Raw genomic sequence first — 69,975 nt, 5'->3', positions numbered from 1 at the left:
TCCCCTGTCAGCATCTGTAAGTATTTTGGGGGACTTGGAGCTAAGTCAGAGGTGCTGCATAGACACACTCTGTGTGTAGACAAGGGCCCTACAAATCAGAAGGAGAAAGGCTGAGATCACAAAGTACAGAAGACAGACTAGGGTCGGGTCTCTAGTTCCCTGTCCCTCCGGACTCTTTTATCTTTGTCATCCTGCCTCCCAGGGAATAGCAGTAAGGGATGGCCACAGGAGAAGGGAAACGAAGGATGAATTCTGAGAAAATGATGCATGTCGGGGTCTGTGCCAGGCTTTTGAGGCTGGGTTTGCAAATTACAGACAGATCAGGACTGGCGCTTTAGATGGGGGGACCTGTGCGGGGCAGGACTGAAGTGACTCCAGAAGAGGTACTTCAAGCTGTCAGGACTGGATCTGGGATCACGGATCTTAGATTGCCATCTGTGGGGAGTCAACAAGAAAAAGAGGTGCAAGGCAGATTTAGCAAAGCCACGAATAGGAGGGACAGTGGTGGATGCCCGAGACAAGTGAGTACATGGGCACCTGGCTAAAGGAGTGGGCTTAAGCATCAATGGGTATAAACTGAGTAAGTCAAAGACATAGGGAGGAGTCTTTGGGATCTCCTCCTCAGGATGAGGGCATGACTATGACCAGGTCCTTAGAGAGTCCAGTCTGTCTTGGGGGAAGGAGAGTCTCCTCCCTAGCTCTGCCTAAGTGGGTCCGAGCCAACTCTCTCTCTCTCTGCAGCCATAATCAGCAGCACCAGTGGCAGTGGAGGTTATGGCTTCCGGCCCAGTACAGTCAGTGGTGGCTATGTGGCTAATAGCACAAGCTGCATCTCTGGAGTGTGCAGCGTCCGCGGTGGGGAGAGCAGGAGCCGAAGCAGCGGCAGCGACTACAAGGATACCCTAACGAAGGGCTCCAGCCTGAGCACCCCCTCCAAGAAAGGTGGTCGGTAGACAGAGCTTCCTGTGGCTCCCCTCCTCAGAACCCCTGTGCCTAGTCTGCTGTCCCCTTTCTGCTCCCCTATCCCACTCCAGGGGCCCTGGGTTTGTCCTCAGCTAATCTCCTTCCTCCACGGTTCTGAGCCTGGATCACTCTGGACTACCGTGTGCTGGTAGACGCCAGGGCCGGGCCAGTGTCAGCTCACCTCTGCCCAGGTCCAGCCCATCCCTTCCACCAGGCGTTGCCTCTGTCCTTAACTGGCTTCTTGGGTCTCAACCTGGTCTTTCTTGTCTGCTGGGCTTTCGTCTCAGTTTGTGCTGATGACAGAAGCTAGCTCTGAATCCAAGAGGGCGACAAACAGACAATGAACTGAGAGTGGCCAGCCCATCCGACCCCGACACAGTCTCATTTTGAGTGGGACCACTCGGAGTAAAGGAACACTGTCTTCACTTTCCTTCACCCAGAACCAGAAAAAAGAGGACACCCTTGGCTTCCCCTGTATTCCTTAAATCCCTCCTTGTCGCATCCTCAATAAACCGTGCAATCTGATGTCTTAGTCTCTGAGTATTCAGTGAGCACAAGTCAAAGGCTCATGCGAATATGCATACACACAGCACACATGCTGCCACATGCAAGTGTGCCACTGCATGTTGCCAGTATGGGTTGAGTGGGTCACGGTTTTCTCTGCAGAGCAGAAACAAACAATGGCTTAGTGTGCTTGACAGAAGGAGGACCTCTCTCTGGGGCTGCAGATGGGGGAATGCAGAGAATAGTCTGGAAGGAATCGTTGGGGGTGGAAGGACGGGCGGGGAGTCTGTGGCTGTCAACAAATGTCTGAACGGTGTCCTGGCAGGAACTCTCACCCCTTTCTTGGGTCTTTCCTGGAAGGCAGGCGGGTATCTGCAGCTGCTCTGCTCTTCACTGTACTAAGCCTTCTGGGAGAGTGAAGCTGGTGAGACTCCCACATCCTGGGCCGCCGCTGTGCTCAGATAGGCAGGCGGCAAGTTTCTGGAAGCGTAGGCTGGAATAGGGTGGAGCAAGTAGTGGTGAGGCTGGGCGGTCAACACCTTCTAGGAACTTGTTGGCTGAGGGGACTAATGTCGTGATGGTCAGTCCTGCCTTGTGTGGAGGAGGAGTTCATGGACAGGCAGATTGCCTAGGCTAGCTGTCTGACAGAGAAGGAATGGAGGCAGAGGAGGGGCAAGATGTTTGTGGGTCATGGAAACCCAGAGACCACGAAGTCAGTGGGGAATGGCTTGTTTGCAAGCTAACTCATGGTTCGGTTTGGGAGCTAGGCAGGGGTTTTGGTCACACAGCAGACTAAGGGTGTGGGTCTGGAATGCAGAAGAGGGATGGATGGGCTGACAGGTGGGAGAGAAGGGAGCAAGGGTTGAGTAGGTTGAGTAGGTTGTTCAGAGTAGTGACCATACATGTGTGTGCATGTGGGGGGTGTGCATCCATGTGTGGTCGTGCATGTGTGTGTGTGTGCTTGTGTGTACATGTACATGTGCTTGTGTGTGTGTATGTGGTGGATGGTGGCAGCTACATGCCTGCAAATACAGGTTCTTCTAAAGGCAACATGGTATTGGATCCCTGGAACTGATATTACAGGTGGTTGTGACACATGTATTGGATGTTGGGATCTGAACTTAGGTTCTACAGGAACAGTGAACCCTCTTAAGGACTGAATCATCCCTCCAGCCCCTAAGGCTGTATTTACAATATACTCCCAAATGCTGCTGCTCCAAGGGACCTCATCTGAAGAATGGAGGTCTTGTTGCTCTCCAAGGTCCCTCCTTGTCCAAGAGGACTGAATGTGTCAGTGTCAGAAACACATCTGCCCTCTAAGGAGCCAAAACCAGGGTAGAGGAAACGAAGGACTCAGCAGAAGGATTTCAGATGTGGAAACCTGCCTTTCCTTAAGTGTCCTCACTATTAATAAAGTTTCCATGCAAAGTACAAGCCGTTTGGACAATTCAGCGTGTCCCTGGACCTGGACTGCACTCTGGGGACCAGACAGGGCAGAGGAAATGGCGGGGCAGGTGGTGCTGCAGTGACGCTGAGAGACTTTAGTGGGACAAATCTGCGCAGAGGGTGGAAAGTCCTCTGCCCACGGAAAGTCTGGAATTGACTCCACACAATGGGCAGATCTCTCACTGGCCTCAGGACAGAAGGAGGTGGAAGAATTGACAGCAGAGGCAGGGAGTCTTCTGGAGGCCGTGGGCAGCTCAGGAGGACCTGACTCTAAGCTATTGGGATGGGCCAGGTGGGAGAGGGGTGGGAAAGCTGAGAGATGATGCGGCAGGCCTCTCCTGATGCAAAAAATATTGCCTTAGTGGTGGAACAATGACCTCTCATCTAACTCCTAGCACCACACAAGGACCTGAAAGGACACTAGGCCAACTGCCATGGGTGACAGAAATGCCGAGGAGATGGAGACAGAACTGGATGCAGTTGGACAGCTCTACTGGATGAGGTGGTATAAGGAGATAGAAGGGGGGCAGTGGGCTTTGTTGGGGCTGAGAGGACCAAGAGGTAGAGCACTGTGGTTGCCATGACAACAGAAGAAGCAGAGAAGAAAGGAGTGCTACTTTGTTCCCTGCAGAGTCCTATCCTCCAATGTAAGCAGTGATAGCCCATGATGCTTGATTCACGTCCCTTGCTTCAGAGAACTTTATCATTATCTGCCCTACCTTGATGGCCCTTCCTCCCAACTAGCATTGGTGACCAGATACTCAGCTGTCATTCCTTTGTATTCGCAGCACGTGTTTGGCACACCTGTACATGCATGGCGGCTCGTGGGCTGAGTTCCCTCCCCACATGACTCTGACTCTAAGCGGTCACTGTGAGTACTGATAGAAGCCAGCCTGGAGGTACCCAGCTGGAGGGCACCCCATAGCTGGCCAAGCCAGGCACAGCCATCCAGCTGGGGCTACAATGAGATGTTCAGGATGACACTGGTTGGGACATATTCAAGCCATCTCTGAAGGGTAAAGGGAAAGTAGGTCCCCATAGCACCTGCCTGCCTTGGCCACTGCCATCTTCCTTTTTCCATCCGCGAAGCCTCTTTTCCATAGTCCCTTCCTGCGGGCCAGTCGCCAGAGGGCCAGCATTGGATAGAAGCTAATGCTTGTTACTCCCATAGGTTGACAACAACACCTGTGTCATCTCTCCAGGTGGGTGTTCTTTGTCCCAAAACACAGATGTCCTAAATCTAGGATGACAGAGTCAAGACACAGTGAGCTCTGTCTGTCCACAGCCCACACTCTTTCCAGACACCACCCTGCCTCCCAGGATGGGAGTCAGTACTTGGCTCACCCAGCTGCCAGACTTTCCCAGTCCTTCCCAATGCCCCTAAAGTTTCCTGCCTATTCTCTATAGAAACTTCTGGTGTTTTCCATCAGAGGAATTCTGATGGACTGGGTGCCACACACTGAGCTGGGTCCCCCTTTCCCTGGGTTTTCCTACTGCTGGCTGCCATAGGCTGGACACATTGCCACTCCAGGCCACTCCAGACCACTCTAGGGCACTCCAGGTCACACAATGCTTCTCCCACCACCACAATGATAAGATTGTTAGACCAAGATTTGATCTCAATTCTGTGTTCCCTTGAAGCCTTGGACAGGGGTGGCCAGGCAATAGAAGCACTCTTGGCCTAGGCAAAGCTAATGGATGGAGAAACAAGCAGAAAGACGGCTATAATATGGGAGGGGACCTGCGGAGTATGATTGGTGTGTGTGTGTGTGTGTGTGTGTGTGTGTGTGTGTGTGTGTGTGTGTATGTGTGTGGTGTATACATGTGGTGTGTGTGTGTTGTGTGTGTGTGTCTGTGTGTGGTGTGTGTGTGTGTCTGTGTGGTGTGTGTGTCTGTGTCTGTATGTATGTCTCTCTGTGGTGTGTGTGTGGTGTGTGTGTGGTATGTGTGTCTATGTGTGTTTTTGTGTGTGTGTGTGTGTGTGTCTGTGTGTGTGTGTGTTGGCTTGGAGGAAGAGGTGCTAAAGTAAGCTGGGACGGCAGTTTGCCATGAGTTCTCAGTGAAGAAGCACCAAGGAGGAGCAGGAAGCCACAAGTTTGCCTGGTGTGTGAATGCAGAGGCCAGCTCACCCATGTCCAGCTACCACCTCTGTGACTATCCCTATGGGAAGGACATTTAGTCTCCTCTTGAGGTCCAGAAATTTTATGTCTCACACTCTAGGTTTGGGGAAGTTCTACCTTGCATGTGACTTCTACTCCCTGTCTACATAGGACGACTATGGCATCTCTCATTCACCATACCAGCTCAAGCCTGTGTCTTCCCAAGAGTCCTCAGCTCTAGGCCTCTGCAGGGCCGAAAGTCTCAGGTCTTGTGACCTGAGCAGAGGGAGTTAGTCTCAGCCATTCACCTTCATTCAGCATCACCTTCTCCCAGCCCAAGCTCCAGGAGAGACGACTTCTTCAAGGCCAGCTTTCTGCCCGAGCTGTCCCTGCCTCCTCCACTCTTGACCAGAATGCAGTCATAGCCCACGGCTGGACCAGCGGACAGTGAGAGAAGCTGCCGTAGACCCACTGGCACATGGACCGTGGAACCAACATCTGTGAACACAATGAGTAGGCGCGATTCCAGCCCTGAGACGGAAGCTAGCACCACCCTCACTGGACCATGACTTCTTTTCCTTGAAGACTTTGAAGGTCTTGGGAGCCAGTCAAATCAACAGAAAAGGCCTCTGGGTTGCCATAGAAAATCCCCCAAATAGTTAAAAAAATGGATAAGTCATGTGTGAGACTTCCCCGAGGCTGGATGGGGCAAGGGGTGTGGGTGTTAGGATGGTTTCCTCTTCACCCTCTTCCTCAGCACATAGGAGTGTTAGGACGAGGGGCCCACACTGGTTGAGGCAGGTTTTTAAAAGGTTAGTTGTGTTACCATACCCTCTGACACCACAAAGGCCAAGGTGGCCCCTTTGCACTCCAGACAAGCCAAACCCAACCCTAGGAGCTCCTTCACTCTGATCGAAGGAAACGGAGGGACTCTTGCAAATGAGTGATGGTGGTGGGGCCTTTGAACACCTTTCACTGTCCTAGGTAGACGGACACACCTGAGCACCTTCCCCAGCCTGACCAGGGGTGCAGCGAACAGTGGGAGCCGGTCCCATGGGCTCCAGGACAACGGAGACAGATGCTGAACCCACCATAAATTAGGGGCTCAAAGGCAGTGCTGAGACAGCTTTCCATATTGCTAAAGTGGGAGTCCACATGCAATCATTTCTGAAAGGGGATAAGTGAGAGCTACTTCACTGTCTCACAAACACAGAAAGGAGTAAAGTGATCTGTACGGCGCAGCACGGAAATTGATTTCCTCGTGTCCCAGACTCCTGTAAGCTGACCAAGTGTGTGCGCTGCCTTATCTTGTGCTGGGTCATACTTGCACCCCGGTGTCCGCTACACACTGGGGTTGGACAGCAGTGTCAGCTGTATAATGTCTGGAAAGTTGTAAAATAGTAGGGTAGCAAAGCATGCAGAAGAGCTGGTGAGTTCCAGGAGTGACAGTGCTCATGAGGACAGAGTTGGTGTGAGGGAAGTCCATCAGCCTTCCTGGGTCACTTTCCTCCTCAGCCATAGTGAGAACGACAGCAGTAACGGTAGCAACAGTCATTGCTGCTTCTCAGTGTTGCTATGATGGAGACACAAAAAGCCAGGCACACAGACACAGAGTTCCCCACCGATCTGATTCAATTTATCTTTGATGCTCTCAGTGTTGTGATCCAGCTGCCCTCACTCCCCGCCAACCACCAACAGTGGAACTTCCTTGTGATCTGCAAATGACAAGGATGTTTGTGTTCTTTATGTCTGGTGGGTCTCCACAGAAGCAGTAGAGGTGTAAAAGGTTTTAGCTGAGGCAAAATACAGCTTGCTGTTCTTTCACCTGAAGAGAAGCCTCTGTGTCTCAATCCCGGCACACACACACACACACACACACACACACACACACACACACACCATTAGTCTTGGCTATCCAGGCCATGCAGGTGCAGCAAAGTAGAGATTCTACCGAGATCTGGAAAGTGGGGAATTCGTGAACAGGGTTGCTCTATCTGCCGGCTAAATCGAGGAGTGTATCAGGGAAGGTAATGTGTGCTATTTTTCATCCCCAGAGATACTCTGAGGGACACCCTCTAAAAGATTAGCACGTATAAAGAAGAGGCAGGAGGGTGAATTGAAAGGGCTCAAAAAGTAACTGAAACTCTTAAAGCAACAAGGAAGAGAGCCGAAGATTTTGTACAAACAATAGCTCAAATTAGCCCCTGGTTTATTACAGGAGGGGGCTTAAATGTTCCAGACTGGGAACAAGCCAAGTCAGATTAAAAGGACTATGTGTTTCTTCTTCCCCAGAGATGCTCTTAGAGATGTCCTCTGGAAGATTGGCCAGTAGGGAAGTAATAAAGAGGAGGCAGGAGGGTGAATTGAGGGCCTCAGAACGATAGAATATGTGCAGGTGTATGTTATTGTGTTGATTGTGTTGTCTTTTGTGTTCTGGAATGGAGAAAGACATTTGATTCTGGGAACTGCTAACAAAGGTATTTTGACTTTAAAATACAGGCCTAAGGATTTAATGCTTTGGAAAAGAGGGTCTGCTTTTGTCTCCACAGAGGATGAGAACCTGTGGATTCATTGCAGATTTATGTGGTTTGAATCACCAAGACCTCCTGAAATGTTGATGTAAAATACCCCCAAGAATGCAGCAGCCCCGCTCAGCAGGAAGTAGCCAGACAGGTTGATGATGCCCAAATTCCCTAAAAGATTGTTAAAGTGGGGCCCCTTCAATGGTTCCGGAGCAGGAGCAGCGAGCCTGCTTCCCTGAGTTCTGCTCCACTCCATGCAGCAGTCTGGACCTAGAGTGAGTGTGGCTGGGGCCAGAGGCAGCTGGAGCAGAGCTTTGCCACCACAGCTACTGCTGCTGGAGCTGCTCTCTCCCAGACTGCAGACGGCTGAGACAGTCAACCAGCTGGCCGAAAGAGTCAGCAATGCTTAGGACATTCAAGATGATCTTAATGGACATATTCAATTGGGCATATTAACCTTGAACCAACAAGTGGCTCTGGTTCAGGAGCAAGTGGACTATCTTTGGACTTTTCAATGGCTAGCATGTTCTAGCTTTTATCATGTTATGTGCGTTACTCATGGCACTGTACTGGATGCTTCTGCTACTGTTATGGAACTCAACCATCATATTAGAGGGGTTTGGAATACTGCTTTTGTTAATTTACCGCCCAGTTAGTGCATGCTACATGATTGCAGTGCTGATCTGGCTTGTTGGCGCTGTCAGTCCTGGGGATACTTGGTTTAGGGCTATGTGTCTGGGTAGCCACAGACGGGCAATACTTTGAAAGCAGGATGCCACCTAAGACAGGGAATATTAGAAGGCTATTTCCCACGACAGGCAAGGCATTCCACCCAAAGTAACAAGACAGGCACCACCCATTTTATAAAATAAAATGGGGGGAGTTGTTGTGATCCAGCTGCCCTCACTCCCCCAGATGGACAGCGCAACTTCCTTGTGGTCTGTAATTGACAAGGATGTTTGTGTTCTTTCTGGCTGGTGGGTCTCTACAGAAGCAGTAGAGGTATAAAAGGTTTTAGCTGAGGCGAAATAAAGCTTGCTGTTCTTTCACCTGAAGAGAAGCCTCCGTGTCTCAATCCTGGCACCCTCCTCCGCCAGTGTTGGCATCCAGGCTGCACTGGCTACGCCACCCAGGAATGGTGGGCAGGCAAGCTGGAAACCAAGCCACCATCTGACATTCCCAGGACCAGGTGCACCAGAATTCATCAGTAAATGGCAAAATTAGGCAAGCACAACTTGGGCTAAGCATCCAGCTTGTGGAACAACATATCCACTGTACTTGACTGTTGGGGGCAGGCATCTAGAAACTGGGATTGGAGCCAAGACAGGTAAATTGCTCATGACGTGTTCTGGGTGGAACAAAGGTGGGAGGGGACAGGAGGAGCCTGCAGGCTTTGAGGCTTCCCAGGCCTGGAAATGAAGGATGAGGAGAGACCATCTCCTGCATCCACAAAGAGGAGACCTGAGGAATAGAAGGAGGTTGGAGATAGGTGTACTGACTAGTAAAGGGTGATCTCAGCAACTTGCTCACAGTGACCCATGATGCACACCAAGAGCCCTCAATGCATAACGGCTTGACCTCACCGTGAACAGGTTTTGTATTCTGTAGAAATCTACTTCATGTTTTAAATTTTGATCCTTTCATGTCCTAGCTATATACAACAATACTTTAGATCTCAATGTCTCTCAAAGGCCCACGTATTAGTGGAGAAGGCAGGGCCTAGTGGGAAGGTCACTGGGATATGCCATTGGAAGTGTTGGGGACCTGTTTCTTTTCCTCTAACTTCTGGCTGCTGGTGTGAATGGCTGTGTTCATCACTTGTTCCCACCATGCTATACTGCTTTGCCGTGGCTCCAAAAACCACAGGCTGAAATCCCCCAACCACAAACCCAAATAAACTTTTCTTCTTCTCTAGTTGTTTGTCTCTTAGGTACTGACGGAAATCTAGCTGGTGTGGATGCTCTTGGGTGGTGCGGGTAGTGGCAGACACTCCCATGACCACGATGGTAAAGAAGTACTGTCTTCATCACACGGTACTGCAACCCTGCATGTGAATGGAAGGGTGTGTACCAAATGTATCTCTGGTGCTAAGGAGATGGCTCAGGCGTAGAGTTCACAAGCAAGTGTGAGGACCCACATTCCATTCCCAGCACCTACATAAAAGCCAGGGATGGTGCTTCAATAATCCCATTTCTGCAGAGACAGATTCTGGGGATCCTTGGTGCTTTTTGGCCAGCCAGACTATGGTTGAATCAGCAAGTCCTAGGTTCAGTGAGACACTCTGTCCTATCATGTACTTTTCAATCATAAACCTTTGTCATAAATTAAAGAGAATCTATATGTATATATGTACTAATAAAAATATATGTGAGTTTATTGTTTTATTGAAATATTGGATGTGTAGCATATAATTTACAAATACAGTAGAATCTTTACTACTTTTCATTGTACACCCTAGAAGCCAACTCAGTCTCTCAAACGCTCCAGTTGAGTTTTGCCAAACTTAGAGCCACAGCTGCCTGTGGTGGCCATTGGCAGTCAGGACAGCTTCCTTCAACACTGCATCTTAAGACGAACGCAGAACAATGAAGACAAAGCCAGGACTCCGTTGTTCCTCAGTGATGTAAACAACTTCTTAGCTGGAGTGGACAAAGCTTTGGAAGATTGCTTTGCCAAAGTTATCAATATTCACGATGTACTAGCTACAGGTACCAGCATATTTAAATTCAATATACATTATTAACATTTTCTCTACTACTTAATTTGGAAAGAGATGTCCAATAGAAATGTAAAACACACCATAAATATTTTAAATCTAATAGTCACACAAAAGAAAGAGGTGAAATTAATTCAAGCCTATCATACTTCACCAGGTATATGTACGTCCGTACAATCACTTTACTATATAATAAAGATAAACAATAATACAACTTATATTTTTTCATGTTGTGGTAGTTTGAGTGCAATTGTCCCCTACAATCTCACGGGGAGTGGCACTATTAGGAGGTATGGCTTTGTTGGAGTGGGTATGGAGTGGTTGGAGGAAGTGTGTCACTATGGACACAGACATTGAGATTTTCTATGCTCAGGATACTGCCCAATGTCTCAGCTCACTTCCTGCTGACTGCAAAATGTAGCCCTCTCAGCTCCAGCACCACATCTGCCTACATGACACCATGCTCCCCATCACGATGATAATGGATTGAACCTTTGAAACTGCAAGGGAGCCACCCCAATTAAACATTTTCTTCTTAAGAGTTGCCATGGTCAGGGTGTCTCTTCACAGCAATAGAAATCCTAACTAAGACACCTGTCAAATGTCTTTGTTTTCTACCGCTGCCATAAACATGACCAAAAGCAGCTTGGGAGGAAAGGATTTACTTCATTTTGCACCTTCCTCTCCATTACAGGAGCTCAGACAGGAACTAGAGGCAGGAACTGAAGCAGAGGTCATGGAGGAACACTGCTTGTTGGTTTGCTCCTCATGGTTGGTGAAGGGCCATCTGCCCAGGTGTAACAATGTCCGCAATGGGCTGGACTCTCCCGTAACAATCACTAATCAAGAAAATGTCCCACAATCTTGCCTACAGGCCAGGCTGACGGAGGATTTCCTCAGTTTCCCTCTTTTAAGATGACCTAGCTAGGTGGGGATAGTTGTAAGCATTGCAGCTTGAGTGGAAAGGGACCCGGCACTCAGGAGTCAAGGATGCTAAGTGTTACAGCTCGGATGAAAATGTATTCTGGCAGTCAGGGGTTATTGAGTGTTGTTACAGTTCGGCTGGAAGAGTGTTCTGGCAGTCGGGAGCCAAGACATAGCACAGGCGACAATAAGTAGCAGCTCACAGCCCTGCTCTAGGGAAAGGCTTCCCCGGTGTAAGCGCTCTCTGCTTGGGCATGAGAGAGCTCCCCCAGCGACGTTGATACAGTTTGGCTGTGTTAGGGACATTCTCCCCAGCGAAAGCGTTACAGTCCGCTCCACTCCCTCTGCCTCTGCTCTAGTGAAAAGTCTCACCCAAACCTCATTCAAGAGATTTATTGGGAGGGAAGAATGCAGGAGAATGCCTGCCCCTACCACTGTGGGAAAAGGGCAGCAGCAAACTGAACAGGCTCGGGGTTTATATAGGGCTCTTAGGAGTGAAGTTTTCCAGGGAGAAGATTTCTAGGATGGGAATTGATCAGATTTAAGTCCCTTGAGCTCAGATTTGCTAGATCTCTGCTCAGGGATTGGTTGGTTTTCTGCTCAGAGATTGGTTCATTTTCCTGCACAGGGAGTGGTTGGTTTTCTGCTTAGTTAATCAGGAGTAAATTTGGCTCTGATTTCAGGGCCGAGCTGTGTTTCTTTCATGCCCCCCCCCCTTTTTTTTTTTTAGCTTTTTGGTACTAGTTTTGGGGCCAAAGTATGTTTCTTTGGCACTAATTTCAGGGTCATGGTGTATTTCTTTGGGTTCTGGGTTTGGGGCTAACATATTTCTGAGACCAGAGCCAGGGTGTTTCTTTCACTGGCTCTGGTTTTAGGGCCAGGGTGAGCTTGTTTGGCTGGCCCTTTTACCCTACAATAGTGGCTTGTGTGTTAGACGAGGGAGCTCTAGACAAGCAACAGAAGGGTAAACCAAGCTGTGGTTTGTGACACTTTCCCATTCTCTTGGTGTAAAGACTCTCACAGCAGTGGCATCCGCCACCAGCATGCCACCAGCCGTCGTGCTGAAAGAGGTGAGCAATAGCCCTTTGCTGTGTGGCATTTCTATGGCACCAGTTCAGCGGCTTGAGGTAGCCTCAGAAACTCGGAGACTGATAAAGTGCAGGAGAAACAGGAGGTCATAGGAGTGGGGTTTGTTTTGACAACGAGAACCCGGAATAAAATGGAAGGCGAATGACAAGAAACTGCCATTCCTTGCCATTCGACAAAACCAAACAGCTCACAGGCCTGAGAAAGGGTCCAGACCACTGTGTTCCTGGCTTTGCATTGGATGTGCCTGAGAGAGACCCGGTAGCTTCCTCTCCACCTCAGCCCCAGGTCCCGCAGGCCTGAAGCGTGAGGCAGAATGTGGCCAGTGATTCCCTGGAATTCCAGAGAGTGAGGCTGCTAGACACACCTGCTGCCCTGGGATCCTCTAGACAATGAAACAAAGACTCAGCTTCTTAGAGATTCCCTAAGCCAGTGGCTAAGGAGGGGCCCAAGCTCCGAGTGGCCCAGGCCCAGGATCTGGTAGCATGTTATTCTTCAGTTCCTGAGAGTTCCAGAGCTGTATGCGGCAGGGCAGAGGAAGCCCTAGAGCCTTGTCCTCCCTCAGTTCTTCTGACCCCTACCTTTGCCCTCAGCCAATCCACACAGCTCTACCTGCTCTCAGCCTGGAGCTGCTCTCAGGAAGGACTTGTGCTTTGCACAGGGCTTGAGGGGGCAAGGGGCCTTCATAGGCCCGAGAGCGGGTTATGGGGCTCTCCGGGGTAGAGAGGAGAGAACATCTGGGAACACCAGAGAATCTACCTGCAGGATGCAGACTCGGGGTTCCCAAGACCTGAACTAAGTGCTGAGTATCAAAACGCAGCAGGATGGCTCAGGAAAGGGGAAGATGCAGAGGGAGATGGGAGTGGGAGGTGACGACTGAGGTGGGATGGTGCTAGCTACTGTTGCTTGTGGGGAATGGCTACTGTTGCTCTGTGTCTGGTGGGGAGCTTGGTGTGAAGCTATTTCCTGCTTAAGCCGGCTTCACAACCTCACTAAGGCCTTGTCGCCTTGTCGTGTTAATTAAAGAATTTAGGTCCAGAGAGACCCCAGGAAGTGCTTAGGGCGGCCAGCCGCCACTCTTCCCTCCTATACCACTCAGCCCACACACTGTGGTGCATGCTGGGAAGGCAGACAGGAGGTCCTCTCGCCTCCATCTTGTCTCAAGTCTGGTACCTGAGGATACAGAACCAAAGCTGAAGTTGTGAGAGCTCGAAGGGCATCCACAGAAACTGAGGACTTTGGGGCCAGAAAGAAGGGAGGACTGGGTAAGGGCGAATATGAGTGGGGCAGAAGCTGCAGGAGACAGTTAAGGCTGAGCAAGGCCCAGGACTCTGCAGGCGCAGATGCCTGGAGGTGGAACTTTGCAGGTATGGGTGCTGATAAGAGTGGGTCCATCTCTAAGTAGGTGCTACCCAGGCTCTTTAGCTCCCTCCTCCTTCCTCCCCTGACTGGCACCTTGGCTGAACCGCCTGCTGCCTGCTGTTTGGACGGGACAGAAGCTGGGTTCTCTGCTCTTACCTTCTCACCTCTAAGGACTGTTATTCATGTCTAAGTGCCTATTTGCGGTTTCCAGACACTCAGTTGTGTAATTATAGAAGTTCAGCAGCCACCTCCCTAACTGCGAGGCAGGTGTACCTGCTCATCTCAGCTGAGGTTTTAAGTCAGCCTGGTCACTAACCCTGGCTCTTCAGGGTACCCCCTTTTCAAAGTGCTAGCAAGAGGACTCCCGGTTAGGTGGGAGAAGAGACCTGCAAGTGAGGAGCAGGGCTCAGCTTCCAGGCTGGGGCATGAACAATGGAGACTTCTTCTTGCTCCCAAGTCCCACTCCAAGACTGATCTCAGAAGGAGATGTGTAAATGCTGGGGTAGGAAAGAGGTGAGCATAGGTGGGCAGGAGACTATTTCCTGGGTGGGTTGGCACAGCATGATAGAATAGGTAAGGAAGGAATACTGGAAGTGGGGGCCAGAAGACCAACTCAATTGGCCAGAGAACAAAGCCACTGGGGTGCTAAGGGTCAATCTCCTGCAAACTTCAGGAAAGCAGATGAGGCAAGAACAGGCTGGATGAGGCAAGAACTCAGGATGGAGAGGCCTGGACTGGTTGGTTTACTCCGCTCAGATGGTAGCAAAGGGCGGATTTTCCTCCAGCTTCCCCTTCCCGATTCTCATCTTAGGGTTATGGAGGAGTCTGGAGGGAAACTCAATAGGAGATACGTGGACTCAGGGCTTTTAAACTGATACATTGGTCCAATCTCAATGCACGGAGACCCCAGGACAGCATAGGAGTCCCAGCAGACAGCAGCACTGCCTATTCACCCTCTTCAGGTCCTAGAGGGGCAAAGTGGGGGTTCTGACAGAAAGACAACTTTCTTGAGGGTAGAGTGAAGAGCAGAATTCGCAAGAGGAGGGGTGTGTAGGGCTGAGAGACAGCCAGGGAAAAGGCCATGAAGTTGGGTTAGAAGAGCCTGGGTGTAAAGGGTTTAGGCTTGCCCTGTCTTAGCTGAAACTGAATCAGGCTAGTGGCATCTTGTCTAGAGATGTCCCCGTTGTAGCAAACCTCCATAGACTCAGTGGTGCGGCTTCATAACTCTATGATGCCGCAGACCTGGAGGCCTGAGTTGAAGTCAGTGTTGCTGGACCAAAATCAAGTTGTTAGCAAAGTTGCCCACCCCTGGAGCTTCCAGAGGAATCTCTGGTCCTTCCAGCTTCAGGAGGCTGTATGCATGCCTTGGCCAGTGATTTTCTCTGTGCCTTCTTTCAAACTAGCAACAGTGTGTTGTGCTCTTTCCGCACGGCATCTCTAACCTCTTCTACTTCCCATTTCCACATCCATTGCCCATCTGGATGATGTAGGACAGTCGCCCTCCTTTAAGACCAGTAGATTAGCAGCCTTAATTCCACTCATAGCCCGTGTCTCCCATTGACAGGCTCCACAGGGCAGATGCCAGACATCTTTGGGGGTTATTGTTCTGCCGACCAAAGGAGACAAGGAGACAGTGAGGAAGGTGTGCCCAGAGGAACGAGGAGTTGAAAATAAGATGAAGAAGGAGCTACCATGAGCTCTCAGGCAAACCAGAGCCCCATTCCCCTGAGGGACTGAGAATCACCTCAGTTCTCAGGGTCAGTGTGAGATCATTTTCCAGACACAGAACAATGGAGTCATGTTATGTCTGAGCCTTGCAACCATAACGTGTTACTGTTCTCTGCTGAGGGCAGTGTGCCAATTCACAAGGAGGGTATGGCTGATGCCAAAGTGAGGGGGCCTAGCCCTTGGAGTGTCCAGGTCAGCTGGAGGCTGGAGACTGCCCGAGAGGGCTAAACAAGTCTGGCTGTTTGTCTTCAAGGCACCTGTGGCTGCTGGTGTCTCTCTAGTCCTGTCCCTTCTGGGGCAGACTGGAGGAGGAGCGTGGTGCGTAGGTGGAAACCGGTTGGTATTCCCAGGCAGGTGGAATGTCGGAGACACAAGACAGGGTGAGAGTGGGGAATGCCATGTGAATGGGGCTTCTGTTCACTCCTGGGCACACACAGACCTGCCTGGGAATCCTGACGGGTCAGCAGACAGCTCAAAGCTGCTTTCATATGTTAGAAAGCTGGGACACTTCATCTTGCAGGGGCATTGTAGTCATGTTGACCCAGTGGGGCCCTAGGACTTCTTCCTGGGTATGTCTTGGGCTTAAAATCCAATCTGTTCAGGTAGAGGTGCTGGCATGGCAGATGTGCCTCTCACCTGGTCCTCAAGAGAACACAATGTTTTTGTCAGGTGGGATGTGTGTCTAAGGTGGCTTTGGTGTCAGATTGTTGATGGTGGTCCATAGGTGGTGTCAGGATCTTCAGGGTCTCCTCAGCACCAGCTCTGTGTCTGGGGAAAGGCATAGACTCTAGAAGTCAGACCTTAATTTATGTTCCTGGCTTGACACTGTGTAGCAGCATGATCTTACTTAAGTCTAACCCTTCCTGTGGTTCAGGAATAGATGGTAAATGAGAGGTGGCTGTTACATCTGGGGGTAATGTGTGTGAGTCTTAGCACAGTGCCAGGTGCCTCGTCATGATCCAACAACCATCATCACCAAAGGGGCGGGAGGAAGCCGGGCTCAGTGGGCATAGCTGAATGAGTGGCATTGATTACTCTGTAAGTAGGCACCACACATGGAGCCAGCCAATCTCGATGAGGCCCCTGTGTCCGAGGCAGGCTTAGCCCTGGGGATGTCGTGGAAGACCAGATTCATCTCCTGGACGCCTCACCCAGCATCCCAGATACCCCTCCCCAACCTTTGGAAGTTAAAAAGAGGCGGGGGCTCCTCCAAATCCATCCCTTATTTCACTCATGGGTTTCTGGTGATGCTGAGGCACACTAACTTCTTAGGGACATGGATGGCCCTCTGTGCTTGCTGCCCTCACAGGTTGACTGAGCCTCTGACAAGTCACAGTCTTCACAACCACAGCATGGTCATGTATCAACAACCTTCAGTGGTGAAGACAAGGACTTTCAGGGTCATAACTGCATGAAACCATAGGCAAGTCACTTACCAGCTACTCACCCTTGCTGGGCAGCAGTTTACAATGTGTAAAATAGAGACAGCAGTAGGCCTGCCTCCTGAGCTTGAGGAGGTTGGGTGAGTACCCTGTCTGGTGTCAGTATTATCTAAATGTGGCTGTTATTTTCTTCCACTTAACCACAAAGTACAACTGAGGCACAGCCCTTCCTATGATCTGAGCTTTTGGAGGATCATGGAAAGCTGGGTCTTCAGAGATGTGCCTGTCTAGTGTCTTCTGTTCCTCATCTAGAAGAGGCTGCAAGAAAAGCTATCTAGGGTATCTTCTCATGCTTTGACCCAGGAGAGCTGAGTTTTGGGAGGATATAGAAGGGTAGCAGGAGAAGGGGAAAGCAGGTATGGAGGGTTGTATCATCATTCAGCATTAACTGCTTTTCTAACATGATGAGGGGGCATTAGTAGCCCTAGATCAGAATGTGGCTGGCTCCTAAGGGCTAGGGAGTACAGGTTCTAGGGCCCTGGGAACCCAGAGATTTGTGAATGGTAGGAGGACTCTTGAGTGCCCTTGAAAAGTACCTCATGGAGTTAGTGAAGGGCTGGCAGATGAGCTGTAGGTTCTGAGTGTGGAGAACTGTGTTTTTCTGCATCAGCTGGAGTGAGGGGAGACATGGAGATGTGGTCCTCTGCATCATCAGCTGGAGAGAGGGGACAGGTGGAGCTGTGGTCCTCTGCATAAGCTGGAGAGAGGGGACCGGTGGAGCTGTGGTCCTCTGCATCAGCTGGAGAGAGGGGACAGGTGGAGCTGTGGTCCTCTGCATCAGCTGGAGAGAGGGGACAGGTGGAGCTGTGGTCCTCTGCATCAGCTGAAGAGAGGGGACCGGAGGTCCTCGTCATCAGGCATCAGCAGGAGAGAGGGATAGGTGGAGGTGGACAGAAAAGGATTCCCATCTTCTCTGTGATCAGCACTGCCCCAGGACTAGCAGAACATGGTGTCTGGTGTGGCAAATTCCCAGGAGTTGATTTTAGCCACCCTTCCCTAATGTCAGAAGGCCATGAGGTTTAGACAGGGAGAGAACAGAGCAATAAAATTATTGTCACTTGTGGTCATTACCAGACAACCCTCTATCTACACAAGCAGGACGTAGTTCTCTGAAGGGAACCAACTCTGATGGCAACAGTGTGGGATATCAGTGTACACTTGCTGAAGTCAGGCGTTGAACCATTGGGGGACACTTTCCCCCTGAAACCAGCTTAGGCAAGATGTTGTCACCCAACCTCTGCATACTCAGCCATGTCACTGGCTGTATTAGTTATGCTTCTCCAGAGGAACAGAACAATAGCATGCCCCTACACACACACACACACACACACACACACAAGCATACAGATCCATGCACATACACATACGCAAAAGCATACACATGCATATACACACACATGCACAGTCAAGCAATACATGCACACACTCAGAGGCATACACATGCATGCACACACACATACAGAGGCATATGCACACATGCACGTTCACACACCTACAGGCATACATATGCATGCAGTTATGAAATGATTTAATTGACTAACGTGCATGAGCAGTGCCTGTCAGACCTACAATGGCCGTCTGCAAGTGGGACAGCCAGAGCAAGAAAAAGCTGCTCAGTCTAAGAAACTAGAAGCCTAAAAATAAAAATAAAGAGGGCAACGATACAGCCCCAGTTCTAGACTGAAAGCTCCAAGCCATTCTACACAGTCATGGTCTAAGTCTGTATCCAGAGGCCAAACAATCTGCAGTCTGGCATCCAAAACCAGCAGCAGCAAAGCAAAGAGCTGGGGTTGAGTTCCTCCGCTTCTGCCTTTCACTCTGCCCGGTCCCCAGGCTACTTTCAGGATGAGCCTTTCACGGTTATCTCACTGACCCGCATGCCACTCTTCTCTGGGAACACCCTTACAGGCACATCCAGCTGTGTTTTACTGGTTTTCTAGAAGTCTCTCATTAATGAAGATAACAGTAAAAATTAACTATCTCCCTGTACACATGCCCTGGGGTACCAGCCTGGGCTTGGAAAGAAGATCCAAGGTGGAGGCTCACCCCTGGGCTTACACAGCATCTGGGAGAAGCTGGGGGCTTCCAGAGACACACAATCAAGTCAAAGGGTCTAACAGTACCTGTTGCCTGGTACTCCACAGTGGCTCAAAATCACACACAGTGAAGGAGCCACCATTCAGGGGTTGCTGCCAGTCTTCCTGCCTCTCTTTTCTTGGGGTCTTTGTGTAAAACCTTACCTGTTTTGCTAACCCTTGGCAGTGACATTGACCCAGGCACCTGGGAAAGCAAGGTCAGAAGTGGAATGCGTGACAGGAACTGAGGGTGTGTGGAAGGTAGGACTGGGGGTGTGTGGAAGGTAGAACTGAGGGTGTGTGGAAGGTAGGACTGGGTACAGCAGAGGGCCAGTAAGCCTTGAAGATTGTCTGAACTCCAGTGTGAGGGCAATTGGGGAAAGGGATCATTTCTGGCTGTGGCCAGATTTTCTTTCTTGACCCTGGAAATATTCCTGTGTTGAATCAACCTCTGACTAGAGCTCATCCAAAGTCAAGGAAAGGTTGGGGACAAAGCCCTCTCTGCACCTTGCTTCTTGGGACATGTCGGGTGGAAGCCCCGAGAAGGCAGCACCCATACTCCACTCCCAAGTGTGGCTTCTGCAGAAGGAGTAGAAAGGGGCAGATGAAAAGGAATGTGTGCAGGTTAGGGGTGTGAAGGGGCTTCCCTCGATGGCTCTGACGGGGAGGGATGCAGGCTGGAACCCAGGCAGTACAATCCTGCCTCTTCACTGTAGAGGTGGCTTAACTCTGCCAGGAATGCTCCTGTCCACTGTGAGGACCAGAGAGAACGTGAAGAAATGGTTAAAGCAAAACAAGAACAAACAAACAGAAACATTATTTCTAGATGCACAAATGTGTGCAGGGCCCTTTCAGAACCTGGCGATTCCTCTCTGTTTGTCTATAAAGGAGAAACTTCCCATTGTGGGATGGCAAAGCCCAAAGGTTCTTGCTGGGCAGGCATATCCGTTTTTAACCTCCCTGATTAATTAAAGTATTTGTTGATTTTCAGCCTGCAGTTTCAATCAAGCAAGGGGGATTTTCAAAGACTTGGTATGCACGCCACTGGCAAAACACCCTTGAAGTGAAGGTAGAGCATCCCAAGGCTTGCAGGGGCCTGTTGGAGAGACTCTGGGAGCTCAGCTCTAGTCTGCGAGTGCCAATCGCCTGCTAAATCTGAGGGACAGGGCCAAGGCTGCTCCCCACAGCCCCCATGCATTACCCCACCCTTCCTGCTTGTCCCGGCCAGCTCAGCATTAAAATTTCAGTTCCAACAAACTCGTTTGTTTCCTCCGAGTCTGTGGAGGGAAAGGCTGGGCAGCATGTCCAGAGCTCCAGAAAATCTCAAGGGTTATTGTATTAGGGGCAAGATGTGGCCCAGAGTAAGGTCATGATTTGTGTAAAGACTTAGATAAGAGCATTCAACACTAAGGGTCAAGACTAACTTGTGACCCTGACTCTAGGCATGACATCTGGACTTCCAAGCTCAACCAAGCTTTATTTCTGGTCATTTGCATTTTCTACCTAGGCTTCTTCTCAGACTCAGGTCTGAGAGCCCTTGATAATCTGACGTGGTTCCTAGCTTCATCAGGCAACCATGGTTGTTTTGCTGGGGGTTTTGTCTCAAACTTCCCAACTTTACAGCCAGTAACACACACACACACACACACACACACACACACACACACACACACACACACACCAGTCATGCCCCTGCAGTCCAGCTGAGACCCACAGTGGTCACAGAGCTGTGGTGAGAGGACCCCAGAGCTTTGGGTGGAGGCAGGAAGATTCTTCCCTCAATTCCTCCCTGCGGCTAGGCTTTATGAAGAGTTGTCTCGGGCTGGCTCACTGCTCCATCTGCCCTTCCCTACCCTATGAATCTGGCTCCAGGCTCCTGGATGGGACTGCCAACCACAGCCCGATGACTGGGTGACTCATGCCTCAGCCATTCTCCCCACGTTTTTGTGCAGAACACTCAAGGCAAGAACGGCAAAGATGAAGGCATCGTTGCTTGCCTTCTTCCCTGGGGCTAGAGCAGGATGTGGGGCCTTCGAGGGCTGCAGCTTGTTGAGGATTGTATGGGAGAGGAAGAAGCAGAAGGAGGTCCATAGCATAAAGAGGCATCGTTCTGTCCCTAGAAGGTGTCCTGTCCGAAGAAGACAAAAAGACACAGTCCCAGAGATGGAACTAGATGGGCAGGTCTCTGGAACTCAGAATAGGCATGGAAAGGAGTCACACAGAGACCTGAGGAAGGATTTGATGGAGGGGACCCTGCATCTGTCAAATTAAGCCAGCAAATGGTTGCAGTGTTCAAAGGGAAGCTGATGAGATGCCTCTGGCTTTGGGGTCTGTACCCTTGATGTGCCCTGGCAGACAAGTGCAAAACCATTGTTTTAAACTTAATTATTTTTACTATTTTCTGTTAAGAGTGTTGACTCTGAGGAGAGGATTCTGGGAAAGTGTTGTGGATTTACCTCTTTCTCACCCATGAACCTGTGAGGTGGTCTCTGCCCACGTTCTATGTTCTCTAGGACAGGAGTGAGAGGAGCTGTCTGTGGCTCACCCCTCTGACAGGAAGGCCAGCTGCTGGGGACCCCTCAGCCCTGCATGGGGTTTGATAATGAAAGCAGAGGCTAAGTGACATGTCTGACCACGTTCTAGGAGTGCCCTGCGGGAGAGTCCAGGACTCAGTGTGATCCTGCTCTTCCTGCCCACAGGGATTCCAAGTTGGGGTGGGTTTCTCACTCAGCAGAGGAGCTGGTGCCTGCCTCTCCACAGGTTTCACTTATACCCGACGGGTCTGGTGAAGTGGGTAGGTCCACTCTCCCTACCACGGAGACTCCCACTTCTCTTGTGAGGCCCCTGACACACTCTGCTTAGTTACTTACCCCCCACCAGACTCTGGTCGCTGGCCCCTGGGCCTGAGTGTGACCTCTGTAGCAATTCTCGGAGCAGCCACAAGACACTCCTTTCCTGGAAAGCCCTCCTTCACAGATAGCCACTGAAGACTGAGTGGGGAAAGAGAATGCCCCCATGTTTCTAAAGGTGTGGCTCTTTATGCAGGCGGTGGGGACAGTAGCCAATGTTGTGTGTGTGGTGGGACTTTCCTTGGCGGTGGTTTTCCTGCTTGGGTACCCCAGACACCTGCCTCAAGCTTAGAACTGTTCTTCTCAGGGATGAAGGCCCCCGTGTTTCAGGACAATCACATCTGCTCTCTGAAACACTACAAAAGGTCACACTGGCGTAGTCTCTGAGGGTCTCAGAGACCCTCCAGGCAGAAAAACACCTAAGCCTGTTGCCCAGGGCCTGCCGAGCCAGTTTGGCCAGTGAGTGTGGCAGGATCATCTATTAGCAGGCTTCTCAGTCCAGCCCCTGGTGATCCATCACCATCTCAACAGACCCTTGGCTCTCAAGAATTATTGCCCACAGCCTTGGCTTCCTCGAGGCAGCGTTAGGCCTGGTGTAGAGATTCTTTTGTCTATTTCCTGATCTCTTGAGAACATGGCCCCACAGCACTTCTCACTACTCTCACTGCTTCAGACAAACAGGGGTCAAGAGCCCTGCTCTTCTGTGGGAGGGGTCAGAGAGGGGATCCATTCAAATCCTGAGCCAGAATGACAAGGGCATAGCTTGGGACCGGCATTTGCTAGAATCTGAATCCCCTTTCCTTCAAATGGAGCTACAGGTGATACCAGCATGCTTTGACAGGCTATTGTGCCAGCCGCCTGGTCCCCCCAACTTGCTCTGTCTAGTCTCTCTGGCAGTTAGTCTGCAGACTTAAAATTCCATTTTCCATTCCTTTGGCCGTGAAGGAGGCTTTGGGCTGGAGGGAGAGGAAACACAGCAGTTCCCTCTGCTTGGAACAGGGTGGTTCCCCGTTATAACAGGCCTGCCGATTCTCAACATGTTCCTGGAGAGATTAGAAACTCCTGCAGGTATGTGTTTGCGGCGGCCTTCAGCCTGTATCAACAGATACGATGACTCACTTCTTCCCTGGTGGAATAACTGAGAACTTGCTGGAACAGAGCTTGGGGGGTACCAGGGAAGCTAGCAGAGCAGCTCCCCACAAAGAGAGACATGGCTGCCAGTTCAGTATCAAGATTTTTTTTTTTTTGTAAAGGATTAAGTGGGGTTTTCTGGTTTATTAAGTTCCCACATGGGCCTGCCCAGGAGAAAGAACAGCAAGGGCGCACACAGAAAGCTGAATTAGGAGGAACTGTGGAGAGTGGGTCTGGCCTTAAAGAGAACTCAATGGTGAACAGCCCTGGTGAGAGGACCTAGGTGCTCTGGCTTTTAAGCTGAGGGCTTGAGGGACCTTTCTGGCCTGAATCTTGCAGGGGAATCTGCCCAGTGGTATCTGGGGTAAATGAACCTCTCTTAAAGAAAGCACAGTGCAGTGAAGGGCTGGACCCCACTTCTCTGGAACATTACCCAAAATGCGAAGCCATAGATTGCCTTGCAAAAGCTCAGGTTTCTGTAACCCCGCCTGCACAGCCAAGTGTAAGAAGAGCAGATAATTGGCAGATGGGAAACCCACTCTGCCCCACTGACGGCCCAGATCCCCTAAACTAGTAAGGCAGCAGGAACCAGGCTGGGGCAGTGGACAGTCACTGATTCTGTAAGGATCTCTAGGTCAGCAGCGATGGGCAAATGCCCCTTACTTCCCGGCATCCTTCTAGGCTATACACAGCACCCAGATCCTGTGGTGACAAGAGACAGTTGGCAGCACCCCCAACACACTGCCAGGATACCAGCGCTGCAAGGGAGGGTTATTTCTTACTGAGCAGAGGCTGCCGGGAGGAGCATTTTGCCCCACACCACTGTGCAGGTGTGTTGGGTGAGCTCACAGTTGCCCCCCGGGCATGCCCAGCCCACTAATCATTCACAGCTCGACAGCTCTGCTGCCCAGCCCACTTCTAAGGTGGATAAAAAGGGGCCTTGAAGCTCCTAAGTATCAGAGCCACCCACAGCGTCCTGTTGAGCGCCGACCTTCCAGCACCTCCCCACTCCCAGCGCCCAGTGCTCTTGCTCCTTCAGGGACAACCATCATGTCTCGCCAGTCAAGTGTGTCCTTCCGAAGTGGGGGCAGCCGCTCTTTCAGCGCCGCCTCTGCCATCACCCCATCTGTCTCTCGTACCAGCTTCAGCTCGGTGTCCCGCAGTGGTGGTGGTGGTGGTGGCAGAGTCAGCCTTGGGGGTGCTTATGGAGCAGGTGGCTACGGCAGCCGGAGCCTGTACAATGTGGGGGGCTCCAAAAGGATTTCATTCAGCTCCGGCGGTGGCAGCTTCAGGAACCGATTTGGTGCTGGTGCTGGAGGCGGCTTTGGCTTTGGAGGAGGAGCCGGCAGCGGCTTTGGCTTCGGTGGTGGAGCCGGCAGTGGCTTTGGCTTTGGTGGTGGAGCTGGCTTTGGTGGTGGCTATGGGGGCGCGGGTTTCCCCGTGTGCCCCCCTGGAGGCATCCAAGAGGTCACCGTTAACCAGAACCTCCTCACCCCTCTGAACCTGCAAATCGACCCCACCATCCAGCGGGTGAGGACTGAGGAGCGCGAACAGATCAAGACCCTCAACAACAAGTTTGCCTCCTTCATCGACAAGGTGAGATGTGGTTCTGTCCAGGGCAGATAAGCGGGTGTGGGCTCTGGAGTGAATGCCAAAGACAGCGGTGGAGGGAAGATGCTCTAGGCTTTGCTCAGTCACTGCCATTGTCTCTAGGTGACTCTGTCTTGGCTTTGTCCCCTCCTTAGTTAGATAGCAGCTGGCAATCAGGGTCAGAGTTTCTCTCCTCCAGAGGGTACCCCCTAAGGGTATCTGATCCTAGTGTGCTGAGATGAGCTCAGGCCTCTGATAACCAGATTGCATAGAGGCTGAGGTGTCTCTTGGGCAGTCTGGGAGCCTCTTAAGCCCTCGTGAATTGGACCACACTCCAGCCAGTCACTACCGGGCTCTCTGTGCCCTGCATGAGGGAACTACCCTCCCTAGAGGGAGGATATTGAGCATGTCCATGACGATTGTCCCTTACAGGTCACAGGCCAGGCACTGAACACAGGGTTTGGTGGGACGGCATGTGACAAGTGGTACCCTAGTAGAAATGTCACAGAAGCTGAAACTTCTCCCTCTCACACTCGGCCCCCTCCAGGTGCGCTTCCTGGAGCAGCAGAACAAGGTCCTGGACACCAAGTGGGCCCTGCTGCAGGAGCAGGGCACCAAGACCGTGAGGCAGAACCTGGAGCCTCTGTTTGAGCAGTACATTAACAACCTCAGGAGGCAGCTGGATGGAGTCCTGGGAGAGCGGGGCCGCCTGGACTCAGAGCTGAGGAACATGCAGGATCTGGTGGAGGACTTCAAGAACAAGTGAGTTGTAGTGTGATGGAAGAGGCCCTGGGGGTCTCCCTTGCACCAGATCTGCTCCATAGCTGGGCCGAGGTGTCTGTCTTTCCCGCAGGTGAGGAGCATGCACACTACACCACTAAGACAAAGCTCCAAGCCTCTGCTAGAAAGTTCCGATCCCAGGCTTGGCTCCGCTCCAAAGCACTTACCCACCTGCCTGGGTAGCAGTGTGTGCCCCAAGCACCACCTGGTGAACTGGCTGTCCTGGAACCTTCCCTCTTTGAGGATCTCCTCTTAGTGCCCTCAAAACATGAAGCGTAGCCCTTGATAGTTTCCGTTCAAAGAGGAACTGATGACAGAACCCTGCTGGGTGGCTCCAAGAATTCCCTTAGCCACACCAATTGGCCCCTGCTTCTGTGGGCCACTAGTGTTTTATTTCTTTGTGTATTCCTGGTGGTGTTGGAGAGTGAACTCAGTGAACTCACTTGCATGCTAAGCATGCACTCTGTCACTGAGCTACACGCCCACTCCTGCAGGATCATTGCTGAACCAAGTAATAGTAGTGATACTAGATGAGTATTTGGTAGGCACTTTCCAAGAAGGCAGCATCTCACAGGGTAAGGACTTGCCCAGGTCTCATGGTGGCCCACTTGTCTGCCTGTGAGATGTGAACAGACTCCTTCTAGTGTGGAAGCATGCTCACATGACTGCACAGAGACCCTTTACCTGGCCCTGACCACCTGACCAATGCTTCCTGTCCCTTTACCATCAGGTATGAGGATGAGATCAACAAACGTACCACCGCTGAGAACGAGTTCGTCATGCTGAAGAAGGTATGTGTGGTGAAGAGAACCCATAGCCCTGGGCTGTGCTCTCCTGGGGGTGGAGCCATTTAAGGCAGGTGCAGGTTGTTTGATGGCCACCACCGCTATTTCTTTAGGATGTGGATGCTGCCTACATGAGCAAGGTGGAACTAGAGGCCAAGGTCGATGCCCTGATGGATGAGATCAACTTCATGAAGATGTTCTTTGATGCGGTAAGCAATTAGCCTAAATTTCTCCTGTGGGTGCTTTATTATGATACAATAAATGGGAGATTTCAATGAAACTCACATTAAATAACAGGATCAGATGACTGACTTCAAGTGTCCCTATAGGAGCTGTCCCAGATGCAGACACATGTCTCAGACACATCCGTGGTCTTGTCCATGGACAACAACCGCAGCCTGGACCTGGACAGCATCATCGCCGAAGTCAAGGCCCAGTATGAGGACATTGCCAACCGAAGCCGAACAGAGGCTGAGTCCTGGTATCAGACCAAGGTGGGTGCTTGGGTGAATATCGAGGCTGTTGCTGTCTAGAGGTATTGTCCAGGATTCCAGGTCCTAGCAGTGCTAAGGACAGGACTCCCAGGATTGCTGAGGCCACTTGGAGTAAACTGCAGGGGAGCCAGCTATCTGGTCTCCACAAAACCCAGGAACTTGGGCAGAGTTTCATGGCAGTACCTGTAGGAGAGCCAAGACTCTCAAGAAGTTACTTAAGATTAGCTCCATCTTGCAAAGGCCCAAACCAGCCCCAGACCCCAGAGGACTCCACCACTTACCACTCTCGACAGTTCCTGCCTGTGGACTTGGGGAAGTGTATCTCACCCTGTGTTACTGTCTTTTCCTTCTCTTTTGGTGGCATTAGTATGAGGAGCTGCAACAGACGGCTGGCCGGCATGGCGACGACCTGAGAAACACCAAGCATGAGATCTCGGAGATGAACCGGATGATCCAGAGGCTGAGATCTGAGATTGATAATGTCAAGAAGCAGGTAAGGAGAAATTAAAAGAGGACAAGGGGGTCCTGGACTTACGAAGGAAGACATCTTTTGTTTTGCATTTGACACACACTCATGAATGCATGCACACATACACACACATGCATGTGTGCATGTGTACACTAAGCTGGAACAATTTACAATCTGCCGTATTTCACCACTTATAATATCCAGGATGTACTGGATTCTTTCTAGGGCCCCAGGTTTGGTATATCTGCCTTAGACTCTCAGAAACGGACAGTTAGGACAGTTCAGCCACCAAAGTGTCCCCACTGCTCCTTTTATCTCCACAGTGTGCCAACCTACAGAATGCCATTGCGGATGCAGAACAGCGTGGAGAGCTGGCTCTCAAAGATGCCAGGAACAAGTTGACCGAGCTGGAGGAGGCCCTGCAGAAGGCCAAGCAGGACATGGCCCGGCTGCTGCGCGAGTACCAGGAGCTCATGAACACCAAGCTGGCCCTGGACGTGGAGATCGCCACGTACAGGAAGCTGCTGGAGGGCGAGGAGTGCAGGTGGGCAGACATCGTGCCTGAGAAGGCCTTTGCTTTGAGAGAGGAGAGTGTGATGGAGGGCGCCAGATGCACAAACAAATGGCTGAACACCATCCAGTTTCAGTCTGGCATGGGGTGGACCACGGGCTTTGACTGGTGTCTTTGATTCACTCCCCACGCCATCCTCGGGGATCAGCTAAGGACCCCAGCAGATGTGTCCTGCACGGCGTCTTCCTTCCGCTTTGCTCATGCTCTTTCCTAGACCTTGGTGTCCACGCCACACTCCTTCATTCTTAGTCTCCTCCACCGCCGGGATGCCTTTCATGACTTCTCCAGCTGACTGAAGCTCACTTCCTCTGGGTTCTCAAACTATTGTGTATTCTTCATTTTTTTCTGACACGGGCATTGCTAACCGTGAGTTTCCTTCTGGCTCGAGGTCCCCTGCGGAACGCAGGATCCTATGGCAAAGCCTGCTTTCTCATTGCCACATCATCATCGCTGCAGCTTCTGTACACCTTCCGTGAACTGGGTGGAGGAGAAGGGATTAGAGTCTTCCTTTGACAGCTTGGCTCTGGGCCACATCCTCTTCTCAGGCCAAATCCTTCCAGAAAGCATGATCTTTTCTAACTTACAGGAATTTAGAAATATGCAGGGACCTGGCTTTGGGGTGACCCTAATCATGACAATGACAGCTTTGATTCACTCTTATCCCAACTTTTTGTCTTTCAGGCTGAGTGGAGAAGGAGTTGGACCAGTCAACATCTGTAAGTAACTTAGATCAACTCTAAAGCCCGCTGTTTGTAGATGGCAGACATTCCCCATGCCAATAAATGATCACCAGACAGTGAGCAGCAGGTGGTGGGGGGACAGCACAGGCAGGGCATGTGGTGATGCAGCTCCACCCGACCTCCTATAGGATTCATACACATTGAGTTTTGTTCTTAATACTTGCCTCTACCAAGTACCTGGCCCTATGCCTTGCCTCTGGTGTCATCATTTTTCTGTCAAGGACCCCAGATGAATAACTTAGCTCTTCTAAGTTATTAGAACTTAGCTCTGGCTCATTCTGTTACTTTGTAAAAAGGTCAGGTATACACTCTACCCAGGCAGGATCAAACATGTTAGCTGTGTGGATTCAATCTGAGAGACCCTCCTCACCCATTCCTCTTTTCTCCACAGCTGTTGTCACAAACAGTGTCTCTTCTGGCTACGGAGGAAGCAGCCTGGGATTCGGCGGCGGTGGCAGCTTTGGCGGCAGCGGCTTTGGCGGTGGCCTCGGCAGTGGCCTTGGAGGAGGTGGTGGAGGCTACTACTCTAGCAGCAGCGGGGGCACTGGTCTGGGTGGTGGGCTGAGTGTCGGGGGCTCTGGTTTCAGTGCAAGCAGTGGCCGGGGCATGGGCTTTGGCAGCGGTGGGGGCAGCAGCTCCAGTGTCAAATTTGTCTCCACCACCTCCTCCTCCCGGAGGAGCTTCAAGAGCTAAGAAGAGCTGCTGCAAGACCCTGGCCCTCATGGGCAGCCCCAGGCCCACGGAGATTGCTTCCTCTAGGCAGTCACCCAGGCCTGCTCTTTCTGGAGAGTAGTCTAGACCAAGCCTACCGCAGAACCACATGGTTTTGGTTCCTAGGAGGCAATGAATCCCAACCTCTGGCCTCCCAGGCCACAGTTCTACATTGTGCTGCGAGTCAGTTTCTAGGCACCTATAGATGCTCTTCGATGACACAGATATCCCATGTTTTCCAGAATGGCAGCCACCAAAACAGAATTCTTACCCTGAAACCCACCTTACTTCTTGTTCTGACTTTCTCCAGAGTGTGTTCAATAAAATGCTTTTATAATATAAGCCTCCAAGTAGAATGGTTTTCTCCAGGTCTACGATCACCTAAGACACCTCAAGGTGGGTCCTGTCCAGGTGTGCCTGGTTTCTTTGTTGATTCCCAACGAGTACTCTGAAAGGGGGAGTGGCACCATGGGTGGTCCACAGGTCGGGGAGGCAGGGAGGCTGTTTCTGCAGGGCACAAAGGGGAGTGTCCAGAGTCACACCAGGGTAGATTTAGAGCCCTGTGTTGAAGTGGGGGCTACTTAAGGCAGTCTGATTGGTAAGGAACAGATAGATGGGCAAATGGGTTCAACTGAGGTTGAATAAAGACTCCATTGGCACAGAATTCCAAAAGGCCTAAAAAGATGCTGGGATTTTCTAACATCATGGGTACCAAGAGAGTCAACAGGCATTTTGTGTCAGTGCCAGGGATGTAGTACTTCACAGTTCACCAAGTAACACTGGTGATTTACCTGAGATGCCAGGGCCTCTGCGTGGTGCTGGCATTCCCTCTTAGGTGAGCTCCCTTGCACTCATGAACAAGTGAATGTCTAAAATAAGTCCCATTTAAGGATGCCTGGGAAGCCATGTAGTGAGCCTTCAGAGATGAAGGCTGTTAAAATAGGCCCTGAATAGAGTGTTGTGAGCCAAACTCATGAGAGGTATGGGCTGATGAGTCAGTACTTTCAGCAGTGTTTGTTGTAGGTACTTTATTGTTATGACCTTAAGGCTGTGGAACTCTATTGTGCAGAACAATCCGTTCTTTCCAAGTATACACAGAGGCCCAGCTATGCCGTTTGGAGTGGGTGGAACCTCTCTCTTCCCTAGGTAGATCCCGTGAAGCAAACCATCAGAGTGTCTGCCTCAGTAACACTGATGCAGCTATTTTGACTTGGAAAGGAAGGCCCACGAAGTCCATTTCTTTCAAAAAAAAAGTTTCTAGGTGTCAAAGACTTAATCTATTCACTCAAATTTAGGTATTTTAAGAGACAATATGATTGTGGGGACATTTAGGAATCAATAGGTCTGATGCGTTAGAAGAGGGAATCTGGTTCTCCTTTGAATCCAGTGGCTACAATCCCCGCAGCTGCAGGAGCACCCTGCTTATGTCTAGTAGGACCACCATGTAGAAGTGTCATTGGACTCCAGCATGGACTAAAGCCACGAAGTTTTGTCATCTAGAGCATTTCAGCTGCTGTGACTACAATTCCTGGCTTGTATGGTCAAGGCCCAAAGCCAACCAGCACAGTTTTTGATCAATTTTGCTGTACAAATTCTTTCAGAGTAGCTGAGATTTCTACTTATATCAAATTGCGGAATATTGTTTCATTATTCTGCTTCCCCCAATTTCATCTCCTCTCCCTCCCCTCTCCCCTGTTTGTGGATGCACTATGGCAAGACCGGAGACTCGAGTTGGCACTTGCCTTTCTCTGGAGAGTCCCATATCATCATTACCGGGGTGGAGCTGCTCCCCCAGAGGCCTGGGAAGTATCACTAGCAGTCAACAAATGTGATAGGGCCTGCTGGCGCCTGGCATCAGCAAGCACACGGTAACTCTCTTCCACCGTGCAATGGGACCATTCACTGCGGGGTTTATCAGTATTCCTTGCACACTCCATGAAATGAGGGCTATGTGAGCCTGAGACAAAAGGTGCACCTCACTGAGCTTAACATCAGGCCTGGTTTACAGTAGAACAGGCAAACAGAACTTAACATGGGACATGCAGAGAGCCCTGGACTGAGCCACAGCATCCAAGGGTATTTTAATGAGAGACCCAACCCTACACTCCTCCTAAGTGACAATTAACCGTGCCTTCTGATTCAGACCAGTGAAGTCTATAAAGTGGAACTTACAGAGGTAACCCGAAGCAACGGAGATCTGTGCTACACACAGCATGCTAGAGAAGTTCGCCCAGGCTGCGTAGCAGCTCGAAGCACATGAGCAAGCTAGATGACAAACCACAGCAAGAGATAGATGCCTCTGCGGTAGTGAAGTTGGGGGAATGACAGTCACTGCCCCCACTCCAAAGACTGTCCCAAGCCCTAGTTTCTAATGACCTCTCAGCTGTGAGCGCCTTGCCCACCCATGCACACCTGTAGGTATTTACGCAAAGCTGAGCACACGAAAGGCAACAATCCCTCCTCACGCAGCAGAGAGCTGAGCCCACAGAGCAAAATGCTGTCTCCCAGAAGGGAAAGACAGGCAGACAAAGATAGAGAATTTTAGCTTGCTGGGGTAGAGAGCGCCACCAGGAGGAAGATCAAAAGGGTGCTTGACAGACAGGCAGCTCAGTACCATGAGACAACTCAGGCTGGGGAAACAGCCTTGCTTTAGTGAGTTTTACCTCTAGGGGCTCTACCAAGTCTGTGTACGGAAGGCTGGAGAAAAAAATCCCCTCATGCCTCCAGCAGGGGGAGCAGAAAAGAATTGTTTTAGAAACTGTTTCAGAGTTTTATTCTTCACTGCCTGCCTCTCTGGAGTTCCGGACAAGGGCTTAAATCACAACTGATTTTGCTGGGATCCGGGCAAGCCTAATTGATCTGAAAGAAGGGAAACGAGAGAGGCTAAGAAACAATGTTCTACTGGGATGAAGTGGGGGATGCTCCAGGCAGGGCATGTTTACGAACTCTTTGATTGGGGCTCTCTGGAATGAGACGACAATGACAAAACCCAATGAAACGTAAAGGCGCACACACAGAGGAGAGGCCCTGGAGGAAATGGGGCTGAAGATGATAAACCTTGCTGTGAGATCGGCTGCACAGAAGGTGTAACCCACGTGAGCGGGAGTCCTAGAGAGCAGGGTTAGAGGAATGGACAGAGGAAACCAAAACCAAACAAACAAAGACCCCCCCACACACACACACACCAGAGTCAATAATGACGGCCACCAAGTCACAGATACAGGAACACAATACACTCACTTCACACTTCAGAACGTCAGTGATAAAGAGGAAAGCTTTGGAAGAAGCCAGAGAGAAAAAGCAGATGACCTACCAAGGAGTAAAGAACAATAATCAGATATGTGGCTTCTGCAGAGAACTCCTTCCCCATGGGTCAGGAAGAGAATGGCTGGAGACAATCAACACTAAGGAAACAAACCCCATTAACATAGAAATTCTGTATTTTTTTAAAACCTTCTCTATGAAAGGGAAAGACAGTCAGGTATGGTGGCTCACATCTATAAATCCATCATAATCAGCCCAAGGGAGGAGGGTTGCAAATTTGAAGTCATTCTGGGCTATACAGCAAGTTCAGAGCCAGCTTGGGAAACTTGGTAAGATCCTGTCTCAAAATAGGAGAATCTTTTAAAATGCTGGGAATATGGCTCAGTCAGTGGTCAGTACTTGCCCCTCATGTACAAGTCTTGGGCTCCATCCCCAGCACTGGAAAAAGGTGAAAGGGAGAAATAGACTTCCTTAGACAAACAAGATTGGTGGGACGAGCTGCCAGCAGTCCTGCCCTGGAGGAAATATTGACAGAATTCTTCACTAAGTAAGAATACTGCAGAAGCCAGAAACAAACCTTCATTGAGGGAAGAATAAACATGGAGAAGGAATAAACAAAGGAAAAGGAAAAGCTTTTGTGTTTTTCTTTTTCGTTGATCCAACACAGTCTGCTCAAAATTATAATGGCAACTATGTCTTCGATGTGTTTGTAATGTTTTCGTGAAAGATGACGGCCATGATGGAGAAGACAGGAGAAGGACGTGGGGTACAAGGCTACCACATAGAACTCACCATGGTTCTGAACTGAGACTATGTCCTTTGAAAGGACATAGTCTCAAATAGCTTTATAGATTCAAGGCAATCTCAAACTCACAGTGGTACATTATGCTTAGATTGTCAAAGTGCTTTTTACACAGATGTAAAGAGTCTAAAACAGCCCAGCTCAATCTCAAAGAAGAACAGAGGCAGAAGAATGACTCTTACTGCAAATCCACTGACATCGAGGCCATGCAGCATGTGAAGGGACTGAAATGGTGGGAAAGGAGTCACAACACAGAGCTCCCAACTAGCTGCACAGAAGTCTAATCAGCAGGTCCTTGGCAAAGACACAAAGGCACTCCAGTGGGGCAAGAAGTCTTTCTAAACAGGGGGCTCTGCCACAACTGTATACTCATTCACAAAAACGACAACCTAGGTACCTTTAATTTTCCACAAATTTAACTCAAATTGTTCAAAGCACAAAATGTAAAGTGGAAAAGTATAGGATCCCTACAGGTACCAAAGGATAGAACCCAGACAACCTTGGGCAATGTGTTGGTAGATATAGTAAGATATATATTAAAGAAGTAGCTGATAAGCTGGTCCTCATTAAAATTAAAACTCTATTCCATAAAGAACAACACCAAGAGAATGAGTAGTCAAGCCACAGAGTGGAAGAAAAGGGATTCAGACAGTTGCAGAAAATGCACAAAGATCTCTAAAAGAAAGCTTAGTGAGAAGAGCGAAAGTCACTTGGATAGAAATGTGTTAGTGAGCACAGAAGGCACATCACTCAATTATGTATTGATAATGCATAGTCAGATGACAAATAGCCATAGGTGAGCTGTTCAATATCACAATATGTCAGTGACGTGCAAATGGGATATTACCAGGGCTAAGCAAATGGTGCCCAAACCCAGACCCTGGGCACCACCTAGTGCTGGCAGTGCTGTGAACAAGAGGAAGTCATGGTTGAAGGCAGTGTCACTTTGGGACAGACTTTTGTAGCTTCTGACAAAGGTAAACATACTTGCATCAGAAATACAGCAATCATAGTCCCTGGCATTTGCACAAATGAGCTGAAAGTACCCGACAATCCAAGAACCTCCATATGGACTTTTAAACCAGCCATATTCCTGAATACCAAACTACCTGATGTCCTTCAGAAGGCCAGCAGACAGACTGTGGCATATCAAGAAAATCAATATTATTCTGGATTTAAAAAGAGCTATTAATTCATGAAATGCACAAAGACAAATTAAATATGCATTACTAAATGTAAGTAACTGATCTGAAAAGGTTATGGTTGGAAGCATCTAATATCTATCTATCTATAATCTATTTATCTATTATCAATCAATAAATCAATCAACCTTTCTGTCTGTCTATCCATCTATCATCTATTTATCTATCACCACTCACTCAATCAATCTTTCCATCTATCATCTATTTATCTATCATCAATTAATCAATCTTTCTATCTGTCTGCCTACCTACCTACCTACCTACCACCTATCAATCAATCAATCTATCTATCATCTGTCTAGTTATCTATCTATCCTGTATCAATCAGCCTGTTTATCTACCTGAGAGACCCAGGCTCCAGCAGATCTGTGATCCATAGCCCTAATACAATCCATGAGCATCCAATGAAAGAAACATACCCTGAATTTGAAACCTGAGCCAGTGAAAGAAACACTTTGTCCCTAAACCCAGAGCCAGAGAAAAACACCCTGAATCTGAAACCAGAGCCCCTAGAACAAACTTTGCCTCTAGAATCTTAGCCTGTTAAAAAACAATTGGAGCCAGAAAGATAAAAAGAACCAGAGGAAAAAACACAGTTTGGCCCTAAAATCAGAGCCATCTCCCCCACCCCCTGCACCCCATCACACATATAAAACCAACCAATCCCTGAGCAAGAAAAACCGACCAATCTCTGAGTAGGAAAGTAGTAACCTCTAGTCTAGAGGCACGACTCCCCATAGGAGTCTAGGGAAGTAGTAACCCCTAGCCTAGAGATGTACCATGACCTTTTCCTGACCTTAACCCAGAGAGGGCAAGCCTGTAGACTTGGAATTCTCCTCACCCCATGTGGGCAGCCAATCCCAAGCCTTGTAGACATGGAATTCCCCAAGCCTTCCCATCTATAACACCCCCCCCCCCACACACACACATCTCTAGGGGTCTCTCTTGGTCTGTTTCTGTTGCTGCTGTTGCTGCCCCTGCCATTCTGGACAGATGGAGGGACCCAAGCTATCTTGCAACAAAGGCTCTTTGCTCTTGTGTTGGATATGGTCTTGTGGTTGTAATTTGGGGACCTGGACTTTGGACATAACATATCTATCTATCTATCTATCTATCTATCTATCTATCTATCTATCTATCTATTTATCTATCTATCATCTACCTATCCATCAATCACCTATCATCACCTATCAATCTATCATCTATTTCCCTATCATCTATCTACCATCCATCTTCTATCAACTGTCTATCATCTATAATCACATTCTAGAAAAAGACTCAGAAAGACAAAGCAACAGAAGCTGACAATGACAGGAAGCAGAAGGGATAGATAAATGAATCATGGGATTTAGGTTTTAATCATAGGATTTTTCTAGATCAATGAAATCCCATCATTGCATATTCTTCAAATCTCACAGAAGAGACAAGAGCTGGATGACCCTAACATTAATCATGCACTTTAGGGGGTAACACCATGTCAGGCAGATTCATGTACTGTAACCGTCATACCACCTGGCTGGAGGGTGACCACAGTGGGGCACACTGCTTAGTTGTGTTATGAACAAAGTGTTGCTTTAAAAAGGGAAGTTTACTTTCAAAAACGGTGCAATAGCCTTTGAAAACTCACATACATTTGCTGTCAGTGCATGAATTCCATTTTAAGGTATCTATTTATGCAAAGTGAATATTTATATTCCTAGAAATTTTGGTGTGTTCAACTCTCATTTATTCAATGGAACCCCTGGCTGGAAATATCTCGGGAATTGTTGGACAGGAATTGATGTAGGAAGTCCTTCTGCATATGTGTTGCTTTTATTGGTTAATGGATAAAGAAACTGCTTTGGCCTGTGATAGGGCAGAGTAGAGCTAGGTGGAAAAACTAAACTGAATGCTGGGAGAAAGAAGGTGGAGTCAGTAAGATGCCATGTAGCCACCAGAGGAGAAAGATGCAAACCACCAGCTGGAACCTTGCTCGTAGGCCACAAGCCTCATAATAAGAAGTAAAATAAGAGAAATGGGTTATTAAGATGCAAGAACTAGCTAAAAATACACTTAAGCTATTGACCAAACAGTATTGCAATTAATACAGATTTTTGTGTGATTATTTTGGGAGTCTGGGTGGCAGGAATTGAACAAGCGGCTTCTGGCAACAAGAAATGTGTTAACCGAAGATGACGTATTCAAGGACCACTCAGTACGAAGCACACTCAAAACACATTGTTGAGTGAAAGAGCCCAGATACACAAACAATAGATCTACTAATATAATAAATTATAAATTCATATGTTACATAATGTAAATATATACTGTATGGCTATTTGATGGAAAAATCAAATGTTTTCATGAAGCAGTGGAATTCACAAGGATGAGCCCAAAGGAATTTTCCAGAGTAATGTGAATAAATATTCTATTTTTCTGATTTATAGGTTGTAGAGACACATGATCTTACCAGAATAATTTGAGTTCTACACACTTAAGATCCATGATTCTTTTTTACATATAATTTATACTTCAGCAAAATGTAGTTTTAAAAGAAAGGGAAAATATTTCCCATTTCTTGTTTCCACAGTGGAGATGGACAGAAAGAAGTGTGCTGGGAATAGAATCCAGGTTCTCCAGTCCTCGAGAGACTCCAGGGCACAGACTTTCCTCATCACAGTGAGTGTTCCTCTTGCCAGCTTAGAACAATCCAGGCTATTTCTTTCCAGTGTCTGAGGGAGGGCAAGGACCAAGGAGGAGGAAGTAGGCCGAGCCCTTAGAGGCTTAAGTTGCAACATGAGTGCCACAGACTTGTGCCAGAGTTATCAATGATCTGTCGTTAATCCCAACCTCAGGCTTCAGGTGAGATCATAAGGGCAGAAGGGAGCCACTGGATGCCAAGAAACGCCAGCGCTGACAGTAAGGGTGTTGCTGTCTAGGGCATCTGCACTTCAGGAGCCAGGTAACGTGTCTATGAGATCTTCAGGTAGGCTTACTGCAAAGTTGTCCCAGTGTGGAGAAATTGCTCATCACATTCAAAAGGCCGTGTTTTCCCCAGTTCCCCCAGGAGCCGAGTGCATTATGGTGAGATTCTCTAGGACAACTTCACCTGGCCACTTCCATTATGCAAGCCAGCTGCCTTTTGTATTTCATTGGCAGCTTGTTAGAGTATCCTGTCTCCCCTGCCCACTACATTTTTGAAAGTCACACAATCTAGTAAGGTGGATCCTGTAGTAGTGGTGAGGAAACCAGAGCACCAACGAGGCGGGGATTAGAGGGCAGGGAGCGCTCCCCTTGGACATCGTCCTGGCACCTTTGAGTCCTGACTTGGCTCTTTTTCATCTTGGCCATATGAGGGAAGCAGAAACTGCTTGGCACCTCTGCTAGGACCCCTGTCCTGCTCATCCAGGCCAGCCCTGGCCTGGTCCTGCCACTCAGCTGCCCCTTTCCACCTCCCCAGCCACTCTGGAATCTTCAGCATCTCTTTTTGCCTCAGATCAAGGCAGTGTTCCTCCAGCTAGTTTCTCCATTCTGACCTGACAGGTCACAAGCTGTCCCTTCCTTGTAAACATGTTTTCAATCCCAAGCCCAGCTCTGCTCTTCTCAGTGCCTTAAACATTCAGTGTAACAAGGGCAAAATAGATAAAAAGGAACCGAACATTTTCTAAATGTTTCTCCTGTAACAAGGATCTATACAAACAGATACCAAAATCAATTGATAAGACAAGCGAGCTACATCTACAACCATACATACATGCACGTCCCTCATGGCACAGGGCAATTATCAGTCTTGCAGGTGCATCCCAGAACCCTCTGGCCACATGGTACTTTGGGTGGTGGAAATGGAAGTTACAATGTTTCTCTTCTCTGTAAAGAAGAGGTTAAGGACACATCTCAGTTTCAGATTCCCAGTGGGTAACATCTGGGGATTAGGGATCACAGTTCTGAGGCAGTTCCACTGTGGATAACGCCCTTGTAGTGACATCTGGATTTCACAGGTGACTGGATTCAGAGACCTCTTCCTACTGAAGATTGGTTTCCAGCAATAGTGGGAACCACTCGGGTTTTCTGATATGTGACCTGGGGTGTGTTCTCTGCAAAAAAGGGGGGTATGAGGGTGCAATTGCAACTACAAGGTAGACCTAATTTTGTGCATATCAGGTGTAGTGATTACCTGACACCCTGGCTGTGTAATAGCAGTCTGCTCGTCCCACCCCTGCAGTGGCAGAATCTGTTCTAACACGTGCACTTAGCTGCACGTGTATTTCTTTCTCTTGGGATACTCCTGAAGGATCGGCTGTGGGATTCCCTGGGAACAGCATCATCCTGCCATGTGGTTTGTGGGATTACGTGCTTAGTCCTAAGCCTTCTATGATCGTCAACGGGCTCCACCCAGGGAGGCTGAAAGACAAGGCAAATCATCTTGAGGCTACTTTCCCTGGGCCCAGTCTTCAACACTTCCCTCTGACCCACCTCCATGCTGGGGACAGAGTGAGCAGTTCAGGCCACCCTCTGGCCAGGAACAGGGCATTCTACATTCCATGGCCACCCAAGGCAGCTGCAGGCTGGACTGAATAGGATTCTTCCAGCACAGAGGCGAGGCTGGCTTCAGCAGCTGGCTAGGCAGGAGCTCAGCTGCCATTGAGTTACTCACACCGCTTGCTTCTTCCCCCACATATTTGTCTAAACTATCACCCTTTGTTCTCATCTTATTATGAAAGGTGGCCCTTCCTCACTGGCTCCTCTGGGAAACAGAGCTGCCTGGGGTGAGACTGTGGGGCGTGACTCAGGGCCACCAAGGAGAACTCAGGTAAGTCTCAAACCCTTTAGGGGTACCTCTGGTCTAGAGCTCCCATGGATACTGAAGTAAGGTGTGAAGACACTTGCCTTCAATCCCAGCACCGAGGAGGCAGAGCCAGGGGTAGTTGGATCTCTGTGAGTTTAATGCCAACCTGGTCTTTAGAGCTCAAAGCTACATAATGAGTTCCTATTTTTGAAAAGAGAAAAGAAAAGAAAGAAAAAGAAAATGGTGTGTGTGTGTGTGTATGTGTGTGTGCTGACTCTTCCAAGTCATTGGAACAGGTTCTCAGAATGCTCCCTAGCAGGTGACTAAGGAGATTTGATTTAAAATTTTAAAATAGAATTACTTTATTTTAATAATCTCATAAATAAAGACATTATACAGTCAATTTTGGTAACTACTCAAATATCTGCCCAGTTGTGAGGATTTTATATTAGAACCTCAGTTCTCAACCTGTGGGTTTCGATTCCTGTGGAGGTCGAAAGACCCTCTCATGGGGGCTGCATATCAGATATTCTGTATCCTGTATATCAGATATTTACAATACTGTTTATAACAGTAGCAAGATACAGTTATGATGTAGCAACAAAAATAATTTTATGGTTGAGGTCACCACAGCACTAGAACTGTATTAAAGGGTCAGAACATTAGGAAGGTTAAGAACCATCTAGAATTTATTATTATTAGAATCTGCATAACCAGCCTACCAGTGGGCAAGCTTGTGTCAGAAAATCAAATACACTTTCCACACCAGTGGTATCGGGAACATATGCCGAGCCTGGGGTCAGATAGAAGACTGAGGTTAAGCAAACTCTGATGGGCTCAATGACTAAAAATGAGGTTCCTGCTGCAACTAAAGAACACACTTCATCTGAGGGTACCACCTCTAAAATGGTACAGTCACTTGTGCTGGCCAAGGTCAGCATGTCTTCGCACAGCCAGACACAGTTAGGGACCCAGCAGAGGCTAAACAGGTAGCCTGACCCCAACAGAGGGAATGGAGCCTACTGGGCGTGAGCCAGACTCCTGCTCTCTAATCATGAGACATAGCTCCTGCAGGCAGTAGGGTGGGCTCTGACAATCCCGCTGGAAGTCACTCTTCCTGTCCTGTTGCTGTCACTTGAGGCTCTGGAGGGTGCAAGGCAATCTCCGACACATGGCTCCCAGGTCCTTGCTAAATATGGCACAAACTTGACAACCATGGCTTTGTTTCTCCTGCTGCCCTCCAGATACCCTCCCCATACACATACATACTAAACCTGTGTTCCAGTTTCCAAAGCTTCTCATGGATCCCTCCACATCAAACTCCATCGTGCTTCTTTCTAATAACAATAATTAGCTCATCCTCATTGAGAGCTTGTGTGTCATATACTGCACCAAGACTTCCATGGGAATTTTCTCATCTCTGCTTCACAGCTCCGTAGGAGGCACAGCCACAATTTACGTCTTCTCTATGCATAGAAAAGTACACGTGAAGAGTTCAGTGTTTGCACATGAGCACACAGGCACCTGCTCTGTCTGACCCCAGGGCTCATGCTCTGCACCAGGGGCTGGTAAAGGATTTCCTTAAAGGAATGAAAAGCGAATTCTTCCAGCTTTGAACATTGCAGTCTTGGTTGTCACAGTGTGAAGCAGCTGCAGACTTTGAAATACATAGAGTCGGGAAGTGAGAAGATACACACACGTTGCATCACTGACTTCCCCACCTTGCAGAGTGACCACACCTAGTGCCCCTAACTCGAGAGGGTAGCGAGAATCAGTGCTCCGAACCATGAGATGCACTTGTTTCCCAGAACTGGGTGGAAGCACATTCTTGGGGAAGCATTGTGCAACAGGGCGGAGGGAAGACAACGGCTTCCGTTGTCTGGGGAAGGTCTCTCTCCTGCCAGACGCTGACTTAGCACCTTTGAGCAGTCGGGAGCTTCCCACCTTCCTGGATGCTGGGTCCCCAACGTTCCAGAGAGCAGTGACTAAATTCGAAACAGTAACAGGACCTTACACGGGCTCCGGTCAGGGCGGGAGTTGGCTTCTCCTCCCACGGCTGCTTCTCGAGCTACTTGCTCTCAGAGACAACACACCTGGAATTGCTCAGATTCCTCATGCATGGTTTCTACTGCATTGGCAGGAAGAAGTGACCCTTGCTCCTCTGCAAAGCAAGCACAGGTTTCCTTTGAAATTTGACTTTTTCAAGAAACGTGACTAGAAAAATAAATCGAGAATAGACTTGTGAAACCGCCACCCCTGTAAATGCCCATTTTAGTAATTAATCTGCATGCCCCCTTGGCTTCCTGGACACACCCTATGTATAACAATTCTGATTCCTGATCCCTAAGAAATGTCTAGATAGATGGTTAGACAAATCCTGAGGATGCCCGGAGACTGTGGTCCTTTTCTTTTGGGATTCTTTAGTCTAAGCTCTGAGAAAATGTCCCAAATGCAGTGCAGAGGGCAATGGCTGAGAAAGTGGAAAGACTGTTTTACTTAAGAATCAGACTGATGAGAGAGGAAAGAGTAGGGAGAGAAGCAGCAGCTAGGATGGAGCAACTGCAGAGGTCAGGTGGGGTCTGCCTCTGTACTCAGGGAAAAGCCAAGTAGAGCTTAACATGTAGGACACCGGCATGGTTAGGCTCACCACGGGAAGAAACAACTTATCTACTCTCTGGCCTAAGAAAGGAGGGTTGTATAGGCAAAGAGCCTCTGCTGGCCATGCCAGATGAAAAGGAAGAGCAGCCAAAAGCTACAGAAGAATGAGTTGTATGTAGCTGGCAATTTCTACAGATGAATATTGGGCAAACGCCTTTACGACTGCAGGGAGATCTGACAGAGCTAGGGAGGGAGGGGCAGGTGGAGGGAAACCTGTGTGGTGAGGGGGCACACAGGGAGTGTCTAAATAAGCAGAACGAAGGGACAATTATCATAGATCAGCTCCTTGTCTCTTTTGTTTGAGAAGATGACTAACTCATGACTTCAGAGAATTTACGTCCAGGCTCATTGTATTCGGATCAAGTCAAGGCTGGAAGGCAGGAGAATTTGCTCCATGACTAAAGAAAGCCAAAAGCAATCTTCAAGTATCATACGTTTCTAGAACTTGAGGTGATCTCATTATTTGTAAAGCCCGGCCCTTCCCACTATACAAGCTCGCCTTCGGGACCCAGCCCAGCCACACTGTATATAAGCAGCTGCCCAGAGACCATCACGCTCATCCGCTCAGCTCTGCCCTGTACTCTCTCCCCTTCACAGACTTCTAACTCCAGGAACCATGTCTACCAAAACCACCATCAGGAGTCAAACCAGCCACCGTGGCTTCAGTGCCAGCTCAGCCAGAGCGCCTGGGCTCAACCGCTCTGGCTTCAGCAGTGTGTCTGTGTGCCGCTCCCGGGGTAGCGGCGGCTCTGGGGCTGTGTGTGGAGGAGCTGGCTTTGGCAGCAGAAGCCTCTATGGTGTGGGGAGCTCCAAGAGAATCTCCATCGGAGGGGGCAGCTGTGGCATTGGAGGAGGCTATGGCAGCCGAGTTGGAGGAGGCTTCGGCTTTGGAGGAGGAGCCGGCAGTGGCTTTGGCTTTGGTGGTGGAGCTGGCTTTGGTGGAGGCTACGGGGCCGCTGGTTTCCCCGTGTGCCCCCCTGGAGGCATCCAAGAGGTCACCATCAACCAGAGCCTTCTCACCCCTTTGAACCTGCAAATCGACCCCACCATCCAGCGGGTGAGGACTGAGGAGCGCGAACAGATCAAGACCCTCAACAACAAGTTTGCCTCCTTCATCGACAAGGTGAGACATAGTTCTGTCATTAGAGATAAGCAGGTGTGGGCTTTGGAGTGAATGCCAAAGACAACGGCGGAGGGAAGATGCTCTAGGCTTTGCTCAGTCACTGCCATTGCCTCTAGGTGACTCTGTTCTGACTTTGTCCCCTCCTTAGTTAGATAGCAGCTGGCAATCAGGGTCAGAGTTTCTCTCCTCCAGAGGGTACCCCATAAGGGTGTCTGATTACAGTACACTGAGATGAGCCCAGGCCTCACATCACATCACAGAGGACTGAACTGAGGCAGGAGTCTCTACAGGGCAGTTTGGAGTCATCACAGCCAAACTAAATTGCGCCACACTAGAGCGTGTCACTGCCAGGCTGCCTGTGCTCTGCCTGAGAGTTCTGCCTTACTTAGAGAAATGGTGTTGGGAGGGCCACTATGTATTGCGCTAGTAGGCCCAGAGCCAGGTAGGTCCAGGGCCAGGGTCTACACTGAATGGGTTGAGGCAGACAGCCTGAGGCAGGAGTCACACTCATGAAGGGATCACAACAGAACAAAATCCAAACTTCTCACACTTGGTGCCTTCAGGTGCGCTTCCTGGAGCAACAGAACAAGGTCCTGGACACCAAGTGGGCCCTGCTGCAGGAGCAGGGCACCAAAACCGTGAGACAGAACCTGGAGCCTTTGTTTGAGCAGTACATCAGCAACCTCAGGAGGCAGCTGGACAGCATCACTGGGGAGAGGGGCCGCCTGGACTCAGAGCTGAGGAGCATGCAGGAGACAGTGGAGGACTACAAGAACAAGTGAGTTTAAAATGGAATGCAGTTTGCTGAGTTCATGGCAATGAAGACCCAAACCTAGACTTGGACTCCATGAATTAAAATAGTTAGGCCATGAAGATGAAATGAGCAAGTGTTGTCAACAGCTAAAGGCAAGCACCATGGAGGGAAACGGAGTAAAATATTCAATCACACAAAATATTCGTCAGTGATGTGATTTGGTTATATTGCATTTGTGGAAATGGGGGGTGGGTCACAGATTAGCTTTAAGGCCATCTACCTGCTGACTACAATGTGCGGACCCCTCCCTCTTGTAGATATGAGGACGAAATCAACAAGCGCACAGCAGCAGAGAACGAATTTGTGACCCTGAAGAAGGTGAGCTGACTGAGTTTCTCTGCTGCTGGGATTCTCTACTGATGGAGAGGAATGCTTTGCATGTCTGGTCCATTGCAGAGTATGGTTGCCAGGGAGACAGAGCAGACATTGCTGTGCAAGAGAAATAACCCAATTCCATGTTGTTGACTCTTTTGTCAGGATGTTGATGCTGCCTACATGAATAAGGTTGAACTGCAAGCCAAGACAGACAGTCTGACAGATGAGATCAACTTCCTGAGAGTTCTCTACGATGCAGTAAGTTGCTTCCATCTCTCCCTGTCTCTGTCTGTCTAGCTACATCTGTCTCTGTCCATCCCTCTGTCCTCCCTTTTTCAATCTGCCCTATTTACTTCCCCTAGCACAGTGAGAGTGTGGCATTGATAATATCTGTAGTCCTTACATCCAAAGCTGATGTTTCCACTCTGTTCTGTAGGAACTGTCTCAGATGCAAACTCACATCTCAGACACATCTGTGGTCCTCTCCATGGACAACAACCGCAGCCTGGATCTGGACAGCATCATTGCTGAGGTCAAGGCCCAATATGAGGAGATTGCTCAGAGGAGCCGTGCTGAAGCTGAGTCTTGGTACCAGACGAAAGTGAGTATTTAGGTGGAGCCTGAAGAAGAAAAACTGGGACCCAATGAGTTCCATAAGACCGCAATTCCCTCCGAGGCTAGAGATCTACTAAGGAGAACCTGGGATCCTGTAAGAGCAGATGGACCTTGTACTTGCGTTGTATAGTGAAGGGTAGTCCAGGGATCAACAGAAGCCAGAAGAAGAGGGAAAGTTACCATGGGTCCACAGGACCTTAATTTGAGCTCTACTGGGGATACAGGACCACATGAGGTCCCACAGAACATTGTTAGTGCCCAAGAGAAGTATGTAGTCCATGCTCTCCCGCAGCTTCTCCTGAGGAAAAGTCATAGCACCATGGATAATGCAGTCCAGTTAGAAGTGAACTAGGTTTTGCTGTTAATAACTCACATAAATCTTCTGTTTTCTATTGGTCTTCAGTACGAGGAGCTGCAGGTCACAGCGGGCAGACACGGGGACGACCTGCGCAACACCAAGCAGGAGATCGCTGAGATCAACCGCATGATCCAGAGGCTGAGATCTGAGATCGACCACGTCAAGAAGCAGGTAGCGCAGACCAAGATGTTCCCTTCGTTTCCTGTTCTCTAGCCTCCTGCTCACTGGGAGCAAAGATCTCGGGCTCGCCGGGTGGTAGTTACACGTGCCTTTAATCCTAGGATTGGTTTGGAGACAGAGGAATGTGGATCTCTGTGAGTTTGAGGCCAGCCTGGTCTAGTTCCAGAACACCTGGTCTTGAAACACAAACAAACAAACAAACAGACCAAGAAGATGTTGGAATCACCCTCTGGAAAGAAGCACAGTACAAGTTTGTTTTTCTCTCTTTCTGTGTCCAGTGTGCCAACCTTCAGGCTGCCATTGCTGAAGCTGAGCAGCGTGGGGAGATGGCCCTCAAGGATGCCAGGGGCAAGTTGGAAGGGCTGGAGGACGCCCTGCAGAAGGCCAAGCAGGACATGGCCAGGCTGCTGAAGGAGTACCAGGAGCTCATGAATGTCAAGCTGGCCCTTGATGTGGAGATCGCCACCTACAGGAAGCTGCTTGAAGGAGAGGAGTGCAGGTGAGTGCTCCCCTCCTCCAGCCTGAGGACACCTCCATGATGCCAGGCATGAGCAAAGCATGAGGGAGCACTGGCTGTGTTCACAATGGCTCCCTTCAGGGACCACTCTACCAGGGATTCTCTGTGACCTGTCCCCACACTGAGGGTTCAGGGGGACCGAGGTCATGACTCCCTAGGTCTCACCTTCTCATCTGCTCTGTTCCTATTCTAGGCTGAACGGTGAAGGCGTTGGACCCGTCAACATCTGTAAGTACACCGCTTGCCGCCTCCCCTTCCCCTGCCTGGTGCCTGACTCGCTGGACAGAGCGAGCTCACAGTGTCCCCGTCCCCTCTTCCCTCTTCACAGCTGTGGTGCAGTCCACCATGTCCAGCGGCTATGGCAGTGCAGGTGGTGCCAGCAGCAGCCTGGGCCTGGGAGGAGGCAGCAGCTACTCCTACAGCAGCAGCCATGGCCTTGGAGGTGGCTTCAGTTCTGGCAGTGGCAGAGGCATCAGCGGGGGCCTCAGCTCCTCTGGTGGCAGCTCTTCCACCATCAAGTACACCACCACCTCCTCCAGCAGGAAGAGCTACAGGCACTGAAGTCCCTGTCGCCTGAGCTTGTCTGCTCCCCAGACGCTCTGGTGCTGTCCCTGCTTCCCCCCTCCCTCAGCTCTCTCGTTAGGGCTGAGAAGCTGAGTCCTCTGCTCCCCTCTGTCCCCTCCCTGGGTCCCCAATACTCTCTTCTGATTGTCATCCTCTGACCTCACATCACGGGTCACTCACATTTGGTGCTGCAAGCTTTATTTAGGTTTCCAAGCTCTGCCTCCTGACTCTGTCTCTGAGGCTGCCTGAGAAAGGGTCTCTCTGCCCCTTTCCTTCTGGAAATCGTTGTCTGGCTCCTACTCACCTAAACAGGAGCTTCCCTTTAGCTTCCAGTGGCCTGAGAAAACCCCAACTTCTATGTCGTGAACCTCCCTGGCAGTAACTGTGATCACACACGTCAATAGTCCTGTGATGTACAGAGTCTGTGCTCATGTGATGTTTCTCTGTTCTTTGCTTTCTTGTAATAAAACTTTATAAAGCAGGTTTATAACATAATGGCTTCTCCCACGTGTATTTTTGTAGCACATTGTTTTCTGTAGAGACTCACAACTTTGTTAAATAAGGCATACAAATCTTTCTTTCTTATTCTTTGGGGATCTTATGTGAGCATAGAGTGTTAATGAGAAAATCCACTCCTCATGTCTACCTCACCCATTCCTCCTCTATCCCTTCCCAGTTTTCCTCCCCATCCTCTTGTGCTAACTCCTGCTTTCTTTGTTTTCCCCAAAGAGTTCATTGGTGCTGCCTGGAGGTGCAGGGTGTATTAGAGTCTAATGGACACAACACCTTTCAGGGGCCACATTCCTAAGAAAATCACCCTTTCCCATAGTAGTCATCAATAGCCAACACCTCTCAGCAAGATGTCACTATGAGGGAGCTCTTCCCTGGTCCGTGCTGGGATTTTCACTGGCTCCGTCCTTTGTGAGTTTTCTGCATGTATTTCCAGTCACTGTGATGTTTGTGTACAGAGGTCCTGTGATGTCCAGCAAACACTCTTTCACTGTTGGTATTCACCACCCTGACTCTACAATCTTCCCTTCCTGTTCTGCAATGATCCCTGAGCCTTGGCCTGTGTGCAGGTGTGATACATCTGTCCATTGAGAGCTGAATATTTCACGGTCTCTTATCTCTGCCCGATGAGCAGTTGTGGGTGTCTCTGCTAATCATCATCTACTGTAGAAAGAAGTTTTTCTAACTCAGCTTGAAATATACACTAATAATTGGTATAAAGATGTGAACTGAATGGATTACTGTGTGCAGTTAACAGAATAACTATAATAGTTTCTTCCCTGGGGCCTAAGACTAAGGCACCTGGTTTGAATTCATTTAATCACCAGGGCTGAGTTCTGTCTTGTGGAGTGGGCGTTAGATGCAATCAGATCATGGATGGTTATTCCCATAACATTAGTGCCACTATTGCCCCATTGGCCAGTTCAGGGTAAGGGTGTTGAATACTTTCCCTTGTTATAGACTAGAACTTTTTAGCTCTATGATAGCTATCCAGGAGGAATAAAGTTTCTTGATCCATGCAAGCTGGTTTCCCCAGTGTTTTATAATTTTGTGTGCTTTTCTTCACATAGTGTTACCAGCAAGTTCTGCAGGATAGCCAAGAGCAAGGTTATCAGTCTATAATATTTCAGAGGGCACACTGATCAACAGCTTGAAAAAAAACATATTTCTTGCTCTAGGCCTTCTATCTGATAGCCTGCGGAGCCCGACTGAGACATTGTCCCCCTGTATAGGGTACACTGTTTAACTCCTTTTATACGTGCATATGGATGTATTTCAGGAGGCTTTAACAATAGAAGGCTTCCATGTGGCATTTTCAAGATCTTTACTGTTCGTTGTCTCTTCTCATAGGACTCCTGTTTCCTACCTCAGATCCTTGCCCCTTTTAATACTTCTTGTTCCATTGCTCATCTTTCCCAATCTACACGACCTGCATTCTGTTCTTGCTTTGCTTGAAGTCCTTCTGTGACTCCTTTTTGTCTTTCTGCACTGTTTGCTAACTTTATTTTAAATATCCACATCTAAAGTTTCATCTCTAGGAGAGGGACAGGTTGCAGTTGTTTTTCTGGGTCTGGGTTATCTCACAAAAAGTATCTATAAAGTCCTCTATGTCAAAATGTTTACTGAGATTAAACCAAACAAATTTTAAAAATCACAAAACACCAAGTTTCACACAAGGATAAATCAATATTCAGGATCCCTTGAACCCTGTGAAAGAAATAGAGTCGCCAAGACACATGCTTCTAAAGGAGGGGTCAAGAAAAGTAGAAAATAGCCCAGGGCTCCAGCCCTGGCTCCCCACGCAGGAGCAGCCAAACTCATAAGCACAAGGGAAGCCAGGTAGACATGGAAAAACTGACTGGCAGATTTAAACAAAGGAGAAGCCCATGGTTCTCACAAGCCTTAACCCATCAAGGGATCTGGTGTAAGAGTCTCTCCTCTGCGTGCCAGGCTGGCTTTGAAGAAATCCACTTTGCCAGCTGTACGAGCTGCTTTTGTGTGTCAACTTGACACAAGCTAGAGTCATCAGAGAAGAAGGAGCCTCAGTTGAAGAAATGCCTCCATGAGATCAGCTGTAAGGCATTTTCTTATTTAGTGATTTATGGGAGAGGACCCAGCCCATGGTGGAGGTTCCATCTCTGGCCACTGGTCCTGGTTTGTATAAGAAAGCAGATTGAAGAAGTCATGAAGAGCAAGGCAGTACAGACCACCCCTCCGTGACCTCTGCTTCAGCTTCTGCCTTCAGGATCCTGCCCTGTTTTGTTCCTCCAGACTTCCTTCAATGATGAACAGCACTCTGGAAGTGTAACCTGGATAAACCCTTTCCTCCCTTCTTGTCTTTCTGTCATGGTGTTTCATTGTAGCCATAGGTACCTGAATAAGACACCACTCCCACACTTCAGAGTGCCGGAGCTGGGCATCATCTTCAGATGGCAGCTCACTTTGCAACTCAGTTACTGTGGATACCTGAAAGCCAGAGACCTAGAAACAGTCCCCACTAAGAGGGGACAATGAGAGGCATTTTTGGAGAGGAGGAGACTTAGTCAGGAATCCAAGGAGAAATGCACGTGTTAGGGACTTTTGTTTTGAAGGGTGTGGTGGCCAGTGGTTTCTTTCCCACTGTGAGCAAGCAGACCTGTCACCTGAGGATTTGCAGAGCCCAAAGCCAACACCCTGCACAAGAATATCAGGAATGGAGAGAAGCTCAAGGAGATACTACAAGCAGATAGCAATAAAGAAAAAATGAATGAGCATGGCCACACTGCTCAGAAATGCGTGGACACATTCAACAGACCAAACATAGACATCCGTGGAAAGGAGGGGGGAGCTGAGATAAAAACCGAAGGCACAGACAACTATGCAATGACATTTTAGCAAAAAATCCCTTAACCATAGGACAAAATATTGATATCCAAACACAGGAGACATTTAGAATCCCAAATAAATATGCCCAGAAATGAAATTTTCTAAGTCACTTTCTAGTTTAATTGACATGGCTATAGAACAAAGGAACAATATTAAAAGCTGTGGAGGAAAATCACCAACTCACTCAAGCAAACTCATTAGACTGAGGCCGTATTTTTATTAAAACTCTAAAATCCAGCAAAGCATGGAATCATATGTACACACCCACTACCATACAGGCTCACATATGTGCTTTATGTATATATGTGCATGCTCAAATTTTGTATGTGCATATAAGCTATTTAATATATGCATATATATGTTTTCTGAATTATGTTCTCAACATATTCCAGGCTGAGCTGGCAATTGATATGTAACAGAATGTCTTTGACAGGATTCTGCTCCTCCTACCTCCACCTCCGGGGTGCTGGAGGTACAGGTTGTGTAGCATGGCGCCTGCCTAGAATGTCACATTGAAGCTCCCAGAAATGAATAGCTGCCAACAGAAGTCACTGTTCCCAGAAAAGTTAGCTTTCTCACACTGGTGGAGGATTACAGGCGCTCTAAGACAAACACATACTGAAGCAGATCAGAGCTTAGGCCAGCATCCAGGAGGATCCGGAAAGGAACTGAACACAAAGGGAAGTAAGGCAACCACCAACACAAGAGCTCGGAAAATAATGAATATCATGAGAGGAAACATGAGCACATGAGAAAAAGGAAGTCAGGAAGACCCCAAAAATGTTCAGGAAGTCAGTAGACCCTAAAAATGTTCAGGAAGTCAGTAGACCCTAAAAATGTTCAGAAAGTCAGTAGACCCTAAAAATGAACAAAGAGTTTCAAAGAAGAACAAATAAGATGGAGTCAGTCAGCAAACTAACAGCAAGTTATTGGAATGAGTAATCACAAATCAATAACGACCCTGATTATAAATTGTCTGAATGCTCCATTTTTTAAAAAAGAGTAGTTGGTTTGAAAACTAGGGCTTAAAGAAACCAGGGCTCAGTCACTAAAAATGCATTCTGCTCTTGCAGACTGAAAGTTCTGGTCCCAGCACTCACAGTGACCCCTAACCCTACCAGCTCTGCACTCATACCCACAGACCTCCCACATGCGCGTATTTCACTAAAAGGAATATTCCAGGGAGATCGCACCCCACCCTAGCAAGAATGCCTGTCATCTAGAAAGCGAACACCAGCAGTGCCGGTGAGAACACCGGGGAAGGGGGGCTGCAGTCTGGCTGGCAGCGCCTCTGCTGTGGACCTCAGTGCGGCTGTTCCTCAGAAACCTGACCATGGGTCTAGTATATGGTCCAGGCATGCACACTAAAGAAATGAAGTCAGCATATCAGAGACACCTGCACATCCATGTATATTTTGAATTATAGATATAGCAAGGTATGGACTCAGTCTAGATGTCCATCAGCTGATGAATGGATGAACTGTGGGGTGTTGGGGTGTAGTCAACTATAGGGAAATAAATTATAACATTTGGTACGAGAAAAGATGGAACTAGAGAGCTTTATGGGAAATGAAGTAAACCAGACACAGAAAGATAATTATTCCATGTTTTCTTACATACGTGTGATACACATATACATTCATACATGCCCATAAATGCACGTGTGTGTGCATGCATGTATGTGTGTATGAGACAGACACACAGAGAGATCAGTTCCCAATACCTAGAAACACATTTTACCTCAAGCCACTGGGAGCCACACCTAGCAAGATCCCAGAAGAATTCCTTAACAGGTTACACACAGTCACCACACCCTCTTAAGAGGCAGAGAGGGCAGAAACCAAGAACCAAGCACCCACTCAACAAAGGCAAGACCTAGCATTATAATTATACCAAACCAAGATGCCTAATGATGGCCCCAAAATGCAATCAACAACAGCCATGACAATATGTCTCCACTAGAATCCAGGAATCCTACCCCAGTAAGCCCTGAGAATTGAAACATGGCTTAGGCACAAGACAGAGACCTTAAACAGCCTTTGTGGATATGATAGAAGTCAAAGAGGGAATAACTCAACTCCTTGAAGAAACCTATGGAGACACAAACAAGGGGAAGGAGATCAATAAAACAGCTCAAGACCTGAAAAGGGAAGGAGAACCAACAAAGGAAACCCAAACTGAGGAAACCTGGGAATGAAAAATTGTGGAAATCAGACAGTAACCTCAGAGGCAAGCCTCACCAACAAAATACAAAGACGGAAGAAAGAACCTCAGGCATTGAAGATTTGAGAGAAAAAAATGGATGATTTGGTGACAGAAAATGTTAAATACTTAGAATCCTGGTATGGTTCGTTCAGGAAATCTATGACACTCTGTAAAGACCAAATCTATGAGAGGTAAGAACAGAGGAAGGAGAAGAATGCCAGGTCAAAGGCACAGAAATCATTTCAAAAATTCATAGAAGAAAACATCACTAACCTGAAGAAGGAGATGCCTACCACAAGAAGTATACAGAACATTAAACAGAATAGATCAGAAAGAAAATTACTCTCAGCATATAATAATCAAAACACTAAATATACAAAACAAGGAAAGACTATGGAAAGCTGCAAGGGAATAGGAGCAAACAACATGTAAGGGCAGACTTATGGGAATCACACCTGACTTCTAGAGGAGACTGTAAAAGGCAGAAGGCCTGAACAGATTTCTACACCACTAAGAGACTACAGCCCAGGCTAACACACCCAGTAAAACTTCCAATCACAACAGAAGGACAAAGTGAGGTACTTCATGATGAAACCAAATTGAAGCAATACCTATCTACAAATCAAGCCCTACAGAAGGCACTAGAAGGCAAACTCCAATCTAAAGAGTTTAACTACATCCCAGAAATCACAGGGGATAATCTTAAACTGGCAAATCAAAAGAGGGGAAACACACACACACACACACACACACACACAGAGAGAGAGAGAGAGAGAGAGAGAGAGAGAGAGAGAGATACCACAAGTAACACACACAGCCGAACAACATGAATCAAAAACTCACTACCTACAGATAACTCTCAACATCAAATCCCCAATAAGGGACGCTGAATGGATGCAGAAACAGGCTCCATCCTTCTGGTGCATTAGAGAAACACTTTAACATCAAGGACAGACATCACCTCAGAGTACAGAGGCGGAAAAAGATATTCTTATTAAATGGACATACAAAAAAACAAGCTAATGTAGCCATTTTAATGTATTGCAAAACAGACTTTAAACCAAGACAAATCAGAAGAGATAAAGAAGGCCACTACATACTCATTCAAGGAAAAGTCCACAGGAGAACGTTGCAATTCTTTTTTCAAAGGTACCACATTTTATTCCACTTGTGTGTGAATGCCCAGGTTAAGACAGTTCATAGTCAGGATGGAAAATGGGTAGTTTACAAGCATGGGGAGCAGGGGGCATCTAGGAGAAACTTCTAACCAGTTTGAGGCTTCTTTGGAAATCATAGAAGTGTCCTGTGATTAGATACAAGTGTGTCGTTTAGCCGCACCCTGTACTCTATACAGAGGAGAATTCTATACTATGTGTACACTATTTTCCGCTATTAAAAAACATTAAATGTCTAGCTAGAGGACAAGACCACCTGATAAGCTCACCCTCAGGACCTCATATAAAGTCTGAGTCATAACCAAATTGAATTCGTGAGGTTCTAAGTGAGGAACGGTTGCCTGTAAGATGTCAATGGTTTGTAGTACCTCATACCACCATTTGTGAAAAGATCTCCTTGGTGAACACAGAGGTCCATGACTCAACTCTGGGCATATGACTAAGTACAGACACAAGGAAAGGGCTGATCTGAGCCTACTGTTTCCATTTGGGGCAGCCCCTAAAATGCTGTAGATGACTGGGCTTGATTCAGGTTACAACAAGACAGAACCTGCAGGCATTGCTATTGTTTTGTGTATCTGGACAATTTGGAGTCAGCCAACCCATAAGAAGGAATGGTAAAGTATCATAATTCCTCAGTATGAGGCTTGATATTCTGAGGTGGTGTGCTATGAATATCTATGACACCATCTGAAAACATTCTAAATTCTATTTTGTTGTTGTTGTTGTTATTTTGAGACAGGGTTTCTAAGTGTAACCGTCTTGGCTGTCCTGGACCTCATTTTTAGACTACGCTGGCCTGGAACTATCAGAGATTCATCTGCTTTTGCCTTGCAAGTGCTGGGATTAAGGGTATGCACCACTACGGTCTGTCCCAGATTCTCAAAATCTCTTAAATAATCACAAGCACTTGACTGAGTTAGAGTGCCCCTGCTGGGGCAAGGACAACCATCATGGCACCTTGTGTGTTCATTTCAAAATTAGCTCCAGTGAATTGTTTGCCTGTTGATCTTGAACAAAGATCAAAATTCTTGCTATGAATGATGGATCCAAGGGTCTGGAGAGATGTCTCAGTGGGTAAGAATGATGAATAAAGAAGGAGCCACTTGGGTTGCTTCAAAGGCAGTTTTCTTCCCAAATAATGGGTTTGTCTTTTCAGCATTGCTGTGCAGGTCTTTGATAAAATGGGAGGCAAACATTACAAATATTAACTGGCTAAGGTTAGGCCAGATGAGTGTGGCATTCACCATTTTTTGTTCTTTCTCACTTTGTGAGAGGCATCCCCCCTTTTCTTTCCTCTTTTATGAATCTTTAATTCTTACAGAAATAGATTCTGCTAAGCATTTCTTAACACCTGTGCACCAAATACTGAGCACCCAAGTTTGTAAAAGGAACAGTTCTATAGCTGAAATCTCATACTGACCCTCACACATTGGTAGTGGGGGACTTCATTACTTGACTCTGGACAAAACACTCTGGACAAAACCTACTAGAGAAATGGTACTTAACAGAGTTATTAACCAAATGAACCTAATATATTTACAGTTCAGTTCACCTAGACACAAAAAAAATATCCCTTTTCTCAGCACCCCATAGAATTTTCTACAAAGCTGACTCAGGCAGACAAATCAAGTCCCAACAGATACAAGAAAACAGAAATAACCCCTGCATCCTATCTGACAACCATGGATTAAAACTAGGTACCAACAACATCAAAAAATATAGGAAGCTTACAATTTCATTGGACACTGAAAAACTCACTAATGAATTAAAAAGGAGTTAAGGAAGGAATTAAAGATTTCTAGAATCAAAAGATACTGAATACACACCATGCCAAACATGTGGGACATAATGAAGGCAGTTCGGAGAGGCAAGTCCATGGCATGAAGTGCCTACATAAAACATTGGGGAAAGCACAACAGCAAGTACAAACATTCTAGGAGAAAAAGAGGAAACTGCGCAACAAACGGCAAGACCACAGTTACCCTGATATCCAAAGCACATCCAAACCCACGAATAAAGAGAACTATTTCTATTTATTCTATGACCAATAGACTGTGACCAATATACTATGACCAATTTCCCCAATGAACAAAGATGCAAAAGTTCTCATAAAGTACTTGTAAATCAAATTGAAAAGCACATCAAAAACATCACCCATCATGATCAAGTAGGCCTTATCACAGACAGCAGAGCTGGTTCAACTTATATAAAAGGACAAATTAAATCTAACAGATTAAAAAAAACTGAAAAATAAGAATTACATGATCACATCCTTAGAGGCAAAGAAGACATTTGACACAATCTGACACCTGTTCAAAATAAAAGTCATGGAGATTTGATGAATACAGGACACATACCTGAACATAAGAAAGGCAATTTACATTAAGCTCAAAGCCAACATCTACTTAAACGGAGAGAAAACCAAAGCATCTCTACTAAGGTCAGGAATAAGACAAGGGTGTCCACTCTCTCCAGACTATTCAATATAGTACTTGAACCTCAACTAGAGTGAATAGACGGCTGAAGAAGATCAAGGGGTATAAACTGGAAAGGAAGAAGTTAAAGGATCTGCGTTTGAAGGTGGTGTGACAGAGCACATGAAAGTCCCCCTGGAAACTCCTTCAGATGACGTGCACTTTCAGCAGGCAGCTGGATACAAGACTGACTCACAAGTCAGTAACGTTCCTAGGTACAAATGACAAACTGACTGAGAAAGAAATCAGGAAAACAGCACACCTCAAAATAGCCTCAAATAACACAAAATACATAAAACTTTAACCCAGCAATTAAAAGACTTGTGTGCTAAGAAGTTTAAACTATTGAAGAAGACAACAGGACAATAGAGAGATCTCCCATGCTCGTGGGTAAGTATGATTAATAAAGTGAGAGAGGCCATCCTAACCAAAGCAATGTACAGACTCGATCCAATCCCACCAATAATCCAACACAATTCTTCACAGATTGTGACAGGAAAACTTTTGGTTTCGTATGGAACCAGGAAAAACCCAGGATAGTTAAAACAATCATGGAAAAAAAACCCACAAGATTTGCGGGAGGAAGGAGCATCACTGGCAGACTTGAGCAGATCTCCTTGAGATTCCTGATTTGAGTGATACCAGTCTACGGAAGATGGCGCAGACACGGTGGCCTGGTAGAGGCAGTGCCAGGAGCAATCAGGGAGAAAAGCAGCAGCTGAGACACTAGGAAGGACAGTAGTCTGGAGTCCTTAACAAGCTAGAGGTTAGGAGAGGGGCCACAGTGACGGCTCAGCAGGAAAGAGCGCTGTCTGCTCTTGCAGAGGGCTTGGGTTCAAGTCCCAGCTCCCACACGGTGGCTCACAGCTCACAACCTTCTGGGGAATGACTCACTCTTCTGGGCTCCAGGGGAAACAGGCACACAAGGGGTTCACAGACATTCCTTCAGGAAAAATGCCAATGCACGTTCCTTTTTAAGTTATTAAGAGAAAAAATTATGGAACAATTATAAACTCTGTTAAACTATTTAAGATCTATGACAGATTTGAAACAAGAATTAAATGTATTTAAAAATTTAAACATTAAAATATTGAAAATAATACTAGGAAGGTGTTAGTAAAATCAATTATTTCTGTGTTATATTTGTCTTACTTTTGAATAGGACTATTTTCATTAATGTAAGTACATGTAACACATGTGTGTCTGGTGCCCTCAGAGATCAGAAGATGGCATAATTCTAGGACTGAGTTATGGATGGTTATGAATGGTTGTATCCCACCATGTAGATGCTGGGGCATAGAGTCGGGTCCTATAGAGGAGTAGCAAGTGCCATTCATTGGGAGACATCTTTACAGACCCTTGAATAATATACAAACATACGTATATATGACATATGATCAATTTCTACAAATGTACAAAAGACAAACCTTTAGATACAACATTGAATTAATTACTGAAGAAATCGTATAGTAGGAGATGTACTAACAAATACAGGATTGGTAGGTGAACTGAGGGAAAAAGAAAGCAATAGTAAAGCAATAAGCCTGGCTGTGAACTTTTATTCATAGAGCTGGTGAGAGGATTGTGTGCCAAATATGTGGTTGACTTTTCTCTGTTTGAAATGAAATCTAAAGGGCAACAGGTTATAGTTCATAGTCCTAATCCCTGAAAGTCAGTGACGATCTTTCTGTTGCCATGAGACTCTTTCTGTTGCCATAAGACATGAGTTGGTTTCAGGTATCTCCGTGGAAGAGAGGAGCAGCCAGAGAAGATGGCTGTCAGCACATTCAGCAGGACCTGCAGACACAGGGAGTCGGTGACTAACTGAGATACAGTGAATGAAGAACCGATTTACTGTACTCAGATGGAGTCAAAACGGGAGGCTGGAGCATTTTCCCTGACTAAAGGAAGTTAAAAATGCAACCTCGATATTTCATAACATCTTTGAATGATTTAGGTGTGACCTCACTGCAAGTAAAGCCCTGCCCTTCCCACTATACAAGCTCGCCTTCAGGACCCAGCCCAGCCCAGCCACACTGTATATAAGCAGCTGCCCAGAGACCATCACGCTCATCCGCTCAGCTCTGCCCTGTACTCTCTCCCCTTCACAGACTTCTAACTCCAGGAACCATGTCTACCAAAACCACCATCAGGAGTCAAACCAGCCACCGTGGCTTCAGTGCCAACTCAGCCAGAGCGCCTGGGCTCAACCGCTCTGGCTTCAGCAGTATGTCTGTGTGCCGCTCCCGGGGTAGCGGCGGCTCTGGGGCTGTGTGTGGAGGAGCTGGCTTTGGCAGCAGAAGCCTCTATGGTGTGGGGAGCTCCAAGAGAATCTCCATCGGAGGGGGCAGCTGTGGCATTGGAGGAGGCTATGGCAGCCGAGTTGGAGGAGGCTTCGGCTTTGGAGGAGGAGCCGGCAGTGGCTTTGGTTTCGGTGGTGGAGCCGGCAGTGGCTTTGGCTTTGGTGGTGGAGCTGGCTTTGGTGGAGGCTACGGGGCCGCTGGTTTCCCCGTGTGCCCCCCTGGAGGCATCCAAGAGGTCACCATCAATCAGAGCCTCCTCACTCCTCTCAACATACAAGTCGACCAAACCATTCAGCGGGTGAGGACTGAGGAGCGCGAACAGATCAAGACCCTCAACAACAAGTTTGCCTCCTTCATCGACAAGGTGAGATGTGGTTCTGTCCAGGGCAGATAAGCAGGTATAGGCTCCGGAGTGAATGCCAAAGACAACAGTGGAGGGAAGATGCTCTAGGCTTTGCTCAGTCACTGCCATTGCCTCTAGGTGAGTCTGTTCTGACTTTGTTCCCCCCTTAGATAGCAGCTGACAATCAGGGTCAGAGTTTCTCTCCTCCAGAGGGTACCACATAAGGGTATCTGATTCCAGTGCACTGAGATGAGCTCAGGCCTCACATCACAGAAGACTGAACTGAGGCAGGAATCTCTACAGGGCAGTTTGGAGCCATCACAACCACACTAAACTGCAACACACTCCAGCATGTCACTGCCAGGCTGCCTGTGTCCTGCCTGAGAGCTCTGCCTTACTTAGAAGGATGGTGTTGGGAGCTCTGCTCTCTATTGTGCCTGTGAGGCCCAGGGCCAGGAAAGTCCACTCTGGATTGTTCCTGTAGGTCCAGGGCCAGGGTCTACACTGCATGGGTTGAGGCAGACAGCCTGAGGCAGGAGTCACACTCATGAGGGGATCACAGCAGAATGAAATCCAAACTTCTCACACTCGGTGCCTTCAGGTGCGCTTCCTGGAGCAACAGAACAAGGTCCTGGAAACGAAGTGGGCCCTGCTGCAGGAGCAGGGCACCAAGACCGTGAGACAGAACCTGGAGCCTTTGTTTGAGCAGTACATCAGCAACCTCAGGAGGCAGCTGGACAGCATCACTGGGGAGAGGGGCCGCCTGGACTCAGAGCTGAGGAGCATGCAGGAGACAGTGGAGGACTACAAGAACAAGTGAGTTTAAAAAGGAATGCAGTTTGCTGAGTTCATGGCAATGAAGACCCAAACCCAGATATGGACTCCATGAATTAAAATAGTTAGGCCATGAAGATGAAATGAGCAAGTGTTATCAACAGCTAACAGCAAACACCATGGAGGGCAATAGGAGCCTAGGGAGAGAAAAGGAGTAAAATATTCAATCACACAAAATATTCATCAGTGGTGGGATTTGGTTATATTGCATTTATGGAAATGGGTGGTGGGTCAAAGGCTGCCTTTGAGACCATCTACCTGCTGACTACAATGTGCGGACCCCTCCCTCTTGTAGATATGAGGACGAAATCAACAAGCGCACAGCAGCAGAGAACGAATTTGTGACCCTGAAGAAGGTGAGCTGACTGAGTTTCTCTGCTGCTGGGATTCTCTACTGATGGAGAGGAATGCTTTGCATGTCTGGTCCATTGCAGAGTATGGTTGCCAGGGAGACAGAGCAGACATTGCTGTGCAAGAGAAATAACCCAATTCCATGTTGTTGACTCTTTTGTCAGGATGTTGATGCTGCCTACATGAATAAGGTTGAACTGCAAGCCAAGACAGACAGTCTGACAGATGAGATCAACTTCCTGAGAGTTCTCTACGATGCAGTAAGTTGCTCCCATCTCTCCCTGTCTCTGTCTGTCTAGCTACATCTGTCTCTGTCTATCTCTCTGTCCTCCCTCTTTCAATCTGCCCCATTCACTTTATTGCCCCTGTGCACAGTGTGAGTTTGGCGTTGGTAACATCTGTAATCCTTACATCCAAAGCTGATGTTGCCTCTCTGTTCTGTAGGAACTGTCTCAGATGCAAACTCACATCTCAGACACTTCTGTGGTCCTCTCCATGGACAACAATCGCAGTCTGGATCTGGACAGCATCATTGCTGAGGTCAAGGCCCAATATGAGGAGATTGCTCAGAGGAGCCGTGCTGAAGCTGAGTCTTGGTACCAGACGAAAGTGAGTATTTAGGTGGAGCCTGAAGAAGTAAACTGGGACCCAATGAGTTCCATAAGACTGCAATTCCCTTCGAAGCTAGAGATCTACTAAGGAGAACCTGGGATCTTGTGAGAGCAAATGGACCTTGCACTTGCGTTGTGCAGTGAAGTTGTAGTCCAGGGATCAACAGAAGCCAGAAGAAGAGGGAAAGTTGCCATGGGTCCACAGGCCCTTAGCTTGAGCTCTTCTGGGATGACAGGACCTCATGAGGTCCCACAGAACATTGTCAGTGCCCAAAAGAAGTATGTAGTCCATGCTCTCCCGCAGCTTCTCCTGAGGAAAAGTCATAGCACCATGGATAATACAGTCCAGTTAGAAGTGAATTAGGTTTTGCTGGTTGAAACTCACATAAATCTCCTGTTTTCTATTGGTCTTCAGTACGAGGAGCTGCAGGTCACAGCGGGCAGACACGGGGACGACCTGCGCAACACCAAGCAGGAGATCGCTGAGATCAACCGCATGATCCAGAGGCTGAGATCTGAGATCGACCACGTCAAGAAGCAGGTAGCACAGACCAAGATGCTCCCTTCATTTCCTGTTCTCTAGCCTCCTGTTCACTGGGAGCAAAGATCTCGGGCTCACCAGGTGGTAGTTACACGTGCCTTTAATCCTAGGATTAGTTTGGAGACAGAGGAATGTGGATCTCTGTGAGTTCGAGGCCAGCCTGGTCTAGTTCCAGAACACCTGGTCTTGAAACACAAACAAACAAACAAACAGACCAAGAAGATGTTGGGATCACCCTCTGGAAAGAAGCACAGTACAAGTTTGTTTTTCTCTCTTTCTGTGTCTAGTGTGCCAACCTTCAGGCTGCCATTGCTGAAGCTGAGCAGCGTGGGGAGATGGCCCTCAAGGATGCCAGGGGCAAGTTGGAAGGGCTGGAGGACGCCCTGCAGAAGGCCAAGCAGGACATGGCCAGGCTGCTGAAGGAGTACCAGGAGCTCATGAATGTCAAGCTGGCCCTTGATGTGGAGATCGCCACCTACAGGAAGCTGCTTGAAGGAGAGGAGTGCAGGTGAGTGCTCCCCCTCCTTCAGCCTGAGGACACCTCCATGATGTCAGGCATGAGCAAAGCATGAGGGAGCACTGGCTGTGTTCACAATGGCTCCCTTCAGGGACCACTCTACCAGGGATTCTCTGTGACCTGTCACCACACTGAGGGTTCAGGAGGACCGAGGTCATGACTCCCTAGGTCTCACCTTCTCATCTGCTCTGTTCCTATTCTAGGCTGAACGGTGAAGGCGTTGGACCCGTCAACATCTGTAAGTACACCGCTTGCCGCCTCCCCTTCCCCTGCCTGGTGCCTGACTCGCTGGACAGAGCGAGCTCACAGTGTCCCCGTCCCCTCTTCCCTCTTCACAGCTGTGGTGCAGTCCACCATGTCCAGCGGCTATGGCAGTGCAGGTGGTGCCAGCAGCAGCCTGGGCCTGGGAGGAGGCAGCAGCTACTCCTACAGCAGCAGCCATGGCCTTGGAGGTGGCTTCAGTTCTGGCAGTGGCAGAGGCATCAGCGGGGGCCTCAGCTCCTCTGGTGGCAGCTCTTCCACCATCAAGTACACCACCACCTCCTCCAGCAGGAAGAGCTACAGGCACTGAAGTCCCTGTCGCCTGAGCTTGTCTGCTCCCCAGACGCTCTGGTGCTGTCCCTGCTGCCTTCCTCCCTCAGCTCTCTCGTTAGGGCTGAGAAGCTGAGTCCTCTGCTCCCCTCTGTCCCCTCCCTGGGTCCCCAATACTCTCTTCTGATTGTCATCCTCTGACCTCACATCACAGGTCACTCACGTTTGGTGCTGCAAGCTTTATTTAGGTTTCCAAGCTCTGCCTCCTGACTCTGTCTCTGAGGCTGCCTGAGAAAGGGTCTCTCTGCCCCTTTCCTTCTGGAAATCATTGTCTGACTCCTACTCACCTAAACAGGAGCTTCCCTTTAGCTTCCAGTGGCCTGAGAAAACCCCAACTTCTATGTCGTGAACCTCCCTGGCAGTAACTGTGATCACACACATCAAAAGTCCTATGATGTACGGAATCTGTGCTCATGTGATGTTTCTCTGTTCTTTGCTTTCTTGTAATAAATTAAATAAAGCAGGTTTATAACATATTGGCTTCTCCCACGTGTATTTTTGTAGCACATTGTTTTCTCTAGAGACTCACAACTTTGTTAGATAAGGCATGCCAATCTTTCTTTCTTACTCTTTGGGGATCTCATGTGAGCATACAGTGTTAATGAGAAAATCCACTCCTCATGTCTACCTCACCCTTCCTCCTCTATCCCTTCCCAGTTTTCCTCCCCATCCTCTTGTGCTAACTCCTGCTTTCTTTGTTTTCCCCAATGAGTTCATTGGTGCTGCCTGGAGGTGCAGGGTGTATTAGAGTCTAATGGACACAACACCTTTCAGGGGCCACATTCCTAAGAAAATCACCCTTTCTCATAGTAGTCATCAATAGCCAACACCTCTCAGCAAGATGTCACTATGAGGGAGCTCTTCCCTGGTCCGTGCTGGGATTTTCACTGGCTTTGTCCTGTGTGAATTTTCTGCATGTGTTTCCAGCCATTCTGATGATTTGTGTAGAAAGGTCCTGTCATGTCCAGCAAACATTCTTTCACTGCTGATATTCACCACCCTGGCTCTCCAATCTTCCTTTCCTGTTCTGCAATGATCCCTGAGCCTTGGCCTGTGTGCAGGTGTGATACATCTGTGCATTGAGAGCTGAATACTTCACGGTCTCTTCTCTCTGCCCGATGAGCAGTTGTGGGTGTCTCTGCTAATCATCTTCTACTGTAGAAAGAAGTTTTTCTAACTCAGCTTGAAATATACACTAATAATTGGTATAAAGATGTGAACTGAATGGATTACTGTGTGCAATTAACAGAATACCTATATTAGTCTCTTCCCTGGGGCCTAAGACTAAGGCACCTGGTTTGAGTTCAATTAATCACCAGGGCTGAGTTCTGTATTGTGGTGTGGGCCTTAGATGCAATCAGGTCGTGGATGGTTATTCCCATAACATTAGTGCCACTATTGCCCCAATTGGCCAGCTCACGCCTTACTGTTGTTTACAGGGCTAACAGCAGGGTATGGGTGTTGAATACTTTCCCACGTTATAGACTAGAACTTTCTAGCTCTATGAAAGCTATTCAGTAGGAATAAATTTTCTGGATCCATGCACGCTTGATTCCCCAGTCTTTTATATTCTGTGTGGTTATCTTCATATAGTATTACCAGCAAGTTCTGCAGGATAGCCAAGAGCAAAGTCTATAATATTTCAGAGGGAACACTGACAAACAGCCTGGAAAAAATAACCCATGTCTTGCACTAGTACTTCTATCTGATAGCCTGTGGAGTTGGAATGAGGCTTTGTTCCCTGTTATAGAGTGTACCGTTTAACTCCTTTTATACGTGTGTATGGATGTATTTCAGGAGGCTTTAACAATAGAAGGCTTTCATATGGCATTTTCAAGATCTTTACTGTTGGTTGTCTCTTCCCGTAATGCTCCTGTTTCCTACCTCACATCATTGTTTGTGAGATTTTTGAAATTAGTGTTGCTGCTGAATTCTTATTTTAAGCTATGTTGAACCGACAAGACACATGGGGTTATTCCAATTTTTTTGTATCTGTTGAGATTTGCTTTGTTACATTGTATTTTGTCAATTTTAGAAGATTTCATGAGGTGCTGAGAAGAAGATATATTCTTTTATGTTTGGATGGAACATTTTATAGATGTCTGTTTATTCCATTTGCATCATGACATCTGTTAGTTCCCTTCCTTTTCTGTTTATTTTCTGTCTGGCAGACCTGACCAGTGATTTGAGTGTAGTGTTGAAGTCTCCTACTATTAGTGTGTAGGGTTTAATTGTGATTTAAGCTTTAGTAGTGTTGCTTTTATATATGAAGATGCACTTGTTTTGAGGGCATAGATGTTCAGTACTGAGATTTCCTCTTGATGGATTTTTCCTGTGACTAATACAAAATGTCCTTTTTTGTCTCTTTTGTTTGATTGTTGTTTGAAGTCTATTTTGTTAGATATTAGGATAGCCATATCTGCTTGATTCTTAGATCTATTTAATTGGAAATTTTTTTCCAACCCTTTACACTGAGGCGATGACTGTCTTTGAGGTCGTTGTGTGTTTCTTGTATGCAGCAGAAGGATGGATTCTTTTTTCGTATCCAATCTGTGCCCTTTTATAAGTGAGTTGGGTCCAATTATATTAAGGGATATTAATGACCACTAATTGATAGTTCCTTGTATTTTAGTTGTCATTTGTAGTGATGTTATTGTGGTGTAGGAGATTCTTCAACTGACTCCACGTAAAACCTGACAGGACTTGGAAAGGAATTGTAGACACAAATATAGTTTAACACAGCTTTTTACTCTTTGCTGGAGAGGTGCCGCAGAGAAATTTTCCTGACTCAGCAGCCGTACCAGGAAAAAAGCTGTGCAGTTTTAAAACGCTGCTTCCTGGGCTGTGCTGCCAGCGCGAACTCCAACAATAAAGAATTTCAATGACATTTGTGGGCCTCTGGTGTTTCTGTGCCCACTAGGGTTGGGAGGAAACTGGCTGAGACAGTGCCTGTGGCATGGCACTCCCTGCCTGGGCAGATGGCGGGATCAGGTTACTAGGTGTGTACAGGAGGAGAGCATGGCGAAGTCCTGCCGCCATACACAGAGATATTTCTAGGCCGCAGAGTGCTCTGCATGCCAGATTTAGCTGTAGCTCAGATAAAAAAGAGTTTATTTGCTGCATGCTCATTCTCAGAGTTAAAGTGCTGAGTGTAGCTCCTACCTGGCAGTCCCAGAGCTAGCAGAAATGGTATGTCCATCATTTTGAAATTTGAGAGAGGTGAAGCCAACACCCAGAGTAGCTGCAACCAAGCTGCTTAATATTTTAAAAGCTCTTCAAGACAGTAGAGAACTAAAGACAATGCAATAGGACAGATTCAGACATAAAAGGCCTCTAAATGGGTCATAATATTAGATAAACGTATGTAGGCTTGGGAGAGAGAAAAAGAGTATAGAAAGCCATAAAATAAAGTTAATGCTTTAAAAAATTGTAAAGTCTTTAAAGAGACAGAGTACAGCTATTCATAGATTAAAAGAATAAAGAAAAATAAGCCACGAAAAAATGAAAAATTCACAGAGAGTCTGGATTCTGTATATTATTGTGTTTTCTTTAAGTTTTTCGTCTGTGAAGGAGCTAAGTGAGAGAGACACATCATTGTGTGGGCTGCTATGCTAAACCACCATGTATATTATAAAGGTATTATGACTTCAAAATTTGAGTCTAGGAATGTGATGCTTTGGAAAAGCGGTTCTTCTTTTGTTTTCACAGAGGATGAGACCCTGTGGATTGCTTCTAGACCAATATGGTATGATAGACCACACCCTCCTGAAAGGTTGCCATAAATACCTTCAGAAAATTACTTCACTCAACTGCTGACTGAGATGAACCTAGCACACAGGATATACCATGAAAGACCACATTAACAGTGCTCCCATACAGCACAAAGCAGTTTGGAGAGAAAAAACCTGCTCCCATATTCCCAAATATTGTTTATAAATGTTCTTTTACATTTAAATGGAGATGTGATATGTATATGAATAATTTGCATTGGTATGAATTTTGCTTTACTGATATAAATTTAAGGTCAATCTTGTTCTATGTATATTTCTGCTCTTGATTGAGGTGTTATGATTGTGTAGTTCATTTAAAAAATATAATGTATGACTAAGAAATATAGGTTAATAGATAATCAAGTTTGTAGTCATGTTAGTTAGATTTTCTAGATGTGTATAGATATATTTCAGATGGATAGACATTCTTCATATCCTTCAAAGACTTTAGAATATGGCATTTAAAAGGTTTTAATAACTTAGGGCTTTTTATGACAATGAGACATGCCTGCTCCTGGCAACACCAATCTACTTCAAGAAGATGGGCATCGAAGAGGCTTCTTATTGAGTTTGCTAGCCATTTGGGCAAGAAACTGCTCTTGCCTGGACTGATTCACTGGACATGCAGTACCCATATAGAGATGACTTCTGAACTTGCCTAAAGGTGAGATGATCCTTCAGGGTTCCTGCTTCATGAAAGAGTCTGCGAGACATTCTGAAGGAAACAGAAGAAAGTGACTGAACTGTCTTTAAAATTTTCTGCTTCATGGAAATGTTTGCTGGATACTATGGGCCTGTAGGCTGAAAATGGATGCCCCAGCAGTACAGAAAAACTTTGGGTGAATGTCCAGGCAGCGAGATGTCTCTGTCATTTCTAGAGTTTTGGAAGTTGCTTATAATGCACTTCCTGTTTACTTAAGTAATATTATCTCCTTCTGGAGTCTTTGATGGAGTTGAAGCATTTATAGATATATTTTTCCTTAGTTATGCTAAAAGATACAGTAGATATAAATACTGTAACTGCAATTCTTGCTTGATAACTGTTTTGTTATATGTAATTTTACTATGTTAAAGTTAAAGCCTTCATTTTTGTTTAAAAAGAAAAAGGGGAAATGGTATAGGAGGTTCTTTTGTCTATGTGTTGCTTCATTGGTTGAATAAAGAAACTGCCTTGGCCTTTTGATAGGGCAGCACTTATGTAGGCAGAGTATAGAGAACTGAATGCTGGGAAGAAGGGCAGACAGAGAGCCACCATGGAGCTGCCAGAGACAGACATGCAGAATCTTTCCCCGTAGGCCACTGCCACGTGGTATTATATAGATTAACAGAAATGGGCTAAATCAAGATGTAAGAGTTAATCAATAAGAGGCTAGAGATAATGGGCCAAGCAGCGATTTAATTAATACAATTTCTGTGTGGTTATTTCAGGTATAAGCTAGCTGAATGGCCAGGATAAAGAAAGGACCCACTCTCCCAACATTGTTGTGTGTCTTTTTTTTCCTTCTTTGGGATTTACTGCTATGAGACATCAATTATTTCTATTTTTGTTGATATATCCAGCTTCCTTGTGTTGGAGTTTTCCTTCTCATACTTTGTGTAGGGTTGGGGTTTTGGCTACACGTTGATTAAATCTTGTTCTGTCATGGAATATCTTGCTTTGTCCATCTATGGTGATTGAAAGTCTTGCTGGGTATAACAGTCCGGGCTGGCATCCATATTCTCTTAATGTCTGCATAATACTTGACCAGGATCTTCTGGCTTTCATTCATTTGGTTGAGAAGTCAGGTGTAATTCTGATAAGTTTGCTTTTAAAGGTTACTTGGCCTTTTTCCTTGCAGTTCTTATATTCTTTCTTTATTCTGTATATTTAGCATTTTGATTATTATGTGGCAAGGGAACTTTTCTTTTTGGTCCAGTCCATTTTTGTGTTCTGTAAGCTTCTTGCATCTTTCTAAGCTTTTCTTCCTTTAGGTTGGAAAGTTTTCTTCTATGATTTTCTGTGCTTTTGAGTTGGACTTCAACTTCTTCTATCCCCATTATACTTAGGTTTGTTCTTTTCATGGTGTCCCATATTTCCTGGATACCTTGGGTTAAGCTTTTGTTAGATTTAACGTTTTCTCTGACTGGTGAGTCTATTTCCTCTATCATATCTTTAACACTTGAGATTCTCTCTTCCATCTCTTGTGTTCTGCTGTTTATGATTTCATTTGTGGCTCCTGATTGTTTTCCCTTGTTTTCTGTTCCCAGAATTTCCTCAGTTTGGTTTTATTTATTGTCTCTCTTTTGGTTTTCAAGTTTTGATTTGTTTCTTTCACCTGTTCGATTGCTTTTCCTTGACTTTCTTTAAGGGATTTGTTGATTTCTTCCAATTTTTTGTTTGTCTTTTCCTCCATTTCTTTGAGAGAATTTTTCATATCCTCTTTAAGAGCTTTAAACATTCTCCTGAAATTAATTTTTAGGTCATTTTCTTCTGCTTCATCTGTATTGGGGTGTTTAAAGTTTGTTGTTTTAGAGCCACTAGTTTTTGTTGGTGTTGTTGCTCTTTGTGGTGTTGAGTGTGCTTTTACCTCGTCTTTCCATTCTTTCTTCTGATTGGTGTAGTTGGGGCCGTGTCTCTCATGATCACACTTCCAGGTGCCAGTGGATCCAAGGTTCAGAGGGTTGCTTCTTGAGACAGAGTCAGGGCCGTGATTCCTGTAACCCCAGAGGTCACTTGGCATTCCCAGAGGTGCTCAGTGCTACTGGATGTTGCTCTACAATCCCAGAGGTTGTTGCTTGCTTGGGCATGTTCCCATGGAGGTTGCAGGCTGGGGCCTGCTCCTACAGTTGTCTCTGGTTGATGCCTGTTCTGACAGAGGTTGATGGCTGGGGCCTGCTCCAGTGGAGGTCACTGGCTCATATGTACTCTGGCAGAAGTTGCTGGCTTTAGCCTGGTCCTGTAGAGGTCACTTGCTGGAGCCTATGCCAACAGAAGTTAGGAGGTCACTGACTTGGGCCTGATCCCATGGAGGTCTTGTCTTGTGGAGATTGCCGGCCCAGTCCTGTTTCCTCACAAGTTGCTCTCTCAGTCCTGCTGTCACAGAAGTCACCGGTCTGAGCCCACCGAGGTCACTAGCTGAGGCATACTCTCTCGGGGGTTGTTCCATCTACTTGCTCCCATGGAGGTTGCTAGCTTGGGCCTGTCCTGCAGAGGTTACTTGCTCTCTTGGGCCTGCTTTGGCAGAGGTTGCCGGCTCAGGCCTGTTCCCTTGGAGGTTGCTCCCTCTCTTTGTCATACTTGCTCCTGTGGGGTCTCTGCCTCACACCTGCTCTGGGGAAGGTTACTGGCTTGGATCTGTTCCCTTAAAGGTGAAGGTCACTTGGTCAAGCATGTACTGGCAGAGAATGATGGCTCTGGTGTTTATTTTATTGCTGACAACCATTCTTTTTTTCCCCCATTAATCATCGGAGTTTTTATTCTTTTAAAAAATAACAAAATAAAATATAATAGTTTAAAGCAAAAACTAACACACCAGAGTTGGACAAGACAAGCAAACAGAAGAAAAAGATCCTAAGAGCAGGCACAAGAACCAGAGACCTACTTGTGGTCACACTCAGGAATCCCATACAAAGACTGAACTGGAAGCCATAGTACAGATGCAGAGGACCTGGCACAGACCCATGCCGGCTCTGTGCTTGCTGCTTCAGTCTGTGTGAGCTCACAGGAGCTGTGTTCCCGCTGTGTTAGAGGGCCTTGTCTTCCTGATGTCCTCTCCCACCTCAGGCTCTTACATTCTTTTTGCCTCCTTTCCCACAGGGTTCCCTGAGCCCTAAGGCAGACATTTGATGGAGACATCTTATTTAGGGCAGAGTATTTCCAGGTCTCTCAGTTTGTTCACCATCCAGCTGTGGGTCTCTGTAATTGTTTCTGTCTGCTGCAGGAAAAAGCTTCTCTGATGATGGCTGAGCAAGGCGCTGATCTTTGAGTACAGAGGAATGTCAATAGGAGTCATTTCATTACTATGTTTGTTTCCATAACAATAGTATTTGGTTTTAGCGTTTAGGTCCCTGGGAAGTCTAGTCTGGTTCTTGGTCACAAAGCAGTGTGGGGTATGGGTTCTATGTCTTGGAGTGGACATTAAATCATACCAGATATTGGCTGGTTACTCCCACAAACTTTGTGACACCAATGCCCTAGCATATCTGGTAGATCAAAGAATTTGCAGTTGGCTTAGTGCTTGCATTTGCCTTTTGGTAGTTTGTGGAGACCCTTCTGTCCCAAAGATGCTAGAACATCTGGGTGAAGGGTCCATGTAGGAACCAACTCGATTTCTCCTTGTCCATTGAGTTGGACAGCTGTTGCTTTCAACAGTGGAGCCTTGCTGGATGACAGCCATTCTTGCAAGGGTGGGATGCAATTTTCCAAGGGTGGCATCACCATGGCTGAACCCACCCCATCAATCGATAATTAACAATGTGCCTTATAGCTGGATATCATGGAGGCATTTCCTCAACTGAGGCTCTTTCTTCTCTGATGACTCCAGCTTGTGTCAAGTTGACACACAAAAGCAGCTAGTACAACTGGCAAAGTGGATTTCTTCAAAGCCAGCCTGGCACACAGAGGAGAGACTCTTACACCAGATCCCTTGATGGGTTAAGGCTTGTGAGAACCATGGGCTTCTGCTTTGTTTAAATCTGCCAGTCAGTTTTTCCATGGCTACCTGGCTTCCTTTGTGCTT

At 47.6% G+C, this 69,975-nt stretch overlaps 4 protein-coding genes across 4 annotated transcripts in view; all 4 read left to right on the top strand.

Moving 5' to 3' along the window:
• LOC125410149 (keratin, type II cytoskeletal 71) overlaps window positions 1–1,488 on the top strand; it is an 8,566-nt gene extending 7,078 nt beyond the window's left edge. Inside the window, exons 8-9 of the mRNA XM_087899329.1 lie at window positions 1–16; window positions 742–1,488. The exon at window positions 1–16 is cut by the window's left edge and continues 19 nt beyond it. Coding sequence (XP_087755455.1) covers window positions 1–16; window positions 742–953 — 228 coding nt within the window. The 3' untranslated portion in view covers window positions 954–1,488. The remainder of the gene's footprint in view (window positions 17–741) is intronic.
• Window positions 1,489–23,797: 22,309 nt separating this feature from the next.
• On the top strand, window positions 23,798–29,329 carry Krt5 (keratin 5). The gene is made up of 9 exons (XM_048449600.3): window positions 23,798–24,443; window positions 24,985–25,199; window positions 25,948–26,008; window positions 26,116–26,211; window positions 26,332–26,496; window positions 26,864–26,989; window positions 27,289–27,509; window positions 28,218–28,252; window positions 28,668–29,329. The coding sequence occupies exons 1-9, from the start codon at window positions 23,898–23,900 to the stop codon at window positions 28,967–28,969; spliced, it is 1,767 nt and encodes a 588-aa protein (XP_048305557.3). The 5' UTR covers window positions 23,798–23,897; the 3' UTR covers window positions 28,970–29,329.
• Window positions 29,330–42,237: 12,908 nt separating this feature from the next.
• Window positions 42,238–46,659, top strand: LOC148119038 (keratin, type II cytoskeletal 6A). The gene is made up of 9 exons (XM_087899328.1): window positions 42,238–42,801; window positions 43,365–43,579; window positions 43,873–43,933; window positions 44,093–44,188; window positions 44,367–44,531; window positions 44,949–45,074; window positions 45,362–45,582; window positions 45,794–45,828; window positions 45,929–46,659. The coding sequence occupies exons 1-9, from the start codon at window positions 42,295–42,297 to the stop codon at window positions 46,159–46,161; spliced, it is 1,659 nt and encodes a 552-aa protein (XP_087755454.1). The 5' UTR covers window positions 42,238–42,294; the 3' UTR covers window positions 46,162–46,659.
• A 10,812-nt stretch (window positions 46,660–57,471) lies between these two features.
• LOC148119037 (keratin, type II cytoskeletal 6A-like) lies at window positions 57,472–61,963 on the top strand. The gene is made up of 9 exons (XM_087899327.1): window positions 57,472–58,063; window positions 58,644–58,858; window positions 59,172–59,232; window positions 59,392–59,487; window positions 59,672–59,836; window positions 60,254–60,379; window positions 60,667–60,887; window positions 61,100–61,134; window positions 61,235–61,963. Exons 1-9 carry the CDS (start codon window positions 57,527–57,529, stop codon window positions 61,465–61,467), a joined length of 1,689 nt encoding a protein of 562 aa, XP_087755453.1. The 5' UTR covers window positions 57,472–57,526; the 3' UTR covers window positions 61,468–61,963.
• Window positions 61,964–69,975: the final 8,012 nt, after the last annotated feature.

This window comes from Myodes glareolus, chromosome 19 (assembly GCF_982192425.1).
Source record: "Myodes glareolus chromosome 19, mMyoGla1.1, whole genome shotgun sequence".
Classification (NCBI taxonomy): Eukaryota; Metazoa; Chordata; class Mammalia; order Rodentia; family Cricetidae; genus Myodes; species Myodes glareolus.
Note: the sequence above shows the minus strand (reverse complement) of the source record. Positions and strands in the feature narration are given on the sequence as shown.

Bases quoted from the DNA above. Each gene is read 5' to 3' on its own strand.
- Krt5 (XM_048449600.3), top strand. From the start codon at position 23,898: ATGTCTCGCCAGTCAAGTGTGTCCTTCCGAAGTGGGGGCAGCCGCTCT. The intron at 25,200-25,947 runs GTGAGTTGTAGT...CTTTACCATCAG, and splicing joins GTGGAGGACTTCAAGAACAA to GTATGAGGATGAGATCAACA. The intron at 26,990-27,288 runs GTAAGGAGAAAT...TTATCTCCACAG, and splicing joins TTGATAATGTCAAGAAGCAG to TGTGCCAACCTACAGAATGC.
- LOC148119038 (XM_087899328.1), top strand. From the start codon at position 42,295: ATGTCTACCAAAACCACCATCAGGAGTCAAACCAGCCACCGTGGCTTC. The intron at 43,580-43,872 runs GTGAGTTTAAAA...TCCCTCTTGTAG, and splicing joins GTGGAGGACTACAAGAACAA to ATATGAGGACGAAATCAACA. The intron at 44,532-44,948 runs GTGAGTATTTAG...ATTGGTCTTCAG, and splicing joins AGTCTTGGTACCAGACGAAA to TACGAGGAGCTGCAGGTCAC.
- LOC148119037 (XM_087899327.1), top strand. From the start codon at position 57,527: ATGTCTACCAAAACCACCATCAGGAGTCAAACCAGCCACCGTGGCTTC. The intron at 58,064-58,643 runs GTGAGATGTGGT...CGGTGCCTTCAG, and splicing joins TTGCCTCCTTCATCGACAAG to GTGCGCTTCCTGGAGCAACA. The intron at 59,837-60,253 runs GTGAGTATTTAG...ATTGGTCTTCAG, and splicing joins AGTCTTGGTACCAGACGAAA to TACGAGGAGCTGCAGGTCAC.